At 52.0% G+C, this 70,734-nt stretch overlaps 1 protein-coding gene across 4 annotated transcripts; it reads right to left on the bottom strand.

Annotated features, from left to right (window-relative positions):
* Positions 1–15,476: 15,476 nt before the first annotated feature.
* On the bottom strand, positions 15,477–70,031 carry SSH1 (slingshot protein phosphatase 1). Of its 4 annotated transcripts, none has more exons than XM_028116463.2 (15): positions 69,893–70,031; positions 64,887–64,927; positions 44,191–44,294; positions 39,642–39,706; positions 39,074–39,195; positions 34,578–34,646; positions 33,302–33,367; positions 30,516–30,710; positions 29,261–29,354; positions 28,038–28,166; positions 25,407–25,453; positions 23,848–23,994; positions 22,077–22,277; positions 19,693–20,260; positions 15,477–17,166 (listed from the first exon to the last, which is right to left on the bottom strand). In XM_028116463.2, exons 1-15 carry the CDS (start codon positions 69,959–69,961, stop codon positions 15,913–15,915), a joined length of 3,171 nt encoding a protein of 1,056 aa, XP_027972264.1. In that variant the 5' UTR covers positions 69,962–70,031; the 3' UTR covers positions 15,477–15,912. The 4 variants fall into 4 exon arrangements, with proteins under 4 accessions (XP_027972264.1, XP_027972270.1, XP_087875736.1 ...); XM_028116469.2 differs by lacking the exon at positions 44,191–44,294 and adding an exon at positions 44,033–44,149 and having other exon boundaries at positions 69,893–69,909; XM_088019610.1 differs by lacking the exon at positions 69,893–70,031 and adding an exon at positions 56,428–56,761 and having other exon boundaries at positions 64,887–64,926.
* Positions 70,032–70,734: the final 703 nt, after the last annotated feature.

The raw sequence follows: 70,734 nt of genomic DNA, 5'->3' as shown, positions 1-70,734 counted from the left end.
TTGGGCTATTCGATATATCAGCTGGGCACAGAAACAAGCTGGGAACATCTCTCCCTGGAAATGCCCACAGCCATAAATCAAAAATCAGTCTTCATGGGGGAAGAGCGTGGAGACGGCTGTTGGTCATGTATGGGGCTTTCCAAACATACTCCGCATCCCCAGAGCTGATAGGAACTTGTATAGGGAGGTCACTCTAGATCATCGGACTGGTTCCATGTCAGAGTCAACTGATAATCTGGCAGAATGAAGAGGAAAGAAGAAATGGCATTCTCCATCATGAGTCTTAAAAGTGCTCTGGTCTTTGGCTATGTCTATTAGTTACCTCTGGGTGCAAAACAAATCACCCAAAACATACTGGCTTAAAACAAACTCATTTATCATCTCTTGCAGGTTGAGAATTTGGGAGCCGCCTAGCTGTGTGGTTCCGGGTCAGGGCTTCTTAGAAGGTTGGAGGCAGGGGCACCTGGGTGGCTCAGTCGGTTAAGCATCCAACTCTGGGTTTTGGCTCAGGTCATGATGTCAGGGTTGTGAGATCGAGCCCTGTGTTGGGCTCCGTGCTCAATGGGGCATTTGCTTGAGATTGTCTTCCTCTGCCCCTGCCCCTGCCCACTCTCTCTCTCAAATAAATAAATCTTAAAAAAAGAAGGTTGCAGTCCGGTGAAAGAGGGACTGCAGTCTGTGGAAGCCTTGACTGAGACCCCACTCCCCTTCCAAGGTGCTTCCCCTGCACGGCTAGCAAGCTGGTGTGGCCGCTGGTGGGATGCCTCAGTTTCCCATCAGGTGGGTACCTCCTCTGGCTGTTGGCGTGTCCTCATGACATGGCAGCTGACTTCCCCAGACGGTGAGATTCAAGAGCCCAAGACAGAGACTGTGATGCTGTTTATGACTTAGCTTTGAAAGTCACACACTGTCATTTCTGTCCACACAGGCCAGCCAGCCCTAATTCCACATGGCAGGCAACTTCCTAAAGACGTGAATATGAGGTAGCGTGGGGCCGCCGTTGGAGGGAGGCTACCATTTCTGAGAATCGGGTCTAAGGGAGGGTGACAGGTGCTACAGATGGCGTTAGGCATAAAGGTGTTCATTGCAGCGTTGTTTACAATAGTAAGAAATTGGAAATGACCTATGTATGCGTCCTTTTTTTTTTTTTAAGGATTTTATGTATTTATTTGAGAGAAAGAGATAGAGCGAGCACGAGCAGGGGGAGGGGCAGAGGGAGAGGGAGAAGCAGGCTCTCCGCTGAGCAGGGAGCCCGAGGTGGGGCTCGATCCCAGGACCCCGGGATCATGACCTGAGCCGAAGGCAGACGCTTAGCCCACCGAGCCACCCAGGCGCCCTGCATGCGTCCTCCTATATAAGAAGCCATACAATGGAATAACGATTATCTGCGTGCCTATTGCCCAGAGAAAGAACTGGGAAGACATCGTCAAGACATCATCACGCTTTGGCTCTGGTTATTCCTGTGGGCGGGCATGTGACTGAGTAGTGTAGGTAGCTAACTGAGGCTCAGGGTGCCCAAATGTGGGACCACTGAGGGAAGGAAGCTGGCTCTTCATTTATAAATTCATCCTGCTGGGCTGCTCTGTCCTCAACACTCCCAGAAAATTGAAGCTGAGCATTTTGGTTTCTGAAACACCCCTTTAACCAGGCTGGCTTCAAACCGGAGGTTTGGCAGCTACATACCTCTAGGGTGTGATTCCAAGTAGCAGCTGGTCCAGCGAGGTGTCAGGGATTGCTCCTCATTCGCCTCCCCCATCCTCTCTGTGCCTTACACCGATTAGGACACTGGGAGGCTTCTGGAGCACCCAGGGCAAGCAAGGGCCACAGAGATATTACCTTGTCCTGTTAATTAGAAACAGACGTTTGTCCCCTCCCCTGACCCCCTCCACGCGCTCAGTGAGAAATGACCAGTCATTTTTCTTGACCCTCAACACATTAATTATCCGGGGAGTGCAAAGAAAAGGAGACCATTTCTGGAAGAAATCTATGGCCCCATCTGTCCCTATTTCCCCGAGATTCCCAGGACTCAAACAGCTTTTAAAGGATGCAAATACAGTTTCCTTGCAGCCAGCTTGCTGCAGCCTCCCTGCCGCTGGAACCGAGGCCTTTCCCAGGGCCTGGGGCGGTGCCATCCCCCAGGGGGAAGGGGCTGATGGTGTGAAAGAACTGGAGGCTAGCTCTTTCTCCACCTCGGTCGGCAAGCCAGAGGTGATAGAGAAAAAGAGCAAGGCTTTGTGCTATCATTTTAGCCGTTGGAGCTGCTTGGCCGATGAGCACAGGCTTTGGCAAGTGAGCGGACCCCGTTTTGGTTTCCATCTCTGCCAAAGACATGCTGTTGTGGCCTTCGGCAAGTCACTCTGCCTCTCTGTGCCTCTGATTCTTCACCTTTAGAAAGAGAGACTAGGGGCGCCTGGGTGGCTCAGTCCGTGAAGCGTCTGCCTCAGGCTCAGGTCATGATCCCGTGGTCCTGGGATGGAGTCCCACATCGGGCTCCCTGTTCTTTGGGGAGTCTGCTTCTCCCTCTCCCTCTGCTCCTCACCTCCGCTTGTGCTCTCTCTCTCTCTCAAATAAGTAAATAAGTCTTAAAACAAAAACAAAACCAAAAAAGAAAAAAGAAAAGGAGAGACTAATGGGGCCTACCTCTCATGGTTGCTGTGAGGTTTAACAAGATCACATTTAAACGCTTAGCAAAGTGTACGGCATGCAATAAGAGCATAATAAATGGTTGTCACGATCATACTATTGCAGATTCACAAGACTGGCTGCAAGAGCCGACACCTGCTGGCCTAGACAGAGCCTTTGAGAAATTAGGAGAACCACTAAGACCTCAGATTTCTCATCTCTCAAGTGGGGCTACACAAGACATAACCATGCCGCTGGGACGCTGAGATCAGCTGATGGATCTGGTGTGGACTGTCAAGCAGGTTTCAAACCCTGCCTATTGGACCTAACTGTATTAAGTGCACCTGCTCTTGGCCTTGGCCTTCAGTCATGCCCCCCCACCCTGCCAGAGATGGTGCCCCTGGAGGCTGGTGGGCACGCAGGGCCTACGGCTGGGACCCTTGGACTGGAGGCCGGAGGGCTCAGGAGGTGCGGGCCATGCCCACTCTCCTTCAGACTGTGTACCACGGGCCCGGCAGGAGGAGGAAGGATGTGGTCCCTGGGGTCCCTGTGAGGAGGCCAGCGGTCCTGTGAGGAGTGGAGCCAGGGACAGGGGAGTATCCTGTGGACTGGCAGGGAGAAGGCAGCGCTGCCCTGAGTCCACCCATCTGGCCCAGAGCGACCCCTCCCTGCCCCCTGGGGCTGCAGCAGCCATCCTGACACCCTTTTGCCACCCCCGAGAGGCTTCTGGACCCACAGGGGGAGGAGGGCGTATGGGTGATAGGGCCCCTTCTCACCTGCCCTTTGGGAGCTTCTAATAACACGCCAAGCCCAGAGGCTGCAGACCTTGTGTGTCCCCCTCACTTCCCTTTCCTGGGTATGGGAGGCCGACTGAGCTCCTGAAACCACATGACTCGCTGTGTGTCCCTGGACTGGCCACTGTCACTTCCTTCATTCAACAAACAGATCTGGGGCTGGGGTCAAGAGCCTCCCTTTTCCACTGTATGCTTGGGCAGGGGACAGTCACCTCTCTGAGCCTCTGTTCCCTCATCTGTAAAATGGGGATAACAATAGCACTTTCATAGAGTTTTTAGGATTTAATGAGAAAACAAGGCCCTGGGTAAAGGGGGCTGTTACAATTGCTCTCCACCACCCCCTCCCACCTACCCCCTCTGCTCTGAGGAGACCCCTGCCTGGTCTGCCCAGAAGCCCAGCCCTGCTGGTTGTTTTGGGGCTGAGCACGGAGAATGGATAAGGCCACAGCTGGAACCAGCAAGATACAGGCTCTGTGACCTTGGGCAAGTTACTGGCCCTCTCTGGGCCTCAGTTTCCCCATCTGTGGAAGTCGGGAGTTATACAGTAAAAGCTGAGACAGCAGTGCCCGGTACATTTATGGAGCGCTTACTGTATGCTCCACCCTTCACCTGCTTCTCAATTCTAGGGGGCACACGTGTCATCGATAGCCCATTATCCGGCCAGCGAGGCTCAGAGAGGTGGGGGGATGTGTCCCCAGATACACAGCTAGGAGTAGTGGTGCTCAGCTTGAGTCCCGCTCTCCTGTACGAGTAGCTTCCTCCCCTTGGGGTGCGAGGCTAACTTTGGGGGGCTTCCATTCCCGCTCCAACCCTCCCCACCTCCTTCCAGCCTCTGTGGGGAGGTGCTCTCCTAGAGGAGAAGCTGCCATCCCAGCTCCACTGAACTCAGCACAAAGGCAGTGACAGGGCCGAAGCTCCATCTCCACCTAGTCAGGAGGTCTGATGGAAAAACACCCCAGAGCCAGCCCGGTGGGGAGGGTGTTCTGGGAGCTGCTTTGGTCCTCTGGGCCCACAGCCAAACAGTCACAGAAAGGAGATTCAGTTCCTTCAGCAATCTGAGCACCTATCATGTGCCTGGCATGGAGCAAGGCCCTGGGGTCAGGTAGAAGAAGTGGGAGAACTCACCCCAAATCACAGAAGCCCATGTTTATGGGGGACTTACTAGGTGGACTCTCCTTTAATCCTCACCACCTCAAGTGATCAATGCTGTTATGACCCCCAAGTGACAGATCTGGAAAATGAGGTCCAGAGAAGGAAAGTGATTTGTTTGAGGCCACACAGCTAGTGGGTGTTGGAGCTCAGATTGGGAGCCCTCACAGCCTGACTCCGGGCCTGAATTATCTCTCTACTGTGCTGTTTACTGAACACCTACTATGTACAGCCATTGTAAGTCATCTTCACCCCTCCCCACAGACCGTAACCGTATTTTACAGAGAGGGAAGTGGAGGTTCAGAGAGGTTAGGTAACTGGGCCAAGGTCACACAGCCAGGAAGTGGCAGAGGAAAGATTCAACCAGGTCTGCCTGACTCCCCCAAACCTGTCGTGGCCCCAAAGGGAAAAAGAGATCACCTCCATCATTCATCAATTTATTTATTTAACCATTTATTGAACAAATATTTATTGAGTGCCTATTATGTCAGGCACAGGGTGGACCACAATAAAGCTGACCCAGCCCCCAACCTAAGGGGCTCACAGTCTTGTACACGCCCATGGGGTGCTCAGACTAAATAGCCCTCTCTTGCAGACTTTATGCTATTAGGGATGGCTTTCTGGAAGAGGTGGATCTGGAATTGTCTACTTTCTGGCTGGGCGACCTGGGTAAGCCATTTAACTTCTGAGTCTCTTCATCTGCACAATGGTGAAAACAAAGCCAGCTTGTCTGGTATGGTTCAAGAGGTGTCACTTGTTACAGCTAACATTAGGATCCCAACCAAGCCTCCACTGCCGGGCAGAGAAAGTGGGTGGAGGGAAGAGGTGTGATGTCACTGAGGTCTAGGCTCTGGGAGGCAACAGGCAGAGAGTGCTGAAACCCTTGGAAGGCAGGAACGCAGGCTAATGGGTGAGGAGAGCACACAGGCCCCAGACAGGGTGTGGCCTCCATGAGTCTAGAGTCCAGAACTGTGACCTCAGCTGGACCCCTGAGGTTTCCAGCAGGAATGAGGTCAGGGCTGGGGGCATGTGGCCTAAAGAGAGGAGGTGTTCAAGGACTAAGAGAAGCTGCAAAAGGGGTTGTTGGTGGTGGAAGATTCTGGGCTTAAAGCTCTAGTGTTGGTGTCACCCGGATTCAAATTGGGGTCAGACACTCCTTAGTGACCTTAGGCAGGTGATGTCACTTATCTGAGCCTCTGTTTTTTCCTGTAAGAAATGTGTTCATGCCTGCGTTGCCAGCTTGATGTATGGAATCAGGTATTAGCAATTATTTTATCTGACAAGGGCATGTATAGCACCTACCTGGGCCCAGTGCCATTCTAAGCCCTTTATGCACGCAAGTGTGGGCACAGTGAGCGGCCAGGCAGCTACTGTCCCTCTAGACATCACGTGATCTTGATACAATGACGGTGTTTTACTTTCGAATCAGGAAAAACAACACCAACCAGGAAGGCAAATTCCATTTTGGGAGCAGGATGGGGCCGCCTAAGGGCAGCCCTGGGAGCCTGGCTGTGAGCTAGGCCGGGATGAGAATTCGGGGTGGGGGGGACCGTCCTGCTAGGGCTAGGCACTTGGGATCTTCTCCCGGGACCTCCAGGAAGAACCTCGGGAAGCAGGAACTGTTCCCTATGGGAGATGCGCCGATCCCGGAAGCCTTCCAGACACCATGTGCACGTGTGCGCGTGCATGTGCCTGTGCGCGTGCATGTGCATGCATCTGTGGCGGAGGCGGGGGGGGGGGTGGGGCGGTTTCAAGGAGGTTTCCCAGGTCGGGGTTCAGCTCCAGTCTTTCTGCGTCTTGCGTCCTCTCCACCCCGGCCTCCCGTGGCTGTCCACGGCCCCGCTGCCAGCCGCCGGCCACGGCCGTCTGTTGTGGGAGATGTTTGGCTGTGCCATGGCAACGCCAGAACAGGATGTGCCGCTGGATCGCAGCAGGGACAAGCCCACGCTCTCAGGCCGCCCACGCCGTTCCCTTCCGCAAAGGCTTATTGCAAAGAACCACGCGGGGCCAGGTCGGGGACGGGCGGTGTTTGTATCCGGAGAGACCCAGAGCCAGCGTCCTCGGAGGGTTCGGTGGCCACGGGTGGGGAGGATGTGTGTGCACATCCCAGCGCAGTCCCCCTCCCCCTTGCCTCCCTCTGCCCTTCAGAGCCATGCTAAGGAAGCAGGGTGGGGAGGAGAGCTGCCCATCAGCAGGGTCTGATCTGCGGGTATCTAACTACTGTCTTCCCCACTGTTCCAGCAACGACTCACTGAAGGATTACTTTGTGCCAGGACCTGTACTAAGTACTTTATGTAACAAATAACACTAAAATTCAGGGGGGTGTACTTGGTGCTAACCACCCAGTGCGGATCTTTAGCACAGCATTATGAGGTTATTTTTGTTCTTCACCTTGGGAAACTGAGTCACAGGGAGGTTAAGTCACTTGCTCCAGGGCACAGAGTAGGTAAGTCAGGGAGCTGGGATTGGGGTCCAGGCCTGTCTTGCTCCAAAGCCCTTGATTGGACAGGTGACACTGCCAGGGCCCTGGCACAATACATAATACATAATACATACATACATACATACATACATACATACATACGTACATACATAATTTGCAGGACCCTGTTGCAAAGTGAAAAGGCCTGGTCTTTGTTAAGGAATTATTAGGGATTTCAGGGCGCCTGGGTGGCTCAGTCGGTTAAGCGTCTGCCTTTGGCTCAGGTCATGATCTCAGGGTCCTGGGATCAAGCCCCATGTCCAGCTCCCTGCTCAGCAGGAAGCCTGCTTCTTCCTCTCCCCCTCCCCCGCCCCACCCATGTGTGCGTGCTCTCTAGTAAATAAATAAAATCTTAAAAAAAAAAAAAATTATTAGGGATTTCAAGAGTGACAGGCAGAGCCTTAGACCAATCGCGGTGCCCTGGTAAGTGCAGAGTCCCGTGCAGCTGCCCGTGAAGCCTACCCTGAATGCTACATCACCACCTCCCAGACGCTCAGAGGGTGGGCCTGAGCAGCCTGGAGAAGTTCACAGAGCAGGATACTGAGCCACTGCAATCTGGGAGCACTCTGTCTGTTCCCAGGGCTGTGCTAGCTCATCAGAAGGGAGCAAAGACCTTCTCCCACAAAATGCTGTGCTGAGTCCCCCAGAGCCACGAGCCTGGGAGTTTACAGTGCAAATTTTAGCTCAATACGAAAGCATCCTTTTATTAAATCTTTACATTTCTCTTTTTCATTATAAAAGTAACAGAACCCTGTTGCAGAGATGCTGGAAAATAGGGAAAAGGAGGAAAAAACATAAACCTTGACTCCTACCTGTCTGACTCCATTTCTGTTAGCAGGTGGTGTATTTTCTTCCTGTGGTTTACAGAAGGGCTTTCTGTCAGGACCCCGAGGGATGAAACAGATGGCCTCCTCTTTGTCCCCAGCGCCTGGCACATGGCAGGGGAGCCGCAAATTGGGGCAGGGGGAGGAGGGAGAAACCCAGAATGGATGGATGTTATAAAGGGACCTGGCTTGGGTGACCTTTCAGATGCTTCTGGACTCCGAAAACCTCAGGATTCTTAGATTCATAGCTAATGCCTGGTGCTGACTTAAGGTTCGGTCCAATGCGCCAAGCCCTTGTTGGGGTCCAGAAGGTGACAGGCACCGCCCCTGCCCCAGAGGAACTTGGTTTAGGCAATCGTGTGTGTGCCCAAACTTTCCAGGCCTTAGTGAATGAAATGAGGACTCGCTTTCAGAGCACATTTCATTCACAATCATCAAATGAATGCTCATTCACAATCATCAAATATTTATTAAGCACCTACTATGTGCTCAGCATTGCACTAAGTACACTATGGACTATTTTCTTTGGGGAGAGGATGGTGGGGTAGAAAGTATATGAACCTGGAGTCAGGCACCCTGGACTTTTGTCCCTTTCTGGCTGCGTGGCTCTGACCCACATTCCCTAACCTCTCTGAGCTTCCACCTTTTTGTTTGTAAAAGGGGGTCAAATCTGTTGTGAGGACCAACTCAGTAATATATGTGAAACTTGCAAGTAGTAGATGCTCAGTGTAGGCTACTTCCTTCCTGCTTCCGTCCCCCCCTTCCCTCCCACCAGTACCAACAAGAACAGCCACCATGATACAGCATGGGTGGTGGGCCAGGGCAAAGGGGGTTGCGTACATTATCAGCTAATTCTCAAAGTCTTGGCTCCACGAGGTAGGTAGCATTGTCCTTAACCCATTTTGATATCCGACTTCCAAACTAGAGAGCTCACCACCTCCAACATACCACCTGCAGGAGACTCTGTTTCTTAGCATCTGGGTCCTATGCATCCTTTCCTATGCTGGGAGGCTGTTCCTGCCAACACCAACATTTTATTTGCTGGAACAGTTTACAACAAGAGGACTTTTGAGCTGGAATGGGACCCTTTAGAACTATACTTCAGGATGCATGAGTAGTTTCCCTTTAAAGGCAAAAAATGGTGGACAGGATTTGGGAAAGAGACACACACACCTTTGTGTCATCCAAATAGCCTTTGGAGCACGACGTGGGTCAGATTTTCCAGGGGCTGGAGGCTTCATTCCTGACTCCTGTGTTTTCTTGCTGATACCTATAGGGAGACCAAGATGCATTTTCAGTTGCTTTTTCTACTTCTGGGGTGGGGACAGCTCTGGGTAAGGTTTCAGGTGGGGAAGAAGCAGTACTTACTGGCTTCACCACTTCCCAGATGTAACCGTGGGCAAACCACTTGCCCTCTGCAGGCCTGTCTCTTCTGTGTGAGCTGTGGATCACATCAACAGGGCTGTTTCGAGGACTCTGGGATTCCTTACGTAAAGTGCCTGGTACACAGAAGGGCAGGTAGAATCTGCTCCCTCGTGCTAGGGTACAGGATGCGTGGCTGGGTTTTCTGAGCAGGTCTCACTGTGGACGCTGTTGGTGGACATCTTTAGAAAGGGCTTCCCCACCGTAAGGTGAATCCTTCTGAAACGCCAGTCATTCCCCAAGCCCCGCCTTCTGGAGCCGCCTCCAAGCATCTGGCCAAGAGGGGCTTCTCCAGGCGTCAACACAAGCAAGTGGGAGGGGAGAGGATGGGGCGCTGGCGGGGGGGGGGGGGGGTTGTCCTCCTCTACAAACTACCCCCACTAGTGGCATAACCTGGGATCACACTCAACCTCAGGATCGTTACCTGAGGATGAAATCAGGGTAAAAATCAGCCGATGATAGGAACGTTCTCCTGGGGCCCTGGCTACATAAATGGAGTATCTGATGAGCTTTGGGATCATCCGGGTTCTGTTAGGGGGATGTGGGTGTTGTCTCTAGGAAGCTGTGTGGAATGTGATTGTGGCTAGCAAAGTGGAAGCCTGCCCCATTGCATCACACTCTTATTTTGATGGTTTCTGTGCTTGGCCATTAGAATTCCCAGGGAATCCATCAGGAGCGTACAGTGCTGGGCCCGTTCCCCAGGCTCTGATTCATGTTTGGAGCCTGAAGAGAATTTAGGAGGTGTCTCCAGCCTTGCCAATGACGAAGCCTGTCCTGAACCATGACCCTCAGTGGTTTGGTTTCACAAATATCTTACAGAAAGGACCGCCCTGCAGCAGGCTAGCACTAACCACAGAAATCACACTCCCCCCCCGCCCCCGGCACCTTAACCTTTTGCTTTGATTTCCTACTCCATAAACAATTCCTAACCATAATTTGGCTTCAAATGTAATTTGTCTAGAGGACTCAGTGTGCTTATTGGCAAGTAAGAGTACTCGGACCTGCTTGACAGCTATTAATTCTTGCTCTCAAGTAATCTGCTTGCATTCTGGTTTATCCATCAGTCTCCTGTGAGTCCAGGCAACAGACACAGCAAGCTGAGGTGAACGAAACATAGTGTTTCTTGGAGTGAATGTGAGTACCCGTGCTCTTTCCCCTGACCGCACAGCCAGAGCAAAGGACACCAAGATAGCAGGGTTTAAAACCAAGTAGCTTAGCTTCGTGAGACACCAAGGGAGGAGACCCACCAAAAGGGTCCTGACCTGCAGTGGATTGGGACCTGGGTATGAGAACAGCCTCTGTTGTGTGCAGCAACTGAGGTTCCCTGGGATTCCTGCCTTGGCCACCAGCAATAATCAGCCTCCACAGTCTCCTCTTCCATGACATGTGGCTGGGCTAGCTTAGGTGGTGGTGCCGAACACACTCGAGCGAGAAGAGACACCTCCCAGAGTCCAAGTCCCACCTTGGCAGGGACAGGTTTTTTGGGTATACAAATGACCACCCGTATGTGGGTCCGCTCCTCCTTACTAATAAAATCGGGAGGAGAAACAAAACAATTCCTAGAGGAGCTAACATCTGTTCCCTTGTTCTTTCTTCCGTCTAATGTGTCTGGGTTTCTATAGCATGGGGCTTAGCACAAAGTAGGTGCTCAGTAAAGACTGGCTGTCAGGATGATGCAGATATGTTGACTGTCTCGGCAAGGACTGAAGAAGCAGCTTCCTTTTGCACGAGTTCACAGGTCATCAAACGTTTATAAAGAAAAAGTTTATTTTCATCACAAGCACACAGACTATTACAGTACACACCAACAGAAGTAAAAAAAAAAGTGCATTATGCATCTTCTACTGCAAATTCACAGTACAAAAGATACTGCCTTTTAAATATATAATATAAAAAAACACGAAGAAAAACAATAGAATAAAAAAAATCATTGATATCTTAATGCAACACGCTGGAACCCACTGGCAGCTTCTGAAAACCAAAGAACTTATCTTAGAGAGCTCCTGATTTTGCAGGGGCTGGTGTCTGTCCCCACATTTGGTTGCAGCGAGCTCAGGACACCAACGGAGGAGAAAACAGGGAGGCCTAGGTGGTAACACAGCTCTATTAAACAAGAGTACAACTGTGTGATGGGGGGAGGGGGCGGTGCCACCCCCGGCTGGCTGGCAAACCAAGTTCTGTGCTTTCCTTGCTACCATGGGACACACTGTGAGCCAGTACCTGCCTCACCTGCAGGAACCACCAACGCTCCTTGGACAGTTGCGGGGGGGCATCCCCCCCACCCCCGCATACGACTGCACAGCAGATGAGCACAAGTACGGGGTAGGGGGAGCTCCAGCCCTCACGCCAACCACCACTGACAAGGCAAAGGTCCAATCACAGAAGGTGAGAGCTTACCAGTTTCCCATAAATACACAGTATTTGTAAACTATTATTAAGGCACTCAATTGTAAAACAATAATTACAGTGTCGGAAAAGGGGGGAGGAAGCAGCCACCTTCTTGTGTGGCACAGCCAACACAAAGGACAGTAGAGGGGCTGGGGGGCTGGTTGTAAAGACTCCTGTTGCAGAGACTGACTGAAGCCGGGGCCGTGGCACCTACCGCTAGACAAAAGGGGGGTCAATGTCTGGGTCTCCAAGGAGTAGCACTGCACACGGCCCCATTCCACCTCGGTCAAGGTGATCCGCTTTGTACTCGGGTGACACAGCATGTATGTGGATGGGAGAGAAGTGACCCGCAAGATGATGATTCAAGTTGCACATATATATATATATATATATATATATATATATATATATATATATGCATGTATGCAGAGTGAGCTCATACACATAAGTATGCAGTTGCAGAGCACACAATAAAAAGACCAAGTAGCTGAGCATGGGGGGCTCAATCAACTCCCTTTGTTTGGCATGCAGCATTGGCAAGAACCTGCGGGATGGCAGCGGAGTGGGGGCACCCTCGCTGGGCTAAGTGTCACCAATTCCTTAGCCTGCCTAGCTCTCCTGCCGGAGGTCACGTGGCTGTCCTCAGTGGGTCCGGGGGAAGCTCTGCTAGGTGGCCAGCCAGAGGAGGGGTGGGTGGAATGTACTCTGGAACAAAGCCTTTCTGGTCAACAGAGAGCACGTCTTTCTTCAGACACCTTGCGTAAGGTCATGTATATGACTGTGCCTAAATGACGCATCAATTCTTCTCACTGGGGAGAAAAGACCCCTGGGGGGCAGGGGGAGTCATGAACCCTCTGGGATCAGGCCAGGGTGGAGAGACAAGAGTGCCGAAGTACAGAGCTGTCCTGAAGATGCTAATGCTCTTGAAACTTTGGCTCTGCCCTGTGGCGTCCCCTGGGCTTATCCAGGAGGGAAAAGGCTTTAAGAATGAGCTGGAATGGTTTTTGGCTAGAGGGGTGGGGTGGAACGGAAGGGAAGGCTGGACAGTGCGGCCACCTGTGAGCAGCTGGTGAGTGATCTCACGCATGCAAACGGTATCACCACCCAGGAGTGTGCTGTTGGGCACCCCGAGGTGGGCATGGGTCCCCGTGAAGAGATCAAAGAAACAGGGAATGCCAAGAGCAAGAAGCCTTGTGCTGAGGTTCTTCAGCAGTGACCATCGCTCCGACACCCTAAAGTAGCATGAAGGCAAAGAAACTGAAATCGGCATTATGGAATCAAGATCAGAGGGCAGCGTGGTTCCTCCTCTCTCCGGATCCAGTTTCCCCCTCATACTTAACAAAGCTTGACAAGAAGACCCTCCACCCCACCCTGGATCGATGCAAGATGACGATGGAGGGAAGTTCAGTCTAACTTGCGGCATGCCGCATGAACTGCAGTAAAAGAGACAGAGGTGAGGTGGGACATGAAAGGCAGTTCAAGACTCAGGGAGATTATCCAGCTGATCTAGAAAAATCCCGTTCTCCATTTCAATAAGGACATTCCCTGAAGATGGTGGTCACCAGGATCAATGACTTTCAGAGCAGAAACCCTGCCTCCCACTTGTGCCCCCCACGTTTGGCACATTCGCCATCAGCAAAGATTCCAGACGGAGCATTGGTCAAGATGCGGCCTATCTTATGGCACAGACTTTCTTTTCAGAGGCCAGTGAGTCATGGAGAAAAGTTCGTATACCTCCAGGCCAGAGTGTTATCCACCCAATCAAGAATGCCACCATTTTGCTTTGATAATGGGGACCTGGGCCCTGGTCTGTGTAGACGCTGACCTACAAGCCGTGATTGTGAAAACGAAAGGGTCACCAAAGGCCGAAGACTCACTCCAATTTGTAATCCTCTTTCTACGTTTTCAAAATTAAAGTTTGCAAAAATATATTGTTCTCACACACCAGACATGTGTGGTTAAAAGAGCAACATAAGCCTGTCAGCATCAAATCTAAAGGATCATCTGACACAAAAATGGAGCCACCTCACGAAATTTAATTTGGCAAAACATATTAAACTCAATTATGTTTTTGGAGAATGTTTCTTTTGGCCGGGGGTGGGGTGGGGGAAACCCCAGTAGGTTTTCCAGGAAGAAGTAGATAATCACCTTTTAAGGTGATTTCAGTTGACAGGGGTGGGAAAACAAATTCCTATAAAATAACATTATGTTAAAAAACAAAAACCAAAAAAACACTGGGGAGGAAAAGTTCCTGGAGAGAGTGTTTCAGCACAAACCCCACCCACCAGTTGAAATGTGGACCACCCTTGTCCACCCTTGTTCCTGAAGACCCTGCCCGGGGTGATCTCTGGCTGCTCTCAGGGACCCAGGTCCGACCACTGTAAGGTACAAGATGGCAGTTCCTTCGGCCACTTTCTGAGCTTGGCCGGCGCCGGAAGGCTTCTAGTTCCACTGAATACATCTGGCTGACAGCTGAGTGCAGAAGAAAGCTTCAGCCGGCAGTGCCCATACCTACGCAGCTACCCCCGCCCCGCAGGAGAGCACGCGGGGGTGGGCGGGCAAGGTCTGGGTCGGGAGAAGGCAAGGGTTGGGCCTGAGGTGACCAAGAGGCAGGGGAGGAGGCCTTCGGATCTGCCAGTTTCTTCCTGGTGGGCCCTGGGCAGCCCTGTGTTGTCAAATGAAACCAAGGGTCAGCAAACCTTTTCCAGAAAGGGCTCAATCATGAGGATCTTAGGTTGTGCAGGCTACACGGTCCCTGTTGCAGAATAGGTTGTTTTTAATAACCCCTTACAAATATAAAAGCCATCCTTAGCTCATGGGTGTGTATACCAGCGCTGCAGACTCCCTGGATGAAACCCTTCTGCCTTACTACCAAGCCCTTTTCCCTGCTCTCTCTCTTCAAAATACTTTAAACAGCCTATCCTGCTGACCAACACCAGAGGACTCCCTCCGCCCAGGCCCGGGCCAGTGAGTGTCACAGGCACAGCTCACCTGATTCTGAAAGTCCCCCCCCCGGCCCGCCCCCCTCCAGCCCAGGCTGGGACTACAGACCCCTCCTCTACTCTGTCCTCACCGCTAGGAAGGGCCAGAGACAGGGAACAGTAGCCTCATGGAAGGAAGGGGCGACTGTAAACATCTGTGAAGCTTTTCAGTGGTCTCATTTCTCTGAGAAGCTGTAGGGCTGTTCCTGGAGAGCGACTGGCAGAGCTGCTCGTGACCACTTAAAGCCCCTTTTCCTCCCCGAACATGCTCCGGTGACCTCATGAGCCCAAGGGCCCAGGCTCCTGGCAGGACGATCCACGTCTCGGACCCACCGCCCCTGCCAGACGCTCGAGCGCTTTCAAAGCCTCAACGCAACCACATCGGGTTCAGCAGCAGATGAGACGTGGTGATGCTTTGTGGGCCCTTCTCCCCAGACCGGGAGCAACTTACACGTCAGCATTAGCAATGACTGAGGACGTCCCATATACACATCCCCTCTCCTCACCCCAGTGCCGGCCAGACACACGCCGCTCTGCTGTGACAACACACCAGGACAAGGAATTCAACTGCACAGATGATCTCCACGCACCACAGAGTTGGTTCAACAACAGCATTCCACAGCCTTGTCTAACTTTACCTAGCAGTGGTGGGTGCGGTCGACTTAAAAAGTCTTAACACTTTTTGGGGGTCCCCACAAAAGAATAAAAATTTAAAAAAAAAATTCTCTTTTGGAAAAACCTTTTCTGACACAGCATTATTCCCTGGAAGGAGCCTTGGTCACTACTGTATTTTAAAAATAAAAAGCACAGCAAGAACAGAGGTAGGACTTATATTGCCATCCAAGGGTTTCCCCGCAAGGGCCTGAATGAGCTAGGAACGTGCGCCGTGGCGACGGAAACATCACCGCTGCCACTCTTTTGCACGGTGCAAATGGAGTATTCGGGATGTGTGTGCATATCTGTATATGCTCTTTTTAAGAAGAGGATTCTTCCTGAAAACACAGGACTTGGGGATCGGAGTTTTGTATCTACTGGCCGACGGCTTCTGGCTCTCCTGGGCCACCCCACCACTGGCGTCACCCCCCCTTTCTTCTTGTGCTGGGTTATTCTTGTTTTTTCTCCTCCTCTCTGCGGCAAGAGTGGGGAGGGTTAGAATGTCAATCGTTTAGGAGACATCACGGCCAAAACCCACAGTGAAACAAAGGGAGGGACCACGTGAAAATACACGTCTGAATACAGCAAGAGGCGGGTCAGCTTTTGCTCATCCACGAGGGGCTTCTCAAGTGTTCTGAAGCAGATTTCCCTGATGGTTGAGAGGTCGCGGCTGGGTTCCTTGGGGCTGCCTGGGGCTCATGCAAGAAGGAAGACTCGCTCGACTTGGCGTCCCGGGAGTCGGTGAGGGCGGACGCGTCTGCCTCACCGGACAGGTCTTCTGTCGAGAAGTTGAGACTTCCAAGCTTGGCCAGAGAGTGTGAGCGTTTCAGTGGGGACGAGACGGTGAGGCCCGCCAGCCGGAGCCGGGTCTCAATCTCCTGCGTCCGCTGCTTCACCAGGCCTGGCTTGCCTCGGACGCTGTGGATGCTGTCACTGCTGGAGCTCCGCGTCAGGTTGGAGCTCATGGAGGAGGACGTGGGGGTGTAGCAGATGGTCTTCAGGAAGTCTTTCGAGAAGTGAGTGGTGTGATCCAGGCGGCAGAGGAAGGGAGTGGGGCTCTTGAGTGGGGCGCCTTCGAACGGAGGGGGGATGGCCTCTGACTTGTCATCGCTCCCAGCGAGGCTGGGCAGGGCTGGGGGCCCCGGCGGACGGGCAGGAGCCAGATCGGGGTTCTCCTCGGGGACGCTGGCCTCCAGCCTGCTGGCGGGGCCGTCCCTGCAGGGAGACGCCGGGTCTGCGGGCGTGCCCCTCAGCCTCTCCAGTTCTTGGGTGTGCTTTCGGACCAAGCCCGCCTTCTGCAGCTGAATGATGGACTCCTGGTGCTGCATCAGGTAGCTGTTGCTTGTCGGCTTCTCGGCCTCTTTACTGAACAAAAGCCGCAGGTCCTTGGCCGGTCTCAGATCTTTCTTGGGCGGCGATTCAGCCTTTGCTACGTCCATGCTTGGAGGGTTCTTATCACAGTGAGAATTCTTCAAAAGGAGGGACTTTGGCAGGACTTTTTGGGTTTCTCTGGAAGATTCCAAAAGGCTAGCTGGTAGTTCTGGGGCAGCCGTGGCCCCGGAGCCACCGACGTCTGACCTCCTCGAGCCTGCTGGTGGTAGCAATGGGGGACTCTCGCTTGGGCCAGAGGCCAGTTTCTCTAAAGCTCGGGATCTGCTGGACGTGTGGGCCACAGGGGAGGAGGTGAGGTGGGGCAGGAAGGTTGGCTGGGTACAGATGGCAGGAGCTCCAGGGTTCTCGCCCCGCTCCCTGAAGGCCTCAGGAGCCCCACTGGCTACAGGGTACACACAGTCGGCACAGGATTTGTAGGAAGGCTTCACCTTGTTAAGGATCCCGAATATAGCATCGTGCTGAAAGGGGACAAGAACATTGTGAGTATACAACAGCGAGCCAGAGAAGGGTGTGTGGGACTGGGTAGGCACTGGAGAGGCAGTGCCCCCCAGCCCCGCCCCCTCCAGTCAGTGCAGGAACACAGGCCTCTTGGAACCCACTCAGCCATGAACAGTGGTGGTTGGAGACGCTGAACCCAACTTTCCAGAAGCTACGTGACTACGATCCTGGGCAAACCTCCTGCCACACAGCCAGCATGATCAGGGGCACAGCCTGCTCAACCTTGCCTTCACCATCTCACGTGGGCGCCTCTCCCTTTCTTTCCCTTTCAGAAAGAATCTGTGCTTGGGGAGTACGTAGCCTGAAAACGGGGCTCTTCCCTGCTAGCATGAACACGGCTAGCTCCAAAGAATCACCATGTAGCCATTGGCTGTGGTCTTCACAGTGGAGGTGGTCAAAGGCAAAAATGGCTTTGGAAAGACTCCAGTACAGACCCAAACACGGGTGCTCACAGTCCCGGATAAGGGAGCCAGGCTGAGGTGGGTTTTATAGACCAATAGGGAACATGTTTGCATTGTTTTCTGAGGAAAGCCACCTGCCTCTAGGCGAACGTGCCATGCACCTCCACGTCGGGCCATTCCGACGGGCAGGGCAACTGCTCACCTCCCTCACACGCCCATCGACAGACAACAGGGCCGCTCCTATGGGCTGAGGCGGGCAGTGGTTTAGCTGCGAGATTCCCAAGCTGGCCTAACACAAAGGCCCCTCGGCAAAGGGCTGCTGGTCCATGTTTCTCCCTGCCCCCTGCCCACGGCCCTGACCATCAGGGCCTAATCCCATCCTGTGTCACAGATGTAGGTCCCCCAAGACAAGAAGTCATGGGTGGTCCAATACTGGAGGAATCATAAGGAAACCCAGCCATGATTCCTAGAGGCTGCAGGGGAGCACACGGAGAGCGTGTGGTGGGGGAGGCCAGATCTCCTAACCTAGTCAGGATTCCTGGGTCAACCAGTGAGACCCGACCACCCCCGAACTCTTGACCCAGAAATTTTTCTGAAGCTCTGACTGAAGTTTTCTCCTAAAACCTTTAGAACCTAATGTTCTAAAATGTGGTTAGAATGTCTCACGGTCGGAGATTTAGGACTACCTTTCAGAGCCCAAGGAGCAATAGGGTGGGAGCAAATTCACTCATCCAACTCATATTTAGGGAGCGCCTGTCACGCGTCAGGACCGGCGTCAGGCACAGGGGCTGCAAACGAGACATGGTCCCTGCCCTCAGAGGGTCTAGTGTGGACCAGAAAACTGAGTGACAAGTGACAGGATGGAGAGGGGTGAGCTCAAAGTCTTCTGCAGAGGGAAGGCTTCCCTGAGGAGCCGAACCTCAGCTGACACCTTTGGGACAAGCAGGTGCTGACCAGGCAGAGGGGAGGAGAGAAGGCACAGTCACCTTGCAGCTGAACCCCTCAGCAACCTGGCACTGTAGTCAGCAAAGAAGAGTTGAACAAGCGAAGGAGTGCTTGTCTCTCGGTCCTCCTATTCTCTAGAGAACCTCACCCATTCAATCCAATTCTGGCCAGGAAAGGCAGGCCATCCTTCATGTCTCTCCTTACCCACGCTTCTCCTATTCTTCATCCCAAGACCCACCCGGTGCCGTTTCAGACTGATGGACAGTCCTGGACAGACGTTTTGTATCAACTGTCTTCATAGGTATTTGCTCTTTGAGGGAAGGGTGAGTGGTGGGAGAAATTCACCAGTAATTAACATCTGGTACTTCCCATTTTGCTTGTATTAGAACATGGGAAAGACAAACCCTCTGGATGTGGGAATGCATTGCCGAGTGCTCTCACCTGTGAATCCCGGCTGTCTCGGAAGATGGGCGGGGAGGCCTGGGGAAGTGAAGCTCCTTGGCCCGGGCCGTGGCAAGAGCCGGTGCAGAGCGAGGGTGGGACCCGGGAGCGGGCGGCACAGCACACCGCTCATGACACCAGCCTCAGCTCCCGGGCCCCCCGGAGGAGGGGAGAGCCTGGCGGATTTAATAATTTTCTGAGCAAGGGCCAGCTTGCTAAGACCATGTTGCAGAAACCCACCAAACAGGACAGCCACGTGGGACTAATGGAGTCAAGCATTAGAGTAGGAGTTGGAAGACCAGATATTTGATGATACTGAGCAATTGCTACCCATTTCTTCAAGGTGGTATTGTGGTTATGTTATAGACGGAAGCATCCGTGAACGAGCGACCCAGCTGGGGTTTGGTTCAAGATGATTCAGAGTGTGGGGAAACTGAGTGGGGCGGGGATGAAATAGGAATAGCCTTGTGTTGATAAACACTGAAGCTGGGTGGTAAGTTTTGTTGTACATTTTACGTAAGAAAGAGACCGAGCTGAAAGCTCTGACCAAGCGCACTGGGGGGGGGGGGTGCCTGCAGGGATGAGCGCCAGGCCCTGCACATCCCCAACCCACGGTACGCCCGCACTCCCAGGCGCCCTGCAGCCGCGCTTGGGGAACGCCCGCTGCCCTTGCCCTCCGCGCCGGCCCCCCTTGCCCACCTCGAAGTCATCGGGACAGCTCCTCTTGCTGTTGTTGTTGTTAAGGTTCTCCCGGTTGAGCAGGCTTTTATCGGGCTGGGGTGGGGGCCGCCCCCACCGCCCTGCCCCTGGGGCCTCCTCCCCTTCCATCTCTTCCACCTGCTGCAAGGAGCCGCTCTGGGCCTTAGGGCTCCCAGACTCCAGCTTCTTCCTCACTTCCTTCTCGCAGAGTCCAGAAGCTTCCTGGGGATGTCTGGCTGGCGTGTGTGCCTCGGTTGGCTCGGCCGCTTCCTCCAACAGAGCATCCCTCTCCAGATCTTCCAGGTGGACCAAGCTGCCAGGTTCGTCGTTGGGGGAAGGCAGGAGGGGGTCTGAGAGCCGCCGGAAGCAGCAGGGGAGAGTGGGGCCTCCTGGGGCCCCGCTGTCTGGGAAGGCGGGCTGGGCAGCATCGTCCGGGCAGGGCAGCCGGGCCTCCAGGGTGCCGTCCAGGGTCTCCGGCAAGAAGCCCCCCGACCCTGCAGGGTCATCCGCAGGCTGCTGGAGGCAGGTCTCGCTCTGCTGGCGCCACAGCTTGTTGTGCCGTTGTTTGCTGCGGGGGAGGAAGGGCAGAGGAAGGTCATGGGGGCCAGTACCCTGAGGGTCCCGGGAGGGACAGCGAGACACAGCCCACGGCTGACAGATGGCGCTAGGACGCTCAAGCCCCGTGGCTCCCGGCAGCAGCCCTCAGTGACTCTGCCATGCAGTGACGATGTGGCAGACCCGTGACGGCGGTCTAGACCTTGGGTACCATCAGGGTCTCGCTGTCCCGCCTCGTCCTGTGAACTTAGCCACGCCACCGCCCGTCCCACCTCTGAGGCCCTCCATCTGTCAGGAGAGTAATAATCCTCTCCTCCCTAACCTGTAGGGAGAGAATGGGGTCCGAAGCAGAGAGCACATGGGGATTTTTGGGTAAACACATAATGCACGTCAAGTTGGGACGACTGGAGAAAACCACGAGATTTTTTTTGGGGGGGTCAGAAAGATGACAGGTCACTTTTAAAAATAAGTCTTATGATACATTTTTAATGTAAGGGTCAAAAAAAAAAGGAGAGAAAATTTTAATGTGAAATCAGGTAAGTAAGGCACCTGCATGACCCTTGGGGCACCTGTACCAACACCCTGCAGGGGTGCGGGCTCCGATGAGAGGAGATGCGGACAGGACAGTGTGAATTAAGGGCCTGTTGTTTGCAACGCACGGGAGCACCACGACCATTCGAGACCGCTCCGTGTGCTCGTTCCAGGCAAGGCCAAGAGGGCCCCCAGACGGGGCTGCAAGTCAAGGTCACTGCCTTGTGGCTGTGACCTCGGCCTGAAGACCCCTGATGAGGCTGTGGAGGCTGCAAGCCCCTGATGGCAGCAAGTGTCTGAAGGGCTACGGGAAAGGAGGCAGGATGCCCATGCCTCCACCCCCTCCTCATCGTCCCGGGGCCCTGCCTGGGGATCTGTCCAGTCACTCCCTGGGTGACAGTAAAGGGACTCCAGAGCTGTTTTCAGACCCCGTTCCACCCTGCCAGGGCACTCCTGCTTGCTCACACTCGGCCAAGAAGCCCGTGGACTGAGCCTGTGGCCTCCTCATAATACCAGTCAGAAATAATCCAGGGAGAAAGGGAGTCCCAAGTGCAGTGGGGATCCGCCTCCACAGGGCCTCCCCACACCGTAGCCTTGGGGGCCGGCAGACCCGGGTGTGCTCTCTCCCATGTGCTGCCCGCCAGCTGTATGATGTGGGACACCCTAACCTCCAGCGTCAGCTCATTCCCCCCATATGCCGGGGATACCCTGTCCTGGGCAGACCTTTTCTGGGTGGGGGTTAGAGATTTCAAAAGCTCCGTTTTATTCACCGTGAGCCAGGTCTAGCCCGGCATCTGCAGAGGTAAACCTGCACAGTCCTCAGGTAAATCTCACAACAGCCCTGCCAGGTGGGCTTGGCCTGCAAACTCAGAAGAGGAAACCAGGGCCGGGGGAGATGGGCAAGCTTGCCCTACGTAGCCCGGCTCGTCGGTGCTGGAAGCCAGTTGGCTCTGCGGCCTCGGAACTGCCCTGTGGCGAAGCCTGGCTCGGGGCTTGGCACAAAGCAGATGCTCAGGAAACGGGGACGGCCATGTGCCTGTGCCGCCCATGATGTCATGCCTTGGACGAGGAGCCGCGCACCGTTCCCTCCAGCAGCAAAACAGCTTTCTGTGTGTGCCAACAAAATCAAACAGATCCCTCCTGGAAACCACTAATCAAACCCCAAACAATAGCTGTTTTTCTCAGTCCGGCTCCCCCCCAACCCCCCCAAAGGCGGGACTTTAGCTGCAGAGGCTGCTGCCAGGCCGGACAGGAGCCCGCTTGGTTCTGCCAACCCTTCCCCGCAGACGCTCACCCACCTCGCGTCCAAGATGCCTTCATACTCAGACAGCTGCCTCATAAAGCCCGCGTTGGGCCGTGTAATGCTGCGCTTCTGCTTCACGTAGTTGTACGCTTTTTCCAGAGGCCAGCCAAATTCCTTCATTGCATAGGCTATGACCGTGGAAGCCGATCGGCTGACACCCATTTTGCAATGTACCAGGCACTTGGAATGGTTCCTCCTGCACAGGCGGGGGACAGAGTCCAGAAACTTCCAGAATTTCATTCTCTCAGGTTTTACCCAATGCATTTTGTTTTTCTTTAAACCCTGAAGTTATCTCAGTGCCCAGACCCCACCACCCCTGCCACGTCCTGATATTTATGCAGCAGATGGCCACACACCCTCGAAAGGAAATACCTTCACTGCAAAATCAATTAGCACACAATGGGAAATCGAGATAAATCTGTCCTTGCCTTGCCCAGCAGTGCAGGGAGGACTCCCAAATTGGGCTGCCCTCAGGGACAAAGCGGGACCGCTGGGATGGGCCAGGAGACCACAAACTCTTGCAGGAAGCAAAGGGGCAGCGAAAGGGGCAGCTGCAAAAGCTACACAGCTGCCCCAGGAGATGAAGATGGGCAATGGGTGACTGCAGAGAAAACGGGGTCAGCAAATGGAAGGGTGTGAGGCCCTCGGGAGGGCAAGATGCTCGCCAGGCAGGGAGGGTCGAGGAGCTAGAACAAGGACGGCAGCACCCTGGACTCGGACGAGGGGAAGAAAGCAGGCGGATCGGTCATTTGTAAGGAGGCGGTAGTGGCCTGGGCGGGGCTGATGTCACAGGAATGGCAAGGCCGTGTTTCTCGAGACTTCGGGGGCTCGAGAATGGGAGGGTACACGATGCTGGAAGGGGCTGCACCTGGGAAGCTTTATTTGTACAGGAGGCAGACCCACCAGCCTGCCTGTTTACACTGGAACCAGCTGGCCCGTCAGGTGGGTCTGGGCTCCTTTCCTAGACCCCAGGCTTCAGATTCATCCCCGTTTGTCAGTGCATTTTGTTCTGTTTTTGTTTTTTTTGTTTGACTGCTGGCCTGGAATCTATCCCCCAGGAATGCAAACAAACTAAGATTCGGTAAGGACATGTTATGGAGCTTTGACCTCAAGAGGTATGAAGCAGAAGACAGGGTTTCTCTTGATAGCATTGCAAAGGGTTCTCTCTCTCTCTCTCTTCTGGATTTCAGTGAGGCAGAGTTGTCCCATAGGAGAATAAGGGGAGGACAGAAGACAGGGTGATGTCAGGAACAGGCTCAGGGCGATGGGGACCTCTGACGGTCTGTCCCATTCCATGAACAAGAAAACTGCACTAACTCAGGTGCAGAAGGCGGGCCAGCCCTTGCGGCCTCTGCCTGAGCAGCTTTCTCTGGGGAAGCAGCCCCAAAGGTGTTCAAAGTCCACGCAAGACCTGGCCCACCCTCCTCCCTCCTTTGGCTCAGCGACTCCCCGTAGACAGAGCTCCAAAGAGTGTCCACGAGATAACAGATCCTCGCCTGGAAGCAGTGATGATGACAGAAGTGGGATCCAATGTCACAGTCGATGACAGGGGAAACAGGCTCACTGGGGCCCCCACCCTGAGAAGATCAGTGACTGTGCCTTTTTGGTGTTAGGGGGTCCTGTGGTCTAAAACCAGAGGTCCACCAGACATCAAAGGCGCCACAAACCAGAGATGTCTGAGTCTGGGACTGCCATTAATTTCTGCCCAGCCGGCATCTGCCAGTTACTTCCTCAGACCAGCCTCTTTGGCTTCTCCATCCACTTACTTTGCTTTGTTTATGAAATGGTATGCTTCGTTCCAGTGGGCAAGAAGGTCCGTTGTCTCTTCATCGTAGACGCGAATGTTATGATACGCAAATAAGCCAGGAAAAAAATTATCTATTTCTCTGGTGACATTTAAAATGTAGTCCACACTGTAAGGAGAAAAAAAAAATAAAGAACAAATTTAGAGAATCAGAATGAGGAACTACAAAAAGACAAAGTAACAGAAAACTGAGCAAGGAAAAAAATTAAATATATACTCATAAAGCGTATATGTTTACGGTGGGACTTTGGTTTTTCCTTAAAGAGTAATTTTTTTTCCCCCAAATGTCCTCTATACGATGAGAATGTATTATACTTATAATAAAGAACAAATTTCTTTGTAAAAAAAAAACTTACAAAAAAAAGTTCAAAGCATTGCTGAGCAATGTGAGTTCTGGAAACGAGACATATGTATTAAATACATTTTCAGACACACTCAAAGTTTCAAACTTCGAAATGGTTACTTATTAATATATAAAGGCTTAAAAAAAATGAAGTCTCTACTTTTAAATAGCTAAGAGCGTAGAATATATCCATCCATTATTCATGTCCTTGAGAATTGCCTTAAACCTTGAAACAAGGCAGACTACAAATAAATAAATAAACAGTGGGGAGGGTCTTTGAACGCAGGTTCTCTAAACTTGATACTTATATTCCCAGAAGACCAAAATAATTCAGGAGTTAGAAAATACCTCAAATAGGGTTTGTAAGAGAATACTTATAAATGCTTTACAAAATACCTTTCAAAATCATTTATTTATTCCCAGCCAGAGAAAGCATAGATGGTATCACTCTACATTTTAAGAAAACTTTCTGTTGAAAGAACACATCTTAACCAGTTCTAAAGATATATTTTAAGATTTGTTTAGTCTTGATTTTTAAATGCAGTAATTCAAGAATGCCATCATGTCAGACCCACAAAATGGTGATTTTGTGGCTGTGTTGTTTAAAAAAAAATGTCCAGACATCTGTTCTTGAAGGTCTAGATTTAAACTTTTTTTTTTTTTTTTTTTTAATTCCTGCTGCTGGGCATTTTTCAGACAGAGATGGGCATATGTTTCTGACCAACACTGAGTATTTAGCCGCCAGATTCCCACCAGGCCCCAAAGTCTAACCTCAGGGACAACCAGGAGTGGTCCTGGGACCAGAGTTGCCGACTGGCCCCACAGGTGTGTGTGTGTGTCCGTGCTAGGACGGCCAGCACCTGTGCTGGGGTTTGGGGGGGAGGGCAGTGGGGCCCAGGAGGGGGCTTGTGGCCCTACCAGCATCCAGGCTGTCCTCTGCCACTGGAGTGTGACTGAGAATTGTTCTTGGTGACACACACAATCCCACAGAACCCCGTTAAGATCTAAAACGCATGAATTATTCAGGAGGTGGCATTTTGAAGGACATCTGCTTAGCTATGCAAATCAGCCCAGCCCTTGGAGATGGGAGACAGGGTGCGGGCAGTTATAAGGGCTCAACCTTGGGGGTTTCTAAGCTGCCTGGAAGGACAAGGGGGGGACGAGGGGAGCAGACTCACCCTGAGCCCTGCAGTTCCTCCAGATTGGATGCATTCCATTCAGAGCCCTGGGGGACAGATCACACAAACCCCCGTGAGTGTCACATGTCCGCCTCAGAGCTGCTTAGGGGATGCACGGGTGGGCCAGCCCTGGGTGGCGGAGGGTTATTTCACGGGCCCTTGGCCTTAGATGGGCGGACAGAACTAAAAGAGGCTGCTAGCCAAGCAGCTTCCGGAGGCATTCCCGGCGTCGTCAGCCTGCGTGGAAGGCCCTGGCTGTCCCCTGGCCTTCAGGGAACGGCAAAACCTGTACCACCGCCCCCCCACCACGTCCTTTCCTAAGGCTCCGGCACGGTCCTGTCACCAGAAGCAGGGACCTCCGGCTTCCCGCTCAGGAGAGGGCACTTTGACACACCACTAATTTAAAGCAGGAATCTGTCTACCTTTTCAGGCAAGTATTTTTTAAAAGTTCCCACCCTCTGACCCAGTGGTTCCACATACAAACAGCTGCCCTGAGGAAACATCCAGAATTCGCACCTAGATTTATGCACGAGGATATTTATGGTTATTTGCGAGGACAAACAATGAGAACAACTTAGAGGTCCTTGACAAGAAGAAACTAGTAAAATAAATGATGATGATGATGAAGCCACATGATGGGGCAATTAAATATAAACTGTACTTTGGGTGGCTATTTAACGAAATGGGGAAACGCCGCATAATGAAAACAACTTAAAAAGAGAAAAACAGGACACAAAACTATATAAACATTATGATTCTTTCCTTTTTTTTCTTTAAAGAAGCTATATAGACATAAAAAGAAAAAACCCAGAAGATGGGAAAAAAGTATACTAAAACGTTAACAGTAACTACATCTAGATTTGCAAAATTGGGAATGCTTTTTACTTTCTTCTTTGGAGTTACTGGTGTTTCTGATCCTTCTATAACATGTTTTAATTTAATGCCTTTTAGAGCATATTAAAAAACGAACCCTCCATTTCTGAGCTTCCCAGGAACACAGAAGGGGAAAAAACAAAGAAAAAGCTATCACTTCGCTCTTAGGCAATGCAAATGACACAGAGTTGTGAAGAACAAGACCCCCCCCACCCCCGGCCCCAAGTCTCCCTAGAAACTTCCTTTCCCAGGAGGGCAGACCCCTCAGGACGCAGGGGCCCCAGGGGGCCGAGTGGGGCTGGTAATGTGCGGGTGTTTTTCATGCTGGAGGGAGAGGCTCAAATATAAAAATTCCTTTAGTATCTCTCATGGAAAAAGTGACATAGAGCACCAAACCGCACTGAAAAAAATAATGAAAGCTCACTACATCTGTGAGCATCCTCTTGTTGTGATATCACCACCTAGTGGAGAGACAGCCTGCCTTCTGTTGTTTCCACTAGGAAAAACCAGCAACTTCCCTGGGAGATTAGAGCCCAGTGCTGCCTGACGGCTTTCTCAAGATATAGGCTTCAAATCCACACGTTCATAAACGTTTTAATACAAACGTTAAACATACATATACATATGCATGTATATATATGTATATACATATATACACGCACACATATTCACAAATATGAATTGATATACACAAATATATTAGGTATATATATTTGAGATATGTATCTATATTTAATATACTAAGTATATACCACGACACATGTGTTTGGAGAACCATTAATTAATTCTTGTGGGCAGAAAACAAGATCGTTCATGCCTTCAGCAGCAAATACACTTCCTCCACTTTCCTAGGAAGTCATTTTTGCTGTAACAATGGTTGCCATTTATTAGTACCTACAGAAAGAACACTTGGTGCTTGAAGAATGTCTCTTACTTAATCCTCACAATCATCCCACATGGTACAGAATGAAGGAGAAAAGACCAAGAGGCTTGCTCCCCTCACACAGCTGCTTCGGCTGGGGAGTGGGAACTTGGCCCTGGCGGGTCTGACTTTCATCACACTGTACCACTTCTCTAATTTTAGTAACACGCTCTCCCCTATAGTCTCTCTGAGGGACTCTGCAAACTTGCCAGTTGCCTTCTATGGAGATTTACAGCATTAAGAGCATCTGAGCAAGAGATGGAGGTGCGGAGAACCTGCACAACCCGGCCCCCCTGGTGGTGCTCCCAGGGCGTGCCCCTTCGGTGGGCCGGGGAGCAGGGCACAGAGTAGCCACCCACACAGAGAGAGGGGAAGAAGCTGGGCTTCGGGGGTTCAGTTTGTTTTGCCTACTGTTTCTCACGTCTCGGTGATGCCCGGGCGTAATTCTGGGGTTTGGCGAGCATGCACCCTTTCGTACCTGGGGGTTCGGAGCCTGCAAACCGTGGGGAGGTAACTGGATGGGGCCTCTGTGTTAGCAACTGAAGACCAAAGATGGAGAGGTTCTGAAAACTGCTGCCAGTGGACTGTGCCAGAGAGCCTTCAAACAACTCCGCACAGCTCAGCTGGGAGCCCCATCTCACACATCTGGCCCCAGGGCAAATCAGCGCAGGCCAGAGGAAGGGGGTCGAAGATAGGAGTTCCCAGAACAGCCAGGATCGAGGTCCCAGCCACTCCAGTTCTCTCCCCCTTTCTGACTCTGCTGCAAGCTCCAAACAATCAAGGTCTGTAGACGGATGTTCCCCAAACCAGACCCTGCCCTGTGAGGCGCTTCTTACGAGATAGAGGTGGTCGAAGATAAGGGAGGGCTTGTCCATCTGTCCCAAGATAAGGAGCATCTCGTTGTCTATGAATTCCTTGAATTCTTTCAGGTTACAGTTCATCTGCGTCTCTAATTCATTACGGATCTGTGGAGCAGAGAAGAGCAGGAAAAGTGATTCATTACAAAACAAAACAAGAGCCATCCACCTCCAAAGAAGTCAAGTCACAACTTAAACTGTGGTTGTTTTCAAAAAAGGTGTCTTGTTGTTTTGGTGGTTTTTTGTTTTTTTTACCCCAAAGTAAGTGCACAACGCACTGAGACACACAAGCACATACGTAGGTGGTGGGAAGGCAGGCTACACAGCCTCACAGGCAGTCTGACTGGGCAAAGTTTATTATTTTATACCAAGAAGTTGATTCGCAGGGGATCTCTTCTACTGAGTTTAAGGCACTTCTATTTTTATAATTAAATATCAAATATATCACAGTGAACACATAAAAGCAGTTTCATCTTGCATTGGAAGGCATCACAACAGGAAAGTTTTTTGTTGTTGTTGCTGTTGTTGTTTTGGTGGGCAGCAAAGTTTATTGAGCGATAGTACAAAGCTCCCAAAGAGGAGGAAACCCAAGAGAGTTGGCTGCCCCACAATATGACTTTTTATGTGTATTGATTAATACAAAGGGTGATATATGGCTTTTTCAAATGGCCCTTTCAAGCCCTTATATCTACCTAGTTTAAGCGATTATTATAATTCATTGCATTCTTTTGAACAAAAAGCAACTGAAACAAGAAAAAAGTGATCCAGAAAAAAATTCGAAGGCACACAAAAGGCAGTCCAGGGTTAGTAACTTGCTAGTAAGTGATAATCCTGAAATAAGAAATAAGAGTTTGCTGTATCTCAATAAAACACAAGGCAGAGAAGAGGGCGCTAACAGGCAAATGTATCTCAGGGCAATGCGTGGGTCTCGTGGAATTAACACCAAAGGTCTTACAGGTTCAGAGAGATCAGGAAATTTGCTCAAGGCCCCGTAGCTGGTACGCAGCACAGCTGGATCCAAACTAGAGTGGAACTCTAAGGCCTGCACTCTCTCTGCTAAGTCCTGTGGGAAAAAGCCTCCGAGAGTCTGTGAGCTGACCCGTAAGAAGGCCAAGCGGCAGACCTGCCTCCGCTGTGCTTTGAGCAACAGGACAGATGGACAGCTTGTGACCTCTGGCCTGCTAAGGGAAGAGCTCTCTTACTTCTTTTGAGGTCACGTTTTCTAGATCCTGGCTCATCATGATGCTCCGGAGCTTGGCTTTGATGAGGCGCTCAGTTCTTTCCCCTTCGGTTGGCCTAGAAAGGGACATTCAGTAAGATGGAGAACGACAGGGAGCCTGAGGTCAGCGTTTACAGAAACGCCAGATACTCTTGAGCTAAACAGCACATGGCCTGCACTCAGACAGCTTCCTTCTTGGTGTGCATGTTTTTGGGAGGAGGGGAAAGGGACAGAGAAGTCCGGCTCTGTGTCTAGAACTCCTGTGGGAGTCCACAGAGTGGTGAGCGGATAGAGAGCACAAACAATGGCTGGAAAGCATAGTCCTCGTTCAGGTCTGCAGAGAATCGGGCTCTCGGGACGAGATGCTGGAAGCACCCGTGGAACATCCGCCCACCAACCAGACCCTTCTGTCTGCACTTGACCATGTCTGGGTGGGAGGACATCACCGGGCCCACCTCGCCTCGTCTCCTTCTTACGTGGAGAACCCACGTGCTTCCCTGTAACTTCTACCCATCAGCCCTGCTATACACAGACCAGGGTAATTCTTCCACAGAAGGCCCTTCTCTATATTCAAAGGCAACTGTCATTCTCCCCAACCTGCTCATCACTTGGGGCCTCAAAGAATGTGGCTTCTGGTCCTCTCCTCATTCAGGCTGACCTCTGTGTCCATGGCCCTCATAATGCAGTCCCAGAGGGACACATGACTCTGGGGGAGGAGGGTCCTAACCAAGACAGAAGCGGGGAGCCCTTTCCTTCTTCTGGACCCAGACTTTCACTGAGTGCAGCCTCAGGCCACGTGAGCTCTGCTGGTGGCCACGTGACAGAGGCCCCGGATTCACTGTTGTGGCCTCTAAGGCAGGCTGCCCCCAGCCAGTGCCAGTACAGTGGTGTTTTGGGATCCTGGGACGATGGATATATAATACTCCTCAGAACAGAGGGAAAGGGCAGACCACAGAACATGGCCCAAGAGCCGGTGAAGCACGTAGGCCGATGGGGAGTTATGGAGCTGTTCCCCGGAAACGCATTCACACCCAAATCCATCTCTAATTTTAGAAATGGGGTGGTGGTCCCAGAGCCTTCCCTAGGCCAAAGACTACCCATGGGCAGCAGGTGAGGAGCCCCTGCTTGGAATGCTGGTCCTGGGAGAGGGGGCTCCCAATCCCAGGACTACCAGGGTGGCATGACCCTGTGCAGACTCAGGGTCGGGCCCGGCGTGGGTGAGGCAGTGCCGCACTTACTTGTCCACAAACAGGGCTGGCGAGTCGGGCCGTGCAGACTCCAGGTCCTGCATGGCGTTCCACTCGTTGATGCAGCTCTGGTCCGAGCTGATGCAGCTCTCGTAGTAGGTGGCCCAGATGAGTGCCACGCCACCAGGGAAGTAGTTGTGTCTTCGTGCCACTTCGCAGGCCTTGTGAAGGACCTGCAGGGCAGACCTGGGGTGAGGAGGGGGGACAGGGTCAGGCCTGGGGAGGCACAAGGAGTGCTGGGCTCTTCCCTCCACATGGGGGGTGGAGAACGGGGCGGGGCAGGGGGACCCCTCAAGGACTCACTACGAGCGTCCCCATATACAAAAGGTTACGTGCGGGATGCAAGGCAGCCTGAAACCTTCCAGCTGCCGGGTAATGGAACCCAAGAGTAGATGAGCCATCCTTCACTGTGCCCAACAAGGAAACAGTGCAAACTTCGTAACTCTCCCACCCAGGCTGGCTCACGGCTCATCTCCCACTCTGCCAGTTAATGCCCAAGAACTGATTTACTCTGGAGGCGGGGGGCGGGAGGGACACCGCCACAAAGCCTGGCAGGGGGAAGGAAAGCCTTTCACATGCAGCAGACGCATTTTACTGCATTCTGAATAACTTGCTTTTTAACCTTTACCCATCACTGTTATAACAGCTTCGATGCTTAGCTCTCTTAGGGAAAGGAGTGCTAGAAACTCACATTAATACAGAGACGTAATGAAGAAGAGGTTCGGGAAGGAAGAGTGAGGCAGAAGGAACAACGTGGAGAATGTGTATGCTAATGCTCAGCTTAGTCATCCTTTTTTTTTTTTTTTAAACAAAAATCTAGGCTGAAACTTTCTCAGTGAAGGGGGTGAACCAGGCATCGATGAAGGGTGGGAGTGGGAAAGCCCCGGAGGGAGCGAGAGTCCTCGGGGAAGGGCTCACCCCTGCTATGTGCTGCACGCATCCCACTCAGGCATGTCTGTCCTATCTCTAGGCTGCTTCAGGGAATAGGCTTGAACTGCACATTTACTAAATTTAGTTTTGCTCCTGAAATTCTGGAAAAACATGTGGGCCTATTTTTTACTTGCCTGTAGAGAAAGAGGTAAGAAATGATCCAGGGATGCAAGAAACATCTGGGACATCAAGGGAACTCTGATTTCGTGATTTTCCCCAGAAGGAGCCTGAATTGAGGGCAGTGTAGAGTATTGGACGAGGTAAAAATGAAGCACCATGTTGACTGGTGCCCCATAGGAGAATTCGGCCTTACTCTCGCTGTCCCAGGAAACAAAGTAATGACTGGGAAACACTGGGCAGAACCCTTCTTGTCAGATGCCACCAGCTTTCTCCTGAGCCTTTTCCAGACTGCTGGAAAGAGAGATGGTTGTGTTGAGTTTGCTGCAGGGGTGGTGTGTGCGACCCTCCAAGGATGAGGGAGGCTCGCAGGTGCATGTGCCGGGTTTGAAGCAGCACCAGCCTGACCTGTCGGCTACCTCATCCCCAAAGTAGAGTGTGTGGGAGGCCCTCCCCCCAATGCGGGCCCTGCACCCTGCATCCTGTAGCGGGACACCCTGTGAGAACATGCTCCCTGTGCTCCCTGGTCCAACACGTGACTCTGCGCGGGTTATGGCCACCTCCCCTCCAATGACTTTAAACCCCACGAGGACACAAAGTATGTCTGTCGTATGCCTTCCCAGATGCCCAGTGCCTGGCAGGGTGCCATTCCCTTCAGGGCACAAACCGAGCGTGCGCCAGGTATAAAGAATATGCAAATTTGCACCGGAATGGCATTTGGACAGCAGGAACTGTAGATAACGTAAGAATAACGTACCTTCGATAACAAAAAAACCACCCAATGAAAAACTGGCTGAAGGACCTGAATAGACTTTTCTCCAAAAAAGATGTACAAATGGCCAATAAGCACATAAAGAAATATGCTCGGTATTCATCAAGTGGGGAAATACAAATCAACACTGTAGCGAGATACCACTTCACACCCATTAAAAGGGCGATGATGAAAACTCAATAACTAACTTGCAGGAGCTGGTGAGGACGTGGAGAAACCAGAACCCTCGTGCACAGCTGGTGGGAGTATGAAATGGGACCAAGAGTCCAGTTTGCGGAAAACAGTTTTGGTTCCCCAGAGAGTGAAACACAGAGTTAACCGCATGCTCTAGAAATTCCACTTCTAGGTACATCCTCAAAAGAACTGAAAGCAGGGACTCCAACAGACACTTTGCCCACCCGTGTTCACAGCAACTCCAAGCACAACAGCCAGAAGGTGGAAATAACCCAAATGTCCACTGATGGATGATAGGACTACACAAAAAATAGTCTATGACCACATCCTGGAGTAACATACAGCCTTAGAAAGGATTCTGACAGGTGCGACAAGATGGACAAACCTCGAAAACATCGAGATATGCAACAGAAGCCAGATGCAAAGGGAGAAATCGGGGAGGATTCCCCCCTATTGGAGGGACCTGGAGTAGGCAAACTCCTAGAGACAGAATGTAGGACAGAAGTTAACCAGGGCCTGGGTGGGGGAGAGGGACTAAGTGTTTAATGGGACGGCGACGAGAAAGTTCGAGAAATGGATAGTGATGTCTGCACATCATGGATGTACACTGAATTGCAAACTTAAAAAATGGTAATCGTGGTACACTTCACGTTATGTGCATTTTGCCACACACACAAAAATAAATGCACCTAAATGAGCTTTAAAGTCGAAGGGGGTTTTCCTATTCGTGCTGGCAGCCAAAAAAAATATTCCTAAGGTGATAAAAGTCCCTAAAAGCACTTACCACATGGCCTGGACGGATACGGGCTTAAAGACATGCATCCGTCCCGCAGTGCTGACGCTGAATCCCCTGAGGAGGAAAAACAAAAAAAGAAAGGAAGTGCTGTGAGAAGTTAGACCCTGTGGCCACACCAGATGACAAGGGTGGCTCACGCTTTCTGAGCAGGGAAGACAAGGCTGCTGCATCGAACAAGGGCAAGAACAGGAAAAAAGTGGGGGGGGGGGGGAAGTGTTCTCAAATCTGTAAGACTTGCTTTTAACCCGGCTACGCGAGGTCTATCAAAAACACAAACCCTGGCAAAGGCAACACCATCCGACACACCATCTTGTTCATGTTCCTGCCACTGTCCCAGCCCCCTGCTACTTCCTGCCCCACACATCCCACCCACTGTTTTTGTAATTGCTTGGGAAATATATTCACGGATGGCATAATCTGACAAAGGAAAAAAATATAACCATAATCCTGCCTCTTCAAAAAAAAAAAAAAAATCACATTTTAATTTTTCTTCCCCGATTCTATGAGGCAATTTAACTTTCACCGTTGGAATCCTGGTGGAGGGGCAACTTGTATTCAGCTCCTTCCCCCGCTCCTGGCAGAACCCGAGTATTTCCCCTGGAAGCAAATGTACGTGGAACCCGGATGGCCCCTCGTCTCTTGTCTACCTTGCCCAGGACACACGGAAGGCTTCCTCCTCTGCAGCCCCCGGAGACGCACCTGACACGCTGCTGTGCCCACTGGCTGCTTGCCTCCCCCCGTACCCCCACGGCTGTGTGCTCCGGCCGTGTCCTTTCCAACCGTGAACCTACAGTGACCAGCTCCGCGTGGGGGGCACGTACCGAGTATTCATTTAACACATCAAGGGAAAGGAATGAATGTCAGCTCCCTGACGCGCTGGAACGTCACACAGCAGCACATCCCCTGTAAACACTCTTCCGTTGATACTTCAAGACCCAAACTCCCTTATATAATGTCCCAAATATCCCCGGTCCTTGTGTGAGCACGTCACACAGGTGACTGCTCCTAATTATCAAGGATGCCCAAAGTGGAAGAATCTCTTAGTAGTTTTTTTTTTTTTTTTTAAGATTTTATTTACTTATTTGAGAGAGAGCATGAGAGGGAGGAGGGTCAGAGGGAGAAGTAGGCTCCCTGCTGATTGGGGAGCCCGACACGGGGCTCGGTCCCAGGCCTCTGGGGATCAGGACCTGAGCCGAAGGCAGACGCTTCACTGACTGAGCCACCCAGGTGCCCCTGGAAGAATCTTTTAAAGAGATCTCCTTACCCGTCTCCGTCAAGGTGGATTTTCGTGTCGCTCCACAGCCGGAGAACCATCCCGATGGTGCAGCTTTTACTGCTCAGGAGAAAAGAGAAGATGCCCAGAGTCAGGGTCCGCCCGCTCGTGCACCCTCTTCCCTGCCTTTGCCCAGCCTGTCCAGCTCTCAGAAAGGCACCACCACCCGACCTGGGCCTGGCTGCTGGGTGTGTATCAGGGAGAAGCTTTCAGGCTGTCTGCGTAGGGACCACTTGCCACTGAATTCTAGAAGACGTGAGCCTGGGAGGGTCTCATCAGAGGGGTCTCCAGTGACCTCTACTTGGAGACAGTCCCAGGGGACTGTGACCCCGCCAAAGTGCGGATGGAGCTCCAGAAACGCCAGGTCTCGGCCTTGGCTCTCAGGGGGCAGGGAGTGAGTGGCTGACCACATGCCCACGCTGCAGCAGGGGTGAAGCCGCTGATGGCTGGCGCATTCCTGGCACGAGGCCACACGCACTCCAGGGGCCACAGGCGAGCCGTGGCAGCCAACCGGGCCTCTTGTCCTCGAGGGTGGGGAGAGTGCCAACACCATGGCTGCAGTTCATTTCTGGGCCTCCGTTTCTGTACCTTTTGCACAGCCGCAGTTTCAAAATGAGCTTAATCTGCTTTTGGTTTGTTCACCGTAACAGTGAAATGATACCTAGTGACTTTGGAGATAGGTGCCGCTGAGAAACACAGAGGGACAGAAAGGACTTTATCGGAGGGTTACTCGGATTGTTAGGAAAATCCTTCAGGCATTTAAAAGAAAGAGTCTGCTCATGAGAGACCACGGTAATGGCCAAGGTCCCCTCCAGGGATCTTGGACGTACACCTCTACTCCTTAGCAACAGCTCAGGGGGTAACGTGACGCCTATGACAGGGAGCTCTGAGCTCACAGACGTCCCTCTTTCCCTGGAGTGCTGGTGACCAAGTGGGACTCTTCCACCCTCTGCTTCTGTCTGTGGGGAAGGAAGCTGCAAGCCCTTCAGGTCAAATCAAACGAAGCCTTTTGTGTTAGGCACATTACCTGACCCCCCACCCCTGCATTCCTACCCACTCTCGATGGGCTAATTCTACTTCCTTTGTAGAGTTGCAAAATGAAACGTATGCTGAGACCCACAGAGCTCCGGAGCTGCTTGCTGTGTCAGTGCTTGGGAGGCCGAGCAGGGGGCCCCCCCGTAGCCCAAACCGACATGCTGAGAGCCCAGGGCAGAGGGCACCTGGGAACACGTGGCCAGGCCTGGAAGACTCACCCCCTTTCAGCACTGAGGACCCACGCCAGGGACTGGTAATGAGGAGAGAAGACAGAGCTACAAGGAGCACTGGACTGGACTGGGGGTGGGGGGTCAAAGGCCCAGGCCCAGGCCTAGGGCAGGAGGGGGCCTTCCAGGGCAGGCCGAGATGAAACTGTCCATATGAAACAAGGGCAGTATCTAAACTGGTTTCCCCTACCTGCAGAGATGGGGAAGAGCCTGGAGAGAGCACTGCGTGCATGGGGCTAAGTCCACGAAGGACTCCCACTCAGGGTCTGAACCTGCAGTCAAGAGCACAGGCGGGGACCATAGCACGACTGAAAAAACTCTGCAAATTCCCTAACGTCCCCTTATCTGTTGTTCTGTGAGTTTCCAGTAGTCCTGTAGTGACGGACAGTAAAATGTCTATAGGGAAGGAGGGCCTGCGTGCTGGCGTACAGGGGGAGCAGGGGCACCCGGTCAGGGAAATGGGGTCTTCTGGGAGGAATGACCTCAAGGGATGACGTGGGTGGGGCAGCTGGGGGAGAAGAAAAGCTTCAGAGGAAACTGAAACAGCAGGAGCAGAGGGGCCAGTGGGGCCAGCGTGGGGACCCGAGGGCCAAGCGGGAGCCAGGCCTGGCACGTGGGGCGCCGTGGAAGCCCTTCGCAGACTGCACGGTGCCAGCAAGCGCAGGGCAGCTGTGTGTGCTCATGGCACTCACGGTGCTCTCGCCTCCCAAATGCAAGATGGAACTTGGGGTGGCCGCTCCTGTCTTCTGGGGCGACGCATGTGCAGATGGGTGGCTCTGAAAGAGAACCCGTGAGCCCGCAGGGCCCGTCTCTGCCCCTGCATCGTCCCTTCCGACACGGCCCCTGCCTATCCTGCTGCCGGAACTCCCACAGGGTACGTACCCGCTGTGGGCAGCACTCATCGCTCCCTCCTTTTTTTTTTTGGAATAAGGAAGCAAAATCTCATGTCGGGAATTGAGAAAAACAAACATCTCATGCTTTCAGCAGGCCAAAAGCTTCTGTAAGGACCAGGGCTTTAGTGCCTGGGGCTCCCCAGTGTGGGGCCGCAGAAGAGCGCCCAGGGCCCAGGCCCCAGGTGCCCGCCTGCCTGGGCCTGCAGGGCTGCCACTCAGGCCCGACAACAGGAAGGCTGCTTAGGTCCCATTCCCCTCTGACCACCTGCTCACCCTCGGCAGCCCCTTGCCCCACCTCCCCAACCACAAGACACGGCACCGGCCTCAGGGTTGGCACCTGCACGCGAGCCTGTCTACTCCAACTGTGAAGGACGACGTGGAGGGCATGCATACGCGTCTAATGCTACGGTCACGACCTCCAGACTCTGAGGTCGGAGAGCAGAGGCCAGGCACACAGAAAGTGCAAAGAGTACAGATGGTGGCGTAGGAATGAATTCACGAACAACGGGGTGCAGAGGAGAGTGCAGCATATCGATGTGCAGGGTCTACACTGCGGGGCCCGGCTTCTGATGCCCACCATAAAGGCGCGGCTTCTGATGCCCAGCTCTGCTAGTAGGACGGCCTTGAGGTACCCACCCCGACCTCTCGAGCTGTATTTTTCATCTGTTACACACCAATCAGGGCTACCTGCTCCACGGGGCGGTTTAAGGGTTCAATGAGATGCTGAGGACATGCCGTGGCAACCGCCCTGGGCTCTTCCCACGGAAGCAACAGAGGTGGCTAGCAGGAGGGGCAGAACTCCATGGTAGGCACATCCCACGGGGAGGCAGGTTCCCGCTCTGGGCTGGAGAGTGTTAAAGAATGGACCACATGTGGCAAGGAACGCCCCTGCCCCGGAAGGAACTCCGAAAGGCTGGCTGATCATCAAAGAGCAAATGTAACTGCATCGCTGTTTCGCACTGAATACCTCTGTGCTGCACAAAACACCGAGCTCCGTCTGTGTCCCAGAGCGCCGGCCTGGGGGTGCCCTGACACGAGGTGCTGGGCCCTCTTGCCTTCCGGGGCGCTCCTCACAGCCTGCCTCCTAAGACCTGCCAGGCTCCACAGTCTTCCAGATCCAGACTTCCCAACTAGCCCAAGGCCACAGATGCCGGCTCACACGTCTCTATCTACGTGTGCCGCACAAAACTTTCTTAGGATGCTACCCTGTACCAGGAAGAAGGTCATCCAAGAAACGTCCTCCCTCTTTCTTCATGGGCTTGTTAGCTGGGAACAAAGTCTTGGTCCCTCCTAACAGCAGTTCTCTCGTGGGAACAAGACGAGACCACATAGCCACCACACCATTCACTGCGTCTGTGGCTTTTTCTGTCCTGCCGTCGATTCTGCCCAAGATGCCTTCGAATGCAGCCCCCACTGCCCCGTCCCTACTGCCCACTTGCCCTCTAAGACTTGGTGAGCCACCACACGCGGCAGAAGGCCTCTGGCTTGCCCCCTCTGAGCCCACCCCTGTCCCGTGCTTCCACACCCCCCCGAGCACCCCTCCATCACCGAGCCCGTTGCCCTGCCATCTGGTCATGGCTCCTTCCTCGCTAAGCTTACAGGCTGTCAGAGGTGGGCCACAGCTTTGGCTGCTTCTTTGTGTACCTGGCCCATTGCCTCATACACAGGAGAACGCACACACTTGCCTTGGCGGATGAGCAGATTAAAGATACGAATAGAGGGAGCCTATCTTAATCCAGGTTTCACAAAGCCAGGGTCTGCAATGATCTCACGCACATGCACGTAATCCTAGATGTAAGAGGAGCCATTCGCCCTCATTTCACACACATAATAGGGTCTGTGATACAACTAACTTGCCCTCCAGTTATTGGAAAATTCCAAACCTCCTTTCAGCCTCTGACCAAGGACCTGGCAACAAATACTTGGGAGTCCACCTGGGATGGTAATATAGGGGAAGCACTTGGTATGATGCCTATCAGTCACATACTTCTGCACAGGCCCGTCTCCACTTCATGTGGCTCCCTCCTGCGTGTCCTTGCGTGTTCACCACAGCCGTCACCTCTTTCAGGAAGCCCTCCTGGCTCAGGTGCTCTCTTCCATGGCACCCCCGATAGCAACCCAGTGGTAAACCTCTAAGCTCAGTGTAACTTTTCTATCCTCTCAGTAGGAGCTGAGAGCAGAGACTGAATCTAGCACAGCGCCAGGCACGCACGAGCCGCAGTGGTGCGTTCTACTGTTCTGCATGCCTGGCCACCCGTGCCGCTGACCACCACACATCCCATCATCATCTCCCACGGACACGGGACCGCGGCAACCCAGCCACCAGACTCACCTTTCCTTACTGGAAAAGTCGACTCCCAGCAAGATACTCTCCTCCGTGTCCTGGCGCCCGCTGCTGTCCACCACCACCATGTACCGGACCCGCTCCGCCCAGGCGCTCTCCAAGCGCACGGCCTAGACGGGCGAAGACGCTCTCACTGGCCTGCCTTTCAGGGTGGTGGCCCCTTCCGTGACCAAATCAACACCAAGGGCTTTTGTTTTCTACCTTCCCTCCCATGAGCAATTAAGATGAGATTCTTAAGAGCAGGAGCCGCGTCTGTTTATATCCATGCACGACGGACAGTGCTTGGCTCTGGGGAGATTCCCCTAAAGTTGGTCAAATGGGTGAACAGGTACAATCCAGAGAATGAAGATCTCCACCCTCAGATCGACACGGACACCTATCATGTCCTTTCTCTGGACCTCATGGGTGGTGAAGAGCAAACTTTTGTGGCTTTTGTGAACAATTTGGGAGAATCTGCTGGAACACAGGAACTCCCCACCTCCCACTGCTCGTGAATAATTCCCTACCAAATCGCACAATTAAAAATTAAAACTTGCCGCTCTTTGTCTCTTCTTACCAGCTTGATCCGATCTTCACAACGCAGAAGGTTGATCATTACTTGAAGATGTTGGGGCAGGTCACCTGTTGGACCAATGAAGAAAGTTTTAAAAGGTCACCCACCCACCTTCTAGGCAGAAACCTGCAAGGGGCTGATGTTAAGGGTCTGGATGAAGACTGTGAAATCAAAATTCCCCCCACCTCCACCCCAAGAGAAGCGTCACAAAGACTAGGAGGCTCAATTTCTCTTACTCCACTCCTGAATGTTGCCTGATGAGGATGGGGAGATCTAGCTGATGATGGCCACATATTTAGAAATTGCTTTTATATTCTGAAATCTGGGGCGCCTGGGTGGCTCAGTTGGTTGAAAGTCCAACTCTTGATTTTGGCTCGGGTCATGATCTCAGGGTCGTGGGATCAAGCCCCGCGCGGGGCTCCACGCTCAGCATGCAGTCTGCTTGAGATTCTCTCCTCTCCCTCTGCCCCATCCCCTGCTCGTGTGTCCCAGAGCTTGGGCCCCGTGACGACCACCATGATCAACATCCACAGTGAGACCTCCATGCCTGACCACCCCGTCTGGTCCCTGTGCTGCCGGGGCTTTGTGGCATTCGCCTACTACGTGGAGTCTAGGGACTGGAGGGTAGCAGGTGCGGTGACTGGGGCCCAGGCCTATGCCTCTACCACCAAGTGCTTGCACATCTGGGCTCTGGTCTTGGGTCTCCTTCGATCACTATGGTCATCATTATTTTCACCCACTGGCTCACTGATGATTATCCAAGCAATTTCAGAGGTCATAAAATGTTATGAAGGCTATTAGCAGCTGCCCATGGCCTGAGGCTCGCACCCCTTCTCACGGCAGTTTATATACACATCAGTCTAGAACTGAATTCAATAAAGCATTATAAAGCACAATTACTTTATAAAGGCAGTAATGCAGAGCTTCTAGCTTCTCTGAGCAATCCCAGAGCCCGGGAGGTGCCTCCGAGCTGGGGTGTAGGGAGGAGAGCTTCTCAGGGCTAGTAAGTCTCCACAGACACGGAGGATCAACACAGCTGAAAACAGGCTGTGTGTTCCAGGCTTGGGGGGGGGGGGGCTACCCAAGGTTCGTAATCAGTGAGTAGCAAGTGGGACTCTAACACGGCTTTTTCCCCACCTTATACATTTCATGGTTTCTTTCCAAAGGAAAGGTTCATCTGCAAAGACGCTGGTCTACAAGAAAGTAGGAGTAACTCCTAGAAGATCTACGTTAATGCTGATTTGTGCCATGCCAAGAAGGAACAGAATTATTTTTACTTTTATTACTATTATTATTTTTAAAAATATTTTATTTATTTATTTTATTTGAGAGAGATAGTGACAGACATAGCGGGAGGGATCATAAGCGGGGAGGAAAGGGAGAAGCAGGCTCCTGCCCAGCAGGTAGCTGGACGTGGGGCTTGATCCTAGGACCCTGGCATCACGACCCGAGGTGAAGGCAGACGCCCAACCAACTGAGCCACCCAGGCGCCCCTATTATTATTATTATTTTTAAAGATTTTATTTATTTACTTGACAGAGAGAGACACAGCGAGAGAGGGAACACAAGCAGGGGGAGTGGGAGAGGGAGAAGCAGGCTTCCCGCGGAGCAGGGAGCCCGATGTGGGGCTCGATCCCAGGACCCCGGGATCATGACCTGAGCCGAAGGCAGATGCTTAACGACTGAGCCACCCAGGCGCCCTCAGAATTAATCTTTAAAAAAACAAAACAAAACAAAATATTATCCTATAGATCACAACCAGAATCCCAGAAGGATCGGTACACTGGATTCGTTCCTTTTGCAAAGGCATGTTTTGAATTTTAGGTCAGGCTGACAGATGATGTCCAAATTGTACTTCTTGCCTCAGAGAGGACTTGGGTTGTTGGAAGCTGGCCCCTCTCGTCTGTTCTCTCTGTGACAGGACTGCACGGTATAAGACACCCCACACTGGCACTGCTTTCCATAAGGAATGATTGGCAGGTAACGGTTCATGTTTAAGGAGGACGTGGAGCTCCTTGTCCCCCCTCCGCTACCCAACAGCACCCTCGCCTGTGGTGACCCCATGGTCCCAGGGGCACACACCCGCCTCAGCTGGTCCTGGGCTTGCCTGCACGCCACCACCGTCCGCTCCAAGTCACGGAAGCACACAGAGGAAAGCAAAAACAAGCCCCTTTGTCTGGTGAGTGCCCAAATGAAAGGGACATTTTCCACACAGATAGGCTCCTTTCAGCAGGACTGCTTGTGGAGATGTGGAATTGCTGACCGACAGAACTCCCAACTGCAGCCTGGCATCCACACACTGCCTCTATATGTTGAAGTGTTCACTCAGCACTTGCGGAAAGACCAGAGACTGTAAGCTTGAAGTAGAGGCCCTCGCCAGAGTCTCGGACCGGGGACTAGCTGCACTGACCCGAGTGAGTCTTGTATGGGCAGGATTAAGCCTCACTCCTTCTCAGCTCTGTGTGATAGCAGACGGGGCTGGGGGCCATCCAGGGCACTCGACAGTGATTCTAGAAAAATAGGAATTGATGGAAAGGCCAGTCTGTGCCTGCCCCAGGGACGTTTCCTGAGAGTCCTGGGACAGTCACGGTCCCTCTTGCTTTGGGGAGCTCATCGGCCATTCTAGACCTCAGGGGCGTAAAAGCCACCAAGCCTGAAGCTTTCTTACTTTCCTGTACGTTCCAGAGATGCACGAACCAGCCCGACTTATGGTTTTTACATGGCTTTGTACTTGCTTCCCCAAGCTCGAGAGTATGAAAACACTGTTAGAATCAGAGGATGGAGACACTGTATACTATGGGTGAACAAAGCCGGAGCATTCGCTTTGCTGTATGTATTTAACCAACGAACATTGGTTAAATTCCTGACAGGGCAGAACCATTAGCAGATTCAAGAGAGAAGGTTCTGTTTGTAGGATTACGGTACTCGAAGTCGTTGTAGTAATAATCAGAGCTACCATACACAGAGCACCCATGAGATGGTAAATAGGTTACATGCATACAGTTTTTTTTTTTTTTTTTTTTAAGTAGGCTCCACGCTGAGGGGGCTTAAATTCACGACCCTGATCTCAAGACCTGGGCCGAGATCAAGAGTCGGATGCTGAACCGACTGAGCCACCCAGGCGCCCCTACATGCATACATTTTAAACCCCATCCTGCCTGAGGTACCGGTATTTGATGCCCATTGTGAAGATTGGGCAACTGAGGCTCAGAGGTGACTGCTCAGTAAGTTGTAGGACTGGGATCAGAAGCCCGGTCTGTCTGGCTCTAAAACACACACTCTTGCCCCAACCCACACTGCCTCCTTGTGCAGGATAACTGTTTTCTGAGCTTCAAACAGAGCTACATCTTGATTCCAAGTATCAGCATGTGAAAATCCCGACTGACCCCTGGTGTTTGCTGTAAAGTGTAAGACACGAAATTCTAACCTAGGCACTCAGGTCCAAAATGAGGCGAGAGGACTTGAGGTGAGAGATAAAATGATCACAGTGGCAAGAAAACTGGCCCCGACTGCCAGCTGCTTTCACCTGCTTGTTGTTCTGAGGGTCAGAGGCCTTTGCAGGTCGCACTGAGAAATGCGCAGCCCGTCCCAGAAGTGCCCGCAGAGGCTACGGGCCTATTACAAAGATTCCCTTGTACGCAATGTTTTCTGGTTCCTCTTTTCAAACTGCCTTCGGTGTCAGAGTCCAGTCACCTAAGAAAACCAGTCTCTGTTACCATATAGGCATTTCTTACTCATGTGCTATTGGACCTAAATGAATATTGGGTTTGATCCCCACTTTATCACTTCAGTCTACTTCCAGAAACCAAATCCACTGATAAATCATAAAGATTTCCCACCCCAATGCCTGCTGAAGACTCATAAAGAAATTCCCCAAATGAGAGCTTTCCAGATGCTCAGAGAAATGACCAGAGTCCTCAGAGAAGGTATAGGGCATCCCAAGGTGGTTATTTTCAAGGGGACAACGTCTGGCTATCACAGGTTCTGGTGCATTAGTTAAAAAAAAAAAAAAAAATCAGGGCGCCTGGGTGGCTCAGTTGGTTAAGCGACTGCCTTTGGCTCAGGTCATGATCCTGGAGTCCCGGGATCGAGTCCCACATCGGGCTTCCTGCTCAGCAGGGAGTCTGCTTCTCCCTCTGACCCTCTTCCCTCTCGTGCTTTCTATCTCTCATTCCCTCTCTCTCTCAAATAAATAAATAAAATCTTAAAAAAAAAATAAAAAAAAAATAAAAAAATCATACTGTAACTTAAAATCTGCAGTTAACTGATAAACTGTGGGTGGGAAATCCTCACATCCAAACAGAACGCTGCTGACTGCCTTATTTCTTGTGTAGACATGCACAGTCCGCGGGACACTAGCTCTCGGTGCTCCCTGGAAAACGCGCATGGCTTACCTGCTCATGAAAGGAGCTTCTGCTTTGCACCAGGCGCATGACAAGCCTGTGTTCCGCTATTTCTCTGGCCTTGAAAACCAGCAACTTGCTTACCACCAGCAATGGAAGGCTCCCCCACTGCACAGAAAATAAGTTTCCAGGTAAGAACCTCAATTTACCTGCATGCTTGTGGGGATGCTGAAGGCTTCGCTGGCTCTGAGGGTTGTTTCCTTGCTGTAAGAAGAGTGCTGCTCCTTTCACCATGAAAAAGCTCTCACTTAAGCTGGGAAGGATGAAACCAGAGCACGGTCAGGCTGGAATTCAGAGGGGAACATGGGCAAAGACACGCAGCAGAGGAAAAGCTTTGGTGCAGGCAAATGGCACATACGACGCACACGGGACAAAAGGGCTATTCTGATCATTTCGCGCCGCACTCTTCCCGCACCTTCGCTACAAGCCTGCTGCTGGAGTCTGTGTGATGAACTCAGGCTTCGGCTAGAACGCCCGAGGTCCTTGGGGCTCTTGCAAAGCCGACAGCCCCTTCCTCCTGCAGGATACTCTAAAAGGATCTCCCTGCATCACGTCTCCTAAAGATAGAGAGCAACTCTCTGAATTTTGTGACTTTTTCGCACTCTTGCTGTGGAATCTGTGGCTCCCTGGCTATGACAACTTCACTGATCTTGGTGCCTTCCCTTGATGGAATACGAAGAAGAGGAAGTTATACTTTCACTATTGATTTGCATCTTAACAAAAGCCGGTGGTTACTGACCCCGTGATTTAGCTTAGTCAAGGTTACAGTGTCACTGCTGTGGTAGAGAACCTCCAGTTGACACAGTGAATTTCTCAGCAAAAGGAACCTTTGGTTTTTGTTATTTTAAACCAGCAATAACACTGACATTCGACATACAGCTTGAGAACTCACGATTTAAATTTTAAACATTTCACGATTTGGCTATCAAAAAAAAATCTTTAGCTTACGCAGAAATTAAGACTATAAACTGACAGACTGTATTAGCTACTAGTTATTAATTATTCAAAAATACTGTTCATGCGGAAAATTACCCATAAAATGCACTAAAATTATTAACAGTGGTTTTTTTTGGTGGGGGGAGGATTGGACCACCTATGATTATCTTCTTTGTGCTTCTTGGTATCTTCCAAATTTTCTATACTGAGCAAATATTAACTTTTTAAAAAGATTATTTTTTATTTGATTTTCAGAATAAGGGAAGACATGTACTGTATGTTATAATGGAAAAGCATTTTATTTCTATCAATTTTGTGAAAGATCAGAGTTCACAACAAAGGGAACTGTAAAAATCATTAATTCTGTCTTGAGCAACCAATTAACATACACATGATTTGAAGGGCAAATCTCCAAGAAAAAGCAGCACTTTTTGTGTGCGTTTGTTTTAACAGGAAGCAAATTGATTCCCGACAGAAATACAGGGACATTTTCTGTAAATATAAAAAAAGCAAGATCACCTTCTCCCCAGACGTCTAATGTTAGTAGTTAAATGTTCTGAATCCTGGAATAAAAACCTCAGTTAAGTCTAATACACAACTCTAGGTGCTAAGAAAACTCACCACATTGAACTCAGCGGCTCCTGGAATCAGAAAAACAGTGATCTTGTATCATATGAAGTCTACAATAAAATCTGTGCCTTCTGCTGGTTGAATTCTCATGCCAAAAATAGTGACTCTGCTCAAATGCCCAACGATAAGGCTCAGGGCTGCCTCTCTTACTTGGGCCTTTGAGTTATTGACGGTTTGTAGATTTCATTTACCAATCCTTTAACATCCATACAGCTTTTAGCTTTTCCTCATTAGTATCCCCAACTGTGCTGCCAGCTGCAAGAACTGGGGAGCCCAGGATTATAAATACCGTAAGAGGGGGCACCCGGCTGGCTCAGCCTGTAGAGCCTGGGACTCTTGATCTCAGGGTTGTGAGTTCAAACCCCACGCTGGGCGTAGAGATTACTTAAAAATAACACCTTAAAAAAAAAAATACGGAGGGGCGCCTGGGGTGGCTCATTCGGTTAAACTTCCGACTCTTGATTTCAGCTCAGGTCATGACCTCAGGGTCATGAGATCGAGCCCCGTGTTGGCTCCGTAATGGGCATGGAGCCTGCTTAAGATTCTCTCTCTCCCTCTCCCCCCCCCCCCCGCCCACAGCCACCACAAAAAAAAAGAAAAAGGGAAAAGAGAAGAAAAAAAACAAACCCATACTGACCAGAAGCCCGAACACTCTGGAAACAGTCAGCCATTAACGGTGACCTTTGCCTTTGAAATTATGAGCAAAAATTCCCCTTGGTTTCCCTTACATTTCCTTTGGAAAAAAAAAAAAAGGAACAATGCAAAAGAATAGGCTGGTTTTATCCCGTGATGGCTTACAAGGCCAGTTGTTTCTCAGTGTTCCTGTGACGGCTAAAGAATCGGAGTCCCCCATCTACATATGAAGTCAGGGGCCGTGTGGATGGGGGCCCTGGAACACTGCAGCTGCCTTCCAGGCAATGAGGCACCAGAGTTTACTGTAAAGAGCGAGATTTAAAGCTGCTGGGAAGCCCACAAAGCACATTCTCTGTCTCAGGCCTGTGAGACTGCCCTGCATCTGGAGAGACAGTAAGCAGATACAGCCCGAGCATGACCGCATACGATGACTCTTGGGGCCAAGAGGCTGGAGAGCATGGGCAGTCACAGCATTTACAGAAACAAAATGCAGATATTCCTGTGACCCTGTTTCCTGTCTTCTGCTCTGAGCTCACTCCAGGCCCTAAGCCTCACGCACCCTCTGAGTGGCCGATGAGAACACCATTTCCCGCTGCCAGGACTCCATGGGGTTCTCTGTGCTGGGCTCCTAATACAGGGAAGCGTGGTACCCCAATTTGTGAGAAATCCATTTTGGGGGAAGGCCTGGGTGGCTCAGTGGGTTAAGTGTCTGCCTTCGACTCAGGTCATGATCCCATGGTCCTGGGCTAGAGTCCTGCAGTGGGCTCCCTGCTCAGCGGGGAGTCTGTTTCTCCTTCTCCCTCTGCCCCTCCTCCCCTGCCCTGCTCATTCTCTCTTTCTCCCAAATAAATAAAATCTTAAAAAAAAAAGAATCCATTTTGGGGATGGCACACCCACTTTACTAAGTTCTCAGAGCAAGGAAGTACAGACCTACAAACCACCCATCCCAGCTACAGAAAAACCACCCTTCTCCCCCAAAATGCTGTCCTAAAAAGTCTGTGACTGAAGTTCCAGAAAGGTTAGACCCAGACCAATAAAACAACTGTTTTCCTCCATCGCTTTAAGAAAAACCTTGATGGGAGAGTAAAAAACGAGTTCAGCCCCGGCCCTCCCTGCACCACCGCCCCCCTCCCCCCGTCACCCCCACCCCAACACTTTTATCTCCGTGGTACAAATATGTTCTCAGACACTGGTCACTGCCCATTTCAGGAGATGACACAAGCATTAAGAGTTTTCTACAAGGCACTGAGGACAGACGAAAAACCCCAGCGCTCAGAGCATAAACGACCAGGGTCCTCCAGAAACCGATCCGTGGTAGGAACAGAGAGGTCGGGTGGTGATACGTACTAATTTGGGTTGGAAACCTCTGAAGAGCGGAAGCTGTGAGTTGACTGAAGGGAGACGCAGAAGTCCGTGAAATAAAACACGTTCATGACAACCGGCTTCGCATCTTTAACTGCCTCTGAGCGCCTGCCCTGCACTCCCTCCGGAGAAAGGGAAGGAAGGGGCCGGAGTCCCCGTCCCCAGACAATGGTCCCACCCAGAGCGCGAGTGGCTCTTGTGGGACTCTGGTCTTCCCCTGATGTTTGGGTTTAAAAAGGCCCTTGTCCCTGCATATCCAGATGAAAGAGGGCCATTCAGAGAGACCAAAACAGCTGAAGTTCCTCTAATCACTTCACTCCTACGGGTTTCTGTGGGCCTGGGGAACAAGCACGAGGGTGAGCATGACATTGTGAGGGAAAACAGCTGGCCGCCAAGGAACAGATCCCGAGCAATGAGGACCCCATTCTGGGTGAAATCGACAGCCTGAAGAACTCCTATTTCCATCAAATTGCCACCCATTCACCCACTGGTGACAGTTGGCAGCTGCCGCAGTTAGCCCATGTTGTCAAAAGCATTTTGCTTTCTGAGCATTCTTTGGTCATGCTCATCGCTGCCTGAGGAGGCGAGGGAGAGTGTGAGGGGGAGAAGCCAGGTAGAGGGACCCGCGTGTGCACACACAGGAGGAGCTTCGAGAACGACAGGCATGAAGGGCAGGGCAGGCTGCAAAGGGAAAGCAGGCCCAGGTCCCCAAGGGCCTGGCATGAGACCCTGAAACCCGCCCGGCAGGAGCCAGCAGGCGCTGTCTGCAGCGCTTCCTTGGGCCGGTGAAACCAATCAAGGACACGACTAGCCACCCTGCAGGGTAGACTGGGATAAGCACCCAAAGAAAGGGGCCCTGCTGGTGTTCAGAAGAGGGGAGAGGGGCGCATCTAACTGGTGGCTTTTGGAACGCTTGCTGAAGGAGGGAGCACCGGGCAGAGACTCCTGGGGAGGCCTGGAAGCTTCCCCCAGCTTCCGAAGGATAAATTAATCCTCACAAGAGGATTAAGTGGGGGCACATACTACCACGATTCTGCAGTGGAGGGAACTACAGCTTGCCCAGGAACATAATAACATCTTTACAAGTTGGGACGGGACCAAATCCCTCTGCCCCATGCCCATCTTCATAACCCACGTCCCTACCAGCCCGAGGTTACCCTGACGTCACCTCTGCCCCTGCCTGCCCTGGCGGTTAACTGCAGGGCGGCCGCTTTGGTTTCGCTAAAGCACATGTCACTGGGAAGTCAGAATACGGTCGCTCGCCAGCCCTTCTTCCCAGCAGATGAAGGCATTGCGAGAAGGGAGAGCAGGCATGAGTCAGGGAAACAGGGCTCCCTGTCAGAGCTCCCCCCCCCAGCCCTGGGGGCAAGCAGGAGGCCCAGGGGGACCACTGCCATCACCCTGCCCACAGGCTCCACCACGATTGTGGGGCGGGAGATGGCCGTCCGGTCCCTCTGGACTGAACAGGAATCTGGAGGCAGAGTTCTGTGGGCAGCACAGGCCCGGCTAGTGGAGAAGCTGCCTTCAGAGCAGGCTTCTCAACAGCAGTGTTATTTGCTGAGCACCTGCCGCGTGGCAGAGATGGTGGCCGGGTGCGAGGCTACACCGTGGCGTCAGCTCCCACAGCTCTACCGGCCAGGCAGCATTTTGTCCAAATGACACATGAAGAAAGCCGGTCAAACTCTTGCAGCCTCCAGGAACCACCCCGTCTTTTAACCAACTCCCTTGGGGGTTCTGGGGCACACTGGACTTTAAGCAAATAAAATGCAGTGGTCTGGGAACCCATATTTCTGGGCTCCAATTTATGTTCTACTCTACTCTTGGAAGCAGCCAAAGAGGTTAGCCTATAAATGCACCTGCCCATCTCCTACCAAACACTCTCGGTCACAGGGTCCTGGCCTTTGAAAGGCAGCCCTGCATGAGGATATGAAATGACAGTAACAAAACGGACACATCGGCCCTGGGATGGGCTCTGCTGTGGACAGAGCATTCTGGCTAATGTCAGGCACTTGATCTTCATGAAACTTCCCGGCAGGCCAAGCCAGGCATTATTATACTCATCTTACAGATGAGAAAACAGAAAGTTACTAAATGGTATGATTTTAGTATTTCCGACTCTACATCTCACCCAAAATCAGAGAATTGGAGCCCCAAGCATAGGCTCTGAAAAGAATCCCAAACTGATGGGGACTGGCTGAAACGAACTGAACTACTTCTACGTGGAGATCAACGCTCGAGTCCCTTGGCTCTGCACAGTGATGGCTGAGGGGACCGTGATTTGTCTAGCAGGCGCGATGACAATTCTAGGAGAAAAAAAAAAGAACGAATGTAAAGTTGTCACCACAGAAAAGGTGGGTGCCGGTGAATGCTCCCAAGAGGAGGTTCCATTAATTCCATTTAGATGAACAAATATTTGTTGTGCCTGGTCAGTGCTAAGTCCTGGGAATACAGAAATAAGCCAGACACAGCTCCTGCCTCGGAGCGACATTACATTCCAGGGGGTCAGACGGATGCAGGATAGTAACTGCAATGTGATGCAGCAGGTTCCACACTAGAGGGATCTACAGGGTGCTGCAGATGCATGCACATATGGACATGTGCATATACACAGGAGGGGCGCCCAGCACAACCTGGGGGTCCAAGGAGGTCTTTCTGGAAGAAACGACACAAAGTGGGGCCTCAGAGGATCAGTGAACACAGAGGAGGGGAGTAGGGAGCAGGAGAGTAGGAAGATTGTTATACATATCCCATGACAAACAGAGGAAGACCTGGTCTCTGTTGTAAAAGGCTCCACTGTGAATTCATAAATGTCTATTCTGGTTTACAAGTCAGTTCCTTATAAGTTTGGTTAGCGTTGAGTTGGTTTCTCAGAACTTGACCATCCCCTGGTGTGCTAATAAACTGACGTTTCAGAATGTGCAAAGTTAAGAACCAAACCTTAGGCCTCAAGTTGAGCCATCAACCTGTTAACGTCAGTTCTCAGCCCCTGAATGCTTACTACACCAATGGCACTCAATGAGTGTTGTTTTAAATAAATACATGTTAATGATTCCTTCCTCCTCAATGGTGCCCTACAGTTTTTGGAGAGCTTGCCCCTCCGTTTTTTCACTTAATTCTTACAATTTCATGCTTCTGATGAAGGGGTCAAGACAGAGCAGAGGAATGACTTGTTTGTGGCCACGTGTCTACGAAGTGACAGAGCTGCAATGAGAAGCCCCACGTTCGGTGCCCCGTGACAGGACACCTGGGTCAGAGGCATGATGGCCTGCCCCGTGGCTTCGGGGCGGCGGGTGAAGCTGGACAGATACAGATCTCAAAACCCCTACTGGCGATGGTCTGGATAGATTCAGACCCCATTCCTGGCAAAGTGAAGTTTGCGAAGACGGAAAGATCGGAGACTTACTATTGGCTCTCCCTCACATCCTTCCCTCACTTTGAACTCCTGGTCAAGAGTCACCAAGACCCCAGAGTTGTGCCAAGGCCCTGTTCTTTTTTGCTTTGTGCTTCACAACGCTGCTCGGCAGGGCCTCGTCCCAAACACCACCCTTCAGAGCATAAGAATACAAGTAACTCACCTGATACACCTCCCAGCGAGAGTCCGCCCCCCCCCCCCCCCCCCCCCGGTGCTCCCCTACACACAGAATGCTGAGGAGAGGGAAATTCCAGCTCTGCAGGCGTTCTACGGCAGGAACGGGGTCAGAGGCAAGAAATGCTGGCAGGGCTCAGTACAAATGTCTCTGCTGCTGGGGCATGTATTGTTTGGCTAGAAGGCGTAGGCTTTTCTCAGAGAGAAGGAATGTCCAAAAGTATTTCAGACAGTAAGAGACATTCTCCTTCATATCAACGGGTAGGAGCGAGCAGCTCCTACCAGGAATATGCCAGCAAGTTCACAGCAGCAGGATTTTCCCCCACCCCGTAGAGGAAAGACTGCAAATGATGTGCCTGGAGTTGGCTCTCCAAACCTTCGGACGCTTCCTTCATGCACCACCCTGGCAAGAGTCCTCAGGCCCCCCGCCTGTGGAAGCTTGAGCTAGTGCTATCTTCCTCTGTACATCTGGGATGCCAGGATCTAAGCCCCCTGAGGAGGGCAGAAGACACAACGGCTGCATTGTGCTGGAAATGCAGTGGCAGCAAAGACAACGTTGCCAGCCAGAAATAACAGGCGCACGGAGGAAATGTTTTTAAAACAACGCAAAAATTCCAAGGGCAGATGATCTCAACCGTCCCAGGTCCTTCGCCCTTTCTTTTTGGTATGCAGCCCCAACCCATATTCACTGGCCGCTGAGTCCTAACCTTTCCCAAGGTCCTTTCCTCCCCAGTTCCTCAGTCACCATCCAGTTCTGGCCCCCTTGTCCCTGTGACAAGCCATGCCACATCATCCCCTGGGCCCCGCTGCGCACCTGGCTCTATGCTGGGCACTCAGAATGTTCCTGCAAGATGGTGGACATGCTCTCTACCTGCACTGTCCAAGCGAGGAGCCACTAGCCACAGGCACCTCCCAAACACTGACAGTGTGGTAAATGTGACCGATCAACTGAATTTGTCATTTTATTAATTCTAATTAAATTCAAGGTGAATGAGCCACATGTGGCTAGCAGCTATGGTGGAGGGCGGCTCAGCTTCAAGAGCCCTCTGTCCACGGAGAACCAGGGCACGGACCTCTCGCCTCCAATCCACCGCACAGATCCTAACCACAGCTCTTGTTACACCCTTCCTGGCTCCAGAACTTTCAATGATGCCACATTATCTGTAGAATCCATCCTGCTTCTGCTAGCTTTCTACGGTAGCTACAATTAGCCGCTATACGTTGCTGACCTCAATTTCATTCATCTGACACTCTCTGACCTCAAGGAGCTCTAAAACAAACAGAAAAAGTGACTTATAATAAAAACCTTCCTCGTATGACCTTGTACACGGTTCCCCCCGTTCTCCACAAGGTCTCTGTTTTCCCTGTGCGGTCGTTCTCATCATCTCTTCTACCCTGGCCTCAGTTCGCTGTCTTCTCTCTCTCCTGTCTGCCTCCCCACTGCGTGCCCACCTGCCAGTGTTCACGCCTTCTCCGGGAAGCCCTCCCTTGCCGCCCCAGCAGTCAGCCATGGCTTGCCCTTTCAACATCTCTTAGCACTTTCTCTCTTCTTGCCGGTTAAGGAAGCTGAGGCTTAGAGGTTAAGTCACTTGTCCAAGGTCAGATACTTAGGAAGTGATAGGAACCTAAGGCCCCTGGTTCCCAAGCTGTGTTCCCAGACATACTTACTAAAACCTATGGTGAAGTTACCCTCACGCCAGTGTATCTGAACTTCACAGTGGGACTCGAGGGCCAGCACACACGTAATTTTCGAAAGCCCCTTCCTTACCTGGCATTCAGTAGACTCTAATACTCACCAACAAACTCACCGGGCTGGCCTCCTCTTCAGTTTCAAAGCACTGCCTGACTAACTCACCATGGGAATCTCTAAGCACCTGGAACATGGGGTGCTCACCACCTACAGGGCACACTGGACACCTAAGACTCACCACATAAAGGCTCTAAGTGGACATACAGTCACCTGGTGGTCAGGCCCTCTTGGCAACCAAGGGCATCGAACAACACAACCACTAAGTTTTCCACGTCACCCTGAGTGTCTCGACAGCTAGGCCTATGACTTCTCCATCTCTGGATCCCCGAGGGCCCAAAAGGCAGTGTGCACTCAATGAATGTAATGCTAATAATGAACATCCTTGTTGAATGTCATGCTAAGCAACTTATACATATTAACTAACCTCATCCTCAGTGTCTATCTTTGAGAGAAACTGAGGCTCAGAGAGGCTGAGCTGCTTGCCTGTGTTCACAGGGTCAAGAAGTAGAAGAGCCAGGCCAGACAACCAGGAGGACGACTCTGACGCCCTGGATCTCTGCTGAAAGGACACCTCAGGAAAACAGCACCAATAATGCTGACCTCTCCAACATTTAGGCCCAAGACCATTTGGTGGATCGAGCCCGGCAGGCATCTGAGTTGGGGCGGGGTGTGGTGAGCAGGGCCGCAAAGGCGTCTATGCAGAGGAGAGGCGGCTGCAGAGATGGGAGGCTGGTGACGCCCAGGGAGACAGATCAAACGAGCAAATGTTTTCAGGATAATTTGGAGCCAGGTTTCTGATGGTCAGGGAAGGGAGTCACAAATACGGAGAGAGAAAACGAGACCGAACTGTGGGATGCTGGATCAGAGAGGAAGGTATCAGTCTGAACTCATGGTTCCCAAAACCATTTAAATAGGTAACTAGAGATGCAGGCGTGTGTGTGCGTGTGTGCGCGGGCACGCACGTATGTGCATGCGCACATAAATACACATACTCCCTAATTCTGGCCCCTGAGAGGGCCCCAGGAGGAAAACACCCTCACAGTAGTAAACACACCTTGTAGATTCCATTCTCCACTAAACGCAAGCAGGGCCCCTTGGACAAATGACTGATTCCAGATATGGGGCAGAGAAAGTACAAGATGAGGCCTGGAACACCTGGCATCAGAAAGCAAGGCAGTGCTGAATGATGGCGGGGACAGGTCAAGGGTCACAGAAGCCAGCTTGAACGTGACCCCAGTGGCCAAGTCGGGGACTTTGACGTCAATAATACAACCAGTGGATTATAAACCATGGAATAAAACAGACAAACATGAGTCTGTACAGATATAAATAAACAGACAAGTTGCCAAGGGATGGGATTAACATGATTTCCAAGTATCGCCCCCACAAAATACTCTTTAATGATAAAGGGGAAAAGAAGAACCATACAGTAAAGGAGCCACACAAAACTCACCTGAGTACCCAAAGTGAACAGCACCAGGAATGGGACAAACTGAAATCATGTGCCCCCTGGTGGGATGCGAGGCCAAGTGCACAGTAAGGCTCCGGGGCTACGCCTGCCAGGGAGACCCCCACCTAAATCTAATCTCCAGGGACCACCACGTGACCCTAAACCCAGGGAAAGTCTATCCCCTGCACAGGACAGGCCTGTCCCCTGCAAAAGTGTCCCATTCACAAGAGTCAAAGAAAGACGGAGGCCATGTGCTAAAATGAAGGAGACTCAGGCAAGACACCCACAAGCCACATGCAATCCTGAACTGGACCCTGCCGTTACAGAGGAGGTTACCGAGTCAAAGGGTAGACCTTGATTGGGCTCTGAGGGTGGGATGGCAGTAACGTGTCAGGGTCGAGGATCAAAGGTCTGCTTTGTAGGAGGAGGCCGTTGCCTGTATGCAAAGGGTGATGGGCACCAGACCGGCAAATTTACTCTCAAACGGTTCAGAAAAAAGGTCTTTGTGTAGAACCTTCCTGTAAGTTTTATACTGTTTCCAAATTTAAACAACTATTTGGAAAATTTCCGCTTAATTGGACGTGGGGAAAACACTACTTGTAATTTTTCTTTACTGACAGGTGATAAAAGCTTTTAAGACTACTTTATGGGCAAAAAAGAGGCAAAAAAAAAAAAAAGACTACTTTATTGGTCATTGCCACTGGCATACTTCACGGCCTTGCTCTTCCATCTTTTGGAGACTTTTATCCCTCACCGATGCAGATCTCTACCTGCCTCGGGACCCTTTTCCCATTTTCCAGCATGGACGCAGTCTTGCTTCGTGTGTGAGGCAGCAGAAAATGATGGGAAACTGTGCTCTCCCAGTTCCTCCTGGTTTTTGTGCATCCAGAATTTGGGGGCCTCATGCACACAAAGCTCTGACCCATGTAAAACCTAATTTTAGCATTTTCCTGCTTGAGACCACACTTCTGAAACGGCGGGAGGCCAACCTGCCTGTGCGAGCCTCCCATTGTGAAGGGCACATGAAGTCAGGACGCTACAGGCCCGCAGGATGTGACTCAGCATCCTGTTTTCAATGTTTGGGGCGGTCAGCTGCTTTGGCACCCAGTCCTGCCGCTGACCTCACCTCTCCAGACCATAAATACCAGGTTAATTGGTGGGACGGACCATAACATCAGCTCCCTCTGTGGGCCTCAGGGCTAAACCTAAAACAACCTGTTTACCCGCCCACCACACTGGGCCAGCTTGGGAACACCCACAGGTGTCCATCAGGAAGGGTTCTTCAGAGGAATGAACTGAACCTGGTGGTATTTTAAGGCGTATCATGAATCAAGCAACTGATCTTGTTTCTCTCTTTGCTTTGCCTACTAGGAAGCTCAAAGTTAGAACTATAGCCACGCTCTGGTAACTGTACCAACGCTATGTTCATTCCACATACAAATCTTCTCCTGGCTTCATCTTATTTTCCCCTACTTTCCCTATGTCCCGCTTTTCTCATTAATTTTAAACTATATTGTTTTCTCTGAATTTTATACGGTGTTTCAGATCCCCTCTGGACAAAGCTATGGTAGACACAGCATACCCACATTGCCTGTGGTGGGTAAGGACTCTTTTTTTTTTTTTTTTTACTTAACAAAGAACCCCCAGCATTCAGCATAGAGCCTAATAGATAGACACTAAATATATTGGTTGAATTGATAAATAAAGCAAATAATTCAAAAACTGCCTCCATCACCAGGCTGCCTTACAAGAGACACTTCTCCCTCCTACCCCACATGGTGGGGTCGGCACAGGGGTGCCCAGGGCCCAGAGAACAGGCCCCTTGGGGAGCCCTCTTGCTGCGTGGTTCAGTGGCCTCAGCCCCAGACCTAAGGAGCCACTCCCAAACCTCCACTTGCTACCGACCAGACACAGAGCAGGCCCGCCTGGACATGTGGGAAATGACAAGTGATATCCAGAGGTGGCAGCCGCTGGCTCTCTCCAGACCACATCCCTCCCTTGTGGGAATTTCGACTAGGCCCACATTTGGGGAAACACACCTTGAGAAGTCTTGCCAAGCCACGTGCCAAGACCTGACTGGGGGTTACTTCCGCCGGTGCAGGGTGGCCCCCAGCAGTGAGAGCATCAGACGTTTCCTAACACTGAACAACAACCGCTTTCTTTCAAACAAAGTCTTCTTAAAAATAACTTCAAAAGTAGCAATTAAAAAAAAATTCTGTAAAAATAAAGGCCCGCAAGACATGATGCTGCCCGGATAAAGGTCTGGTACAAGGTTCAGCAGAACTTGGGAGGGAGGTAGGTCACGCGTTGGCTGTTTCTCCTCTCGGATTCCACTGGGTTGACCTTCTGGTCTTTTGTGGCGAAACTGGGAATCTATGGAGGGAAGAAGGTCGGGATAGGCAGCTGAAGGGCTGGCACTCACTACCCTCATTGAAAATAACAGCTGAAAAAACCCCAAACAGCTACCATGTGTCTAGTGGTATCAGCAAGGACTCTGCGCCCATGCAGTGAAACTCTCCCTAAGCCTCCCAAGGGCTCCGAGAGGGAGAAGAACCTCTCCTTGGTTTCAGGGAGGGCAGGCAGCTGGGTGGCAGGGCCCGTGCCCTGAGCTGGAAGCCAGGCACAGGCCTGCCTGCGGGACCTCTGTAATTTACGCAGCAGCCGGCCATCTCCCAGCATCCGGGGACGCAGCGGGGCAGGCCAGCTGGCTTCCCCATTGGTGCGCCACCTCCCATGTGTCCCAGTACTGACCCCGCCCCAAAGTGGGACTCGGGATCACGCCCCCACCCCAGCCCAATCACTCGCATGCCTTGAAAACGGCTCCTCCGGACTCTGGTTAATCCTATTTTGATTAATCCTGTTTTCTTACTGCAGCCTTCCTTGAAGCAGAACGATTTGTTTTGGATGTTCTCCTAGTCTTAGGAATTTTCTAATAAGCGGTCCAAATCCAGAGCTCTGACCACAGCACAAGGTGCGCCAAAGGCGAGTTCTGAAGGTGGGAGTCCTTTCTTTTCAGCCCGCTCCTGAGCGCGAAGGGTGGCTGGCCCAGGGCTCTGCTGAGGAGAGGGTGGGTCCAAGCAAAGCGTCCACTTCCTCTCAGAGGCCACGCTAGTGTTCTCCGTGTCAGGGTCAGACCATAACCCTGATTTGGCTAGACTCCCCACAAATGTATGACCTTGATCTCGGTGCCGGAATGAAGGAGAAAGTCTGGGCTGTCTGTTACAAATCTACAGCGAACGATGACAAGTTCAGCGCAACACAGGACAAGACGGGTGGGTCTGAGGACTCTCAATCTCGGATATGGGGGCCGTAATCTAATCTAGTCTCTTTACAAAAGAGTAGGCGGAGGCCCAGATATGTCTAGTGACCTGCCTAAGGTTGCACAGCAGACAACACCTCGCAGGACAGAGCCTAGCTTTTCTGACTCCCTCTCACAGCTTTGTTCCACTTACCATAAGGGCGATTGCTGGTACCAGCGTCAACCACGAGGGAAGACCTGGCTTGAGCACTGCCGGTGTGCGGATGAGCTCCCCTGGTGCACTCAGCGCCTGGGAAGAAGGAGACCAGGGCCCCGTGGCATTCTTTTGAAGTCTAAGTACTGGTATTTCGAAAGCTTAATGAAACCTACTAGACTCTGAGCAAAATTCACTTCAAGTTAACCTTAATAAGAAGTTTAATTAAGTTCCAACAGAATCAAATTAACTCTTTTCCTCTGTCCTCATTTGTCCCCACTCTAGGAGTTTTTCTAACAACAACAAAGAACCTAACCTGCCCTGAAGGCAAATTCTGATTTGGAAAATCAAATGTCCCAACACACCAGGAATAACACCTGAGTTACACTGAACGGACCAGCAGGACGGCACAATGGCCCCAGAATTTGAGAAGTCTGTGTACCCCAATGTTGAAAACTGGGAGCCAGTGGGAAGCTACTGCCCTTAAAGCTGGGGGGATGGGGACAGGAAAGGATGTGCTGAACTCAAAATTGCATGTCTCCTGTGAGGGACTGGGCGGAGCAGAAAGGAGGGGACACGGGTTTCCGAGCCACCGCGACCTGCACTCAAAACCTGGCCCTGGCCTCCGGGCCTTTTCAAACTGCAGTTTCCTAAGTCGGGGCTAGCAGCCACCCTGGAGGCTCATGGTGACGACACAACAAGGTCCTGTGAGCAACGTTCCAAACCCAGCGCCTGCACCTGCAGTAAACAGGAGCTGGTACTGTCATTCCCCAGGGGCTCTGCCCGGTGACAACCCGGGGAAGGGGGACACATGACAATTCTTGCTCTCAGTGGGGCTTAGGGATGCGGGGGGTCCTGCGACTTGCTAAAAGCACACAGCTCACGGCGGGACCGCTAGGCTCCAAGCAGGAAGAATGGCTGCAAAGATGGCGGTTCTTCCGGGTGGACTCCTTCCTCTCTGCCTCCTGGTGAGAGCTCTGAACCATCGGCAGGAGGGCTAGTAGAGATGGCTCTTGAATTTGGGGGGTGAGGACAGGTTTTGAAGGCAGAGAGACATGGAGCCTGAGGGTCTTGCCTCTATCACTTTATACTGCATGAAGTCAGGCCGGCTAACGTCTCCAAGGCTCACTCTTCCAATCCACAGGACAAAATGGCGCCTTCCTTGCAGGAGGTCTACGGAGGTTAAATGAAATAACTCACATTTGGCAGCTCACAGGGTGGAGCATGTTTGGAGGCTCCCTTCCCGATCCTCTGTCCCTGCTTCACTTTCTCTCCCTAGCACTTACTAACACACTATTAACGTTCTTGTTTATCTTCCTTACTGCCTCGTCTCCCCCAACAGAATGTCGGCCAGGAGGCCAGAGATTTGTCTTGTTCGCTGTAGATTCCCAGCTCACAGAAGAGTGGTTGGCACAGAGTAGGTGCCCAGTAAGTATCTGTTGAATGAATGGCTCATAAGCAGACAGGTTAGGACCGAGGGGTGCCGCGAATGCTCTAACAGCACCCATGTTGCCAAACTGCAGGGGGAAATGGCAGTAAGACTCTCTGTCCTTAGCATCCTGTATGTCATCCAAGAGCACCCCGAGTTCCTCCATGTGAAAAAGAACACAGTCAAGTCACTTCATGACACCTCAGTGGCCCATCCACTGTGTGCCAGGCACTCTGACGGCTGAAGCCAGGAAGGCCCTGTCCTGTCGCTCAGGCCCCGGGCTCAGGAGGGCCTCAAGCTTGGTTAGCTCTGCTATCACCACCTTGAAATTCTTAATCATTTTTTTAAAAAAGGCCTCCACAACTTTCATTCTGTACTGGGCTCCACAAATTAGGCAGCCAGCTCTGCTAATGCAATGTTTATGTATGTAAGTGAATATACAACAAAGCAAGTCCCAAGGAAATACAAAGGAGAGAAAAGCACATGTGGGAAGGAAAAGGAAGAACCATGAATCACTACAGAAGCTGGCCCCTGAAGGAGGTACAGGCAAAGGGCATTTGTTCAGTGTTTACTACGGTGAAAAGGTTCGTGGTGTTATGGTATTTAATTCTGACAGCAACCCCACAAGCTGTATAAGGTCTGGCCCACTGCCTAATGAGGTGACAGATGACAGAGGTGGGAGCCAAACCCAGGCCTGTCCCCTAAAGCCAAAGCTCACAGAGGGAGATGCAAGGGTCAATGCAGGTGGTATTTCAGAGGACAAAATATTCAAAGTGGGGGTGAATCCAAGAGACGCCGAGCCTGAAAGTGGGAACAAGCGTGTGGGCGCTGAGCGGAAAGAATGTGGCATTCACTGGCGTGGTGGTCAAAGCCTGTGGGCTCAGTGGTGCTCCTGACCTCTTCCCTTGAGGACCCTGAGAACATCTCTCAGTCGGCATCACCTTTACATAATGTACCCACAGGCTGAGACCAGTGGGCAGAATTCGGAGAAGGCCCAAGATCCCAGCCCCTGTTACAGGTGCCCTGGGTGATCCTCTACACTGAATGTGATGGGACCAGGTAATGGGATGGGACAGTTGCCCCCTTCAGGTGACACTGTATGGTAAAGGTGATGGGATGGTCACTCCTGTGATGGCATTCCCTTACAAGATTCCACAGCAGCAGATCCTCCTGTTGGCCTTGAAGAAGCAAGCCACCATGACCTCTACAGCTGCAAGAAAAGGAATTCTGCCAAGAACCACGTAAGCTTGGATGAGAACCTGAAGCTCAGATGCGACGCCAGCCCTGGCTGACACCTTGACTACACCCACGTGAGAACCCAAGCAGAGGACCCAGCTAGACCATGTCCAGATTCCCCACCGCGAGGCAATGACCAGGAACTGTTTTGGACTGCCAGGTCTGGGCTAACTCGTTACACAGCGACTGCTAACGGATACAGTGACCTGCTGCAGACCTGGGATGCACAGGATGCTTGACGCCCCTTGGCAGGACTTCACCGGATGGAGTATCCACAAGGACAAGAAAGTCCAGGCTAAGAAACCGTTGAGAAAGGCAGAGAGGAACCCCAAGGGTGGACAGGCATAAAAGACAGGGTGCTGGAGACAGGGAAGCGAGGACACAGGGAGCAAGGGCATGCCTGCCCCCCAGTCCAACCTGCTGCTGTGGGCGAGGGAGGGAAGGCACAACCACACTCCAGATGGTTATCAGGAGAGTGGAGGCCTCTGGAGAATTTTAGGTCAAGATCCAAAGGGGTAGGGAGCATGGAGGGAAAGGCAGAGGTGCAAGGGAGGTCATCGTTTACCACGGACACCACAGAAAACAGAAGACAAAGTCCTGCTGCCTTGGCCCCAATGTTTGCTTGGGTAGGCACGAAAAAAAATTAAAAGAACTCTAATGAACATTTTCATACGCTTGACTTGGAAACTCTGGATGGAAACAACAACAACAAAAAACATTCACTCCCGATCCACCCTCTGGAAACAACACAACCAGATTCTCTCCCCGGGGCCCTGCCTGGCACACAAGCACTTACGTCTCATGCCAGACTGGGGCAGCTCCCAGGACGGCAAGGGAGCCAGGAGCCGCTGCCAGCAAAGCCATCTGCTCACCAATTCCCACAGTCTGAGCAGCACAGCTTCCAGAAGGGGATTGCTGGAGGCTGGCGGCAGTCTGTACACGCGGACGGCAGGGGACAGGACACAGAGAACGAGATCTCCGTGGCTCTGCATCAGTCAGCTCCGTTCTGGGCATGAGGTGATTGTGCTAAGGGCTTCTGAGAAACTGTCTGAATCACAATACTGATTCTGCAGTGGGTGCCTTCCTATTTGCATCTCACAGGGATGCAGCCGGGAAAAGGACGGGGCTGCTCCAGGTCACAGAGCACCCACGGTGGTGGCCCTCCCAGGGGCCCAGCATGACAGAGCGGACACTGCACCCACAGGAAGTCCAACTCTCTTAAGTCTGGGCTGTGAACTGACACTAATACGAACATCTTATCAGGACCAAACGTCGCAATGGCTCTTCCAGCCTGTCATGAGCCTGGCTCCGTGTGAGGAGCCCCACCCCAGCTACTCCCCGACCCTGAAAGGTCCTAGTTGTTTCTGTTTTACAGATGGAATGACAGAGTCCCACAGAAGTGCAGTAAGGCACAGAGGCAAAGCTCAGCCGCTATAGGGTAGGAGCCCGATTCTGAATCTAGGTCTGCCTGGCTCCAAACCCCACAGTCTCCTCTGCACCTTGCTCTTTCTCATACGGGTATGCAATATACTGCAGGACCAGAACGAAGTTAACATATTTCAACCGCTGAAATGTCATGCACAGGCAGAGAACTAAGGTCCCCGTCCCTAAGGGAAGCACCCCCAACGGTGAGGGATGAGACAAAAGCACCTGCCACCTGCCACGTAGGGCAGGTGTGGTACCTGGCCCACAGAGAGGAGCTGAGAGCTACCTGCCAAAGAGAGGGAAGTCACGGATGTCTGTGGGGGACCACTGAGCTGGCCCAGCAGGAAATGGAACTGGCTTCAAGAAAGAGCCCGGCCAGGGAGTGGGACTGAAACACAACACGTGCGAGAGTGTGTGTGTGGGGGGGGGGGTGGAGAGCAGGCAAGACGGGACCAGAGCAAGAGGCACAGGGGCACTTCGAGACCCTGTCCATCTCAGGGTGGGGACGAAAATCTTGAGTGGGAGGGAGGGATGGATGGGATGACAACAGCCTGACACAGGACAGGGGAGGGATAAGGACATGAACGATGGTGTCACCAGGGGAAAGTGGGGAAGAGGAGCAGGGGGGACCCTGAAGACCCGCCCATGTGATTCAGCCATTTCCTGGCCATGGTTGAGTCAAAGAGAACTCCCAAAAGATGAAAGCTTTCAATGAAGGGGAAGACAGAGAGGAGGCGAGAGAGCAACATCCTGCTAGCCCAGAGAAACGCCCTCTCCCCCAGGCAAGCAAACATAACAGGCTATTCCATTACTACTTCTTCTAGAAGCCGGGACAGCAAAGGCTTGAAAATGCAAATCAACACATGGACGTGAATGAGCTGCAGTCAAAGCTTAAACCAGAACACCAGAATTTCTCCCAAGTGGCTACAAGGGTTGGAAAGCAGATGGTGTCATCTGCCTAAAAATGGGGGGATCAATGTCAAGGTGGGGGGAAGAGGGACTGAGAAGGGAACCCAAGAGGATAAGCTCAGAGCCCAGGTCCTTGGCTCCAGGCCAGAGTCCTCCAGTGCTCACAAGGGCATGGCGGGGGGGGGGGGGGGGGGGGGCAGCTGGGCGCAGTGACGAGGGATTCCTGTGGTCGGCACACATCCAGGGGGCACCACCCCAAGTCAGCGGGGCTCCTCGGTCCTGCTCCTGGCACCGGTCTCCAGAATGGCAGGGGTCCCATGACAAACTCAGGTGCTAGAGGCAACAGAGGCCTCGCTTCAAATTTAGTACCTGCCACGTGCAACCCTGGGCCTCAGGTTCCTCCCCTGTAAACTGGGAGAGACCCCCTCCTAGCGCGGTTGAGAGGAGTAAATCTGGCAATACACAGAGCCGACTTCCTTTCCCTTTGTGAGGTCCTCTCCAGCTCCCAATTGTGCAGAGAAAGGGGCCTTCAATTTTTTGGCCGCCAGGGCACTCACATTTTCACATCACAGCTATTTGTGAGTTATTAATTGAAATAATTCCAAACACTATGCTGTCAGTTAATTAAGGGCAATTTGAAAAAAAAAATAGTTCTTTACCCCAAAGACAATCTAAGTGAGAGAGCTAAATACTATCTCCTGGGCACGAGCCCTGCGAAGGGAGAGCTCAGGGATGGAAGAAACTCCCACTCCAGGGGAGTGCTGGAGGGAAGCTTGGGGCAGGAGATGCACCTGCAGACACAGCCCCTCTCGGGGCCTCCACTGTGGTCAGCAAACCTTTCTGTCAGCGCTTCCTCCAAAGAGCAGACTTCCACTTCGTCCCTTCTTGCCTCCACCCAGAGAACCAAGCACGGAAGAGTCTGCTCTACAACACGGCCCATGACTGCCCCCACTTGGGAGTCGGGCTGATACCAGCCTTCGAGTCCTGACCCAGACCCCGAGCAACACAACACCCCAGGTGACAGGGTAAATCCATCACGGTCCCCAAAGGTAACGTTAAGATGAGGACCCAGCCACTGGAATAAGACCTCTCTGATTTCCTCAGGCTATTATTTCCCTACACATATAATCTTTAGAAATAATGTATGCCACAATAAAAGGGAGTATCTTCCCTCCTTTCACTCAAAGACACAGAACCTTCAAAGACACGTGAGTTTAACCAGTTTAACATCCTGCTCGGTAATGAATGGTGGGCCCCAGTTTCTGAACACACATTCCCTTTCCCAATTGGTGTTCCTCTTCCTCACAAGATGAAACAGATCCCCCCCCCCAAAGAACAATATCCTTGAAACTCTATTTACTTTTTTAGATTCTAAGAGTCTGAGTTTAAGACTGGCGCCTTAGGGTACAATAAGTTATGTAATAAGAACACATTATATAAGGGAGTGCTAAATCTTCTGCAAACAAAATACCCAAAAGAAGACCTGTATTTTTGGCAAAGAAAAATAAAAACGCGTTTGGGGTCTACTAGTGAATACAACAGCTGAGGACTACAGCCTGAGGAATTTTTTTTAACAGAGAGTCCCAAAAGATTTCTCACAAGCACAAAAAAACCCACCTTGAATTAAACTCAGGGGGTGGGATGTCTGTTTCAAGTCAGCAGCGTGCTCACCTCAGAAGGAACACCTTACCAAAAGCAGGATGGAAAAGCGAGAGCATACGACAAAGAGTATTTTTTTTTAAAAGGTAAAATCTGGAAGGAAGTACCTAACGATCTTCAAAGTGGCAAAGCAAGGAGGGTGGTGGAATTCTGGCAACGATCTACCTCCTTTTCAAAATGTTATACAACGTTATGAAAGCTCTTTATGGTTAAACACATTCACAAATGTGAAAGCCCCACCTCTGTACGTGTTTGTGACATAATTTTTACAGCTCTAACTGAACACACTGGTGTATTCTCTTCCATGGGTTCTCCCTTCTGGAAAGGAACGAGAGTATGGCAACCCACTTGGAAGAAAGACTTAGGAACGAAAACGGAGTCTGCTTACCTGAGGTTTACCTTCCGCTCTTCATCGCTGCCAGCCTCCAACTACAGAGAAAGAAAGAGAATGTCACACCAGATGCCACCAGCAACGAGCCTCAGACACATGTCTCACGTTTTCTGCTCTGATGTCTGAAAAAGATACAGATGTCCAGGAAACCTGGCTGCGTCCACATGGTCGCACCCTTTCCTCGGCAACCCCGCTCCGCTGTCCCTCCGAGAAATTTCCACGGAGGGACTTTTCAGATTTCCCAGCATTTATTCACATTCCTTCCACAGTGTCATGCATTGATTCCTGTTGACTGGACACTCCTACCTGGCACTGCTCCTCAACATGCTCTTCTCAACTTTCCAGGGTTGTTTTGGATCTCACCCTGTTTTTTAAGGGGAGTGGTGGGGGGGTGCAACGTTTTAAGAGGAATCGATTTCCTCCTTCAAGCCAGGCAATAGCTGAGAGATCAACACCATTTTCAGACCCAGCACATGGGTTTAACAAAAAAGAGAGAGAGAGAGAGAGAGAGAGAGAGAGAGAGAAAGAAAAGAAAAGAAAAAAGAAAAACCATTCCAGGCAAATCTTTCACAATGGAAGGGGGCCAGGAGCAGCCAGTCTGTCTGTGGGTCTCAAAAGCTCTTGGTGGTTCTCAAAAAGGCTTAAATGTTTTATATTAAACTTTCCAGGCTATTGGTTTATTTATATAAGTGAAAGAAACGGACATTTAATATTTTCTAAAAGTTTAAAGGCCAAGAGGGTTAGAATCTAAAAGTAACTGGGACTTAAATCCCGATTGCAATTTTTCTTTTGCTTTCAATGAGAAACCTGAAATAAGAAAACACCCCCTCCCCCGGGCCCAAACAACTCTGCACCACTGGGACCTGGCATGTTTTTTATGTTCCACAGAGGCGCCCATTGAAGAGGAAAGAGAAACCTGGAAAGCAGCGATCCCTGGGAGAGATGCAAGGCTGAACCAGGACAGAGACCAGGCAGGATCCAGCAGTGATGGGAAAAGGGAGCAGTTTCAACTAAGAAGGAGGGGTATGCCGGAGAGCCCCGGGGCCCCTAAACAGTATGAAGATACTCTCTGTACAGTATCATGCAGAGCCGGACACTGGTGGCCAGTCATTTAGTTTTCTCACGCTCTCTACCCCACAGGCAAAGGAGGCACGGAACACATCAGGCGAGGCTGCGCTGACCACAGGGGCCATGAGCTTCAGTCCCAGAGCGAAGCACAAACAACTCACACAACCACACACACTTCCAGGAGAATGCTGGTTCTAACACAGTGGTCCTCAACTGGGGATGATTTTTCTCAATAGGGGGAGCCTTTTTTGAGAGGATGCTACTGGCATCTAGTGGGTGGAGGACCACCGGGTGACTCTAAATACGCCACAATGCACAAGACAACCCCGCACGACAGCAAATTTTCTGGCCCCAATACTGGCAGTGCCAAGGCTGAGAAACCCTGATCCAACCCCAACCCACCACGCCCCCCCACCCCAACAAAGAGACTGGAGATCTGCCCATAAAAATGAGTCACCTTGAACGTTTGTCAAAAATAACAATGTTCCAATCCATTCCTGAAAGTTATTGATTTATCTGCTGTGGGGCCTTCTGCTTGTTCTCACAAAGGAATGAGATAAGATTAACAGTGAAGTGACATAAATGAGATAATTAAAGATGGGGGTGAGGGCAGGGGAAAAAAATTAAGAGAGGAGAGCTGCTTTGCTGGTCAGGCTCATCTCCCTCTGTTCCCACGCTGACCGGGCTGAGTCAGGAAACAGCTCTGCTGAGTCTCTGACTCAGAGGAGGTACATTTCGAGGCATGAGGAAGTGATTTAGGGGTACAGACTTCAAAGACATTTAATTCCTGGCCATTCTCTGGGATTCCCAGGAATGAAATGGAGGCAACGTGTGGTCAGTTATTCCGGGGAAGAGAGCTATACATGCCCAAGAACACACGTAGGAGGGAAGCCAGCCCTTTCGCACAAGCTGAGGCCCGAGGAAGGTGAGACCAGAGGCACAGCCGGCCTGGACCCACGTCTCCTGAGTTCACATGCACCTGCCTGCTCTCTCCACACTGTCTTGCTTCTTCCTGCCTCACCCCACCTGGAAGGAAGGCCCGCCTTCCAGGGAACATCCCGACCTCGGCTAGTTCACTGAGAAATTAATGCTGCTGATCGACTAACGGCCAAAAAAAAAAGGGGGGTGGGGCTCAGGGGCGCCTGCGTGGCTCAGTTGGTGAAGCGTTTCCCTTCGGCTGGGGTCATGATCCCGGGGTCCTGGGATCAAGCCCCATGTCGGTCTCTGCTCAGTGGGGAGTCTGCTTCTCCTGCTCCCCCTGCTTGTGCTCTCTTTCAAATAAATAAATAAATAAAATCTTTGGGGGAAAAAAAGGTGGCTCGAGTTTTATTCTCATGTTTACTCGGTCACTGGCACTTGGTAAAAGTAATGCTCTATATAATAATTTGAAATGTGTCTCATAGAGACAACCCAAATGTCCAACAACATGTGATACATCCATACAATGGAATATTATTTGGCAATTAAAAAGAATGAAGTAATGGGGTGCCTGGGTGGCTCAGTCGTTAAGCGTCTGCCTTCGGCTCAGGTCATGACCCCAGGGTCCTGTATCGAGCCCCGCATCAGGCTCCCCGCTCAGCGGGAAGCCTGCTTCTCCCTCTCCCACTCCCCCTGCTTGTGTTCCCTCTCTCGCTGTGTCTCTCTCTGTCAAATAAATAAATAAAATCTTTAAAAAAAAAAAAAAAGGAATGAAGTACTGATCTGTGCTATGACATGAACCCTGTAGACATCATGCTAAGTGGCAGAAACCAGACACAAAAGGTCACATATTGTAGGATTCTAGTCATATGAAATGTCCAGTACGAGTAAATCCATGAGGACAGCAAGTAGATCAGTGGGAACCTAGAGTTTGGTGAGAGCAGGGTGGGGGTGCGGAGAGGGGGGGTGCAGGTGGTGGCTAAGAGGCATGCAGTTTCTTTTTCGGAGTGATGAAGATTTCTGGCACCAGATCGTGGGGACGGTTGCACAACCGTGTGAATATACCAAAGGTCGCTGAATCATACACTATGAAATGGTGAGCGGATGATATGTGGATTATATCTCAGCTAAAAGATAACATAAAATTTTAAAAACGTGTCTCAGAAGGAACTGATCAGATGTAAGCTACGCAGGGAACGTGGGGCTTAGAATCCGACACCGAGGCTGAGGGCCCCTCTGTATAAGCCCTTACCGAAGTCGTACCCTTCCCTCACTTCACAGTTTTTTTGTTTTTTTGTTTTTTTTAAGATTTTATTTATTTGACAGTGAGAGAGGGAACACAAGCAGGGGGAGTGGGAGAGGGAGAAGCAGGCTTCCTGCTCAGCAGGGAGCCGGATGCAGAGCTAGATCCCAGGACCCTGGGCTCAACGACTGAGCCAGCCAGGCGCCCCCACTTCACAGTTTCTGAGAAGGGAGTATGAGATGCAGCGCAAGGAAGCACTCTGCAGACTGCAAGACGGTGGTGATCACAATGATGGAGGAGAACAGATGTCTGGGTGGGGAGGAAAGAAGCTACTGCAGCCTCAAGTCTCAGCTGCAGGCAAGTGGCCCCCAGGGTTCTTTTCCCTGCAGAGGGAAAGGACCCTCAACTTGCAGAGGAAGGACGAGGAGAATCCTGTCCTCAGACAAGGTAACTCATTAATGGCCTCTCCAGGAGAGGAAGGGGCTGGGGGGGGGGTTCACCCTGACAGCCACTCTGAAAAGGTTTCAGCTGCTCCTTGTAAACAGGCCAGAGGCCCCCAGGACGAAGAGGGCTGCTACACCAAAACCAGTTCCTCTTCTCTCACACAAACCTTTCAGCGCTCTCAGTCGACTTCCCCCACAGAGAAGGGGCTAGAATCGCTTAGATGCTGCGGAGGCCACTTCCTGGGCCTGCAGGGCCCCTCCTCCAGCCTTCTCTCTCTTCTCTAAACAGTTCCCAATCTCCTCCTCCAGCCGCTCTGTCTTCAGGCCAACTCTCAGCCTGGCCATGGATAGCAGTGGAGACCAGAGGACATAAACGGTTCTCCAAGAGAAGGTGGGAGAGTGGGGGACGAGAGGGTCAGCCCTGCAGCTGCCTGAGGCCCCAGCCCAGTGCAGCCCAGGCCAACTGCAGACTCAGAGGACCCATTCCCAGTCTACCCCAGAGCAAGAAGGAGCTGGCCAACAGGCCTGATGGCACGCAGACACACAGACACCCGCAGGGTGCAGCCATGTGCTTTAACCCCCAGAATGTACCGGTGCAGCCACAGAAACCCCAGAATCGGCCGTGGCCACACAGCCAGATAAACACAAACATGCAGTCCCGAAAGATATTACAAAAAGGAAACAACCAGACTCACACAAAGACAAGACACCCTGTCACGGAGCGCCCTGAGCTCACTCAGTCACTGTCACACAGTGAAACGGGCACCCTACAGGACAGCCACTCACACCAAGGGGCAGACCTCCAGGGGCATGCAGTCCGGGGAAACAATCTCAAACATTCACAAGGGCACCCCGGGGCGGGGGGGGGGGTCTCTGTCACAGCATCAGGCGGGCACAATTCCCAGGAGACAGGCCCCACAGTCACGCACAGACTCACATACACAGCCAGGCACACGCGGAAGGGGCCTGGACCAGCCCCAGGGCCAGAGATCCCAGAACCAGCATCTCCCACAGTCACCAATTAGGAGTCCCCGCGGCACATCCAGTCTCCCACACTGTCACCCCCGGACGGGGATCAGTCACACACACAGTTCATGGCCAGCCACCCCCGGCCAGAGGTCACAGCCGCAATACAGTCTCGCTGAAAGTCACTCCCACACAGAGGTCACAGCTGCGGGGTGACACTCGAGGTCTCCCGCACGGTAACCCCAGGCAGGGTGGCACGGCGGGGTCCCTCCCCTGCAGGCCCGGCGCCCTCCGCCCCGCACTCGCGGCCCAGGCCTGGAGCGGCGGCTGCTCGGCCGGGCCGGGGCCGCGGGCCCGGGGCTCACCTCGCTGTTGCTGGCCGAGGAGGAGGCGGCGCTGGGCGTGGGCGAGCGCTGCAGGGTCACCAGGGCCATGGCTGCGGCGCGGCGCGACAGCGCCGTCGAGGCCTCAGGCTAGAGCCTCCGCCGCCGCCGCCGCCGCCGCCCGGGCCGGGCCCGGGGCGCTCCAGCAGCCGCTCGCGGGCGGCCGGGCCGAGCCGGGCCGAGCCCGCCCCTCCCCCTCGGCGTCCGCCGCCCCCGCCCCCCGCCTCCCGCGCCGGCGCGCGCCGGGCCCGGAGCCCTGGGGGGGCGGGGCGCGGGGCGGCGCGCGTGCGCGTGCGCGTGCGCGGCGCGGGAGCCGGGAGCGGCGGCTGGAGGCCCCAGGCGGCCCGGCACGTCCCCCGCGCGCCCAGCGCGCACGCCTCCGCCCGCGCGCCCGGCCCCTCGGGCCTGGGGACCGGGGCCGCGCGCTACCGCGGGCACGTCGGGCCCCGGGAGGCTCGCCCGCGGCGCAGGCGGGGAAACCCGGGCCCGGCGACTGCGCAGGCAGGGCGGCGCAGGGGCCAGGAAATAGAAACCCGGACCGGCAGTCTGCCGAAATTCATTCATTCATTCATTTGTGAAATATTGAGCACCTACTAAGTGTCAGGCATGGAACAGTCGATAGTGCGCCAGATAGAACGGGCCTATCCTCAGGGATTTTACAGGAGTGAATCAAATTGCTAGGCACATTTTAAAAGTTATTTTGCTACTATTTTTGTATGAATCCTATGCGTCCCTAAACCCAGCCAACTCCTTGGGAAGTCAGGGAAGGCTTCTCTGAGAAAGGGACATTTGCTCTGAGGCCTGACCGAAGAGCAGGATTAACG

This window comes from Eumetopias jubatus, unplaced genomic scaffold, assembly GCF_037043125.1.
Source record: "Eumetopias jubatus isolate StellerSeaLion01/CBP00866 unplaced genomic scaffold, mEumJub1_p1.0 scaffold_16, whole genome shotgun sequence".
NCBI classification, from domain to species: Eukaryota; Metazoa; Chordata; class Mammalia; order Carnivora; family Otariidae; genus Eumetopias; species Eumetopias jubatus.
The sequence above is the reverse complement of the archived record's forward strand: the minus strand, read 5'-3'. Positions and strand labels throughout refer to the sequence as shown.

Excerpts from the sequence above, each read along its gene's own strand:
- SSH1 (XM_028116463.2), bottom strand. The coding sequence starts at position 69,961 with ATGGCCCTGGTGACCCTGCAGCGCTCGCCCACGCCCAGCGCCGCCTCC. Across the intron at positions 39,196-39,641 it reads GTGAAGATCGGATCAAGCTG|GCCGTGCGCTTGGAGAGCGC; the intron begins GTAAGAAGAGAC and ends TCGCCCGTCTAG. Across the intron at positions 17,167-19,692 it reads GCTGTCCCGATGACTTCGAG|CACGATGCTATATTCGGGAT; the intron begins GTGGGCAAGGGG and ends GTCCCCTTTCAG.